This window comes from Phascolarctos cinereus, unplaced genomic scaffold (genome assembly GCF_003287225.1).
Source record: "Phascolarctos cinereus isolate Bilbo 61053 unplaced genomic scaffold, phaCin_HiC Scaffold_3;HRSCAF=262, whole genome shotgun sequence".
NCBI classification, from domain to species: Eukaryota; Metazoa; Chordata; class Mammalia; order Diprotodontia; family Phascolarctidae; genus Phascolarctos; species Phascolarctos cinereus.
This window is the reverse complement of record NW_027555736.1, coordinates 43,160,748-43,232,836: the sequence shown is the minus strand read 5'-3', so window position 1 is coordinate 43,232,836 and position 72,089 is coordinate 43,160,748. Positions and strand designations below refer to the sequence as shown.

The following is a 72,089-nucleotide window of genomic DNA, read 5'->3' as shown; positions in this document are numbered from 1 at the left end:
TGGGCCAGAAGCAGGATTTAAACAAATGTCTTTCTGACTCAAAAGCAGGCTCTGAATGCAAATTCACTGCCCCGTACTGACTCTACCAACAAGTAAAAGTAGGCAAATCAGCATCCACAGTTCTGTCCTGTTTGAGAGATCATCTACCTCTGGGAGGTGGGCTATCTGCGCTTCATGTCTCAGGACATTCTTCTGGCTGCTAGGATACCTACCTCACCGGCAAGCTGGCATGCTCCATGAAGGACCCTGGGCTAAGGTCACTACTATGAGAGACTTGGAGAGAAGCATATAGCAATTACAACTATGTTTACTGAGTTTTAAGTTAGTTTAGTGAATAAAACATCGACCAAGGGTAAGTATACCTAGATTCCTTTCCTTTCTTTTTCATTCTATTTGTATATATACATACACATGTATTCTGTGTTCAAATATCTATATATCTATCTCTACATAGCTTATATATATATACATGTACATAATACATACACACATATATGTATTATATACATACATACATAAATACACACACAAATACAAACACAAACACACCACACACTACTTGGAGATTATAGATATAAATGTACACTTGGATATATTTCCTTGGATATCTATATGAATATCTAAATGTAAGGAGACATATCGACTTCCGCTTCTGGAAGCCAAGATGGTGGAGTGAAAAGGTACTCGCTCTCACTCTCCCCTATCAACCTCTGAAAACCCAGAAACTATGACTCCAGAAAAAAACCCTGGAACAACTAAACTAGAAGAAAGACAGGGAGCAGCTGTGCAGCTGTCCAGCAAATGGGTCTCCCAGTGCCTCAGCAAAAATAAGGGAGACAGAATACAAGGGGCCCCAGGCGGATAAGTACCCTGCAGCATTCACCTGAAACATGAAGAAAGCAACCTAAAGGCTTCCTAAAGCCCCAGCCTCACTGATTCCATCCCAACACCAGGTGAGCTGTCAGAGCCCTACAGCCTCCAATTGTGAAGAAATCCTGAAGTGCAGGTGGTAGAATAGGCAAACACCAACACTTGGACCTCTGACTGCCTCAGTGAGTGGGGGGGGGAACCGTGGAAACCAGCTCAGAAAACCACCAGGTGCCTCGCACTCTACCACAAAGGAATCTCCCAGTGCATTAGCAGAAACGAGGGAGACAACACTGCAGGGGCCCCAGGCAGATAAACACCCTGCAGTACCCATCTAAAAGGAGCTGAAGAAAGCTAAAGGAAAGGAAAAGCAGGAAACCTAGAATTGTCTGAAAGTTCCAGCCTTGCTGATTCCAGCCCAACACGAGGTAAGCTGCCAGAAACCTACAGCCTCCAATTGCCAACATAAGAGGCCCCAGCACACAAAGCCAGTGACCAAGACCTAGGCTCCCAACACAAGAAGCTTGGGTCAGTGCCCTCTGTTCCCCAGCAGGAGAGCTCAATCTCTTTAAAGGCCAGGGAATAAAGAAACACCATGAGTAAAAAGAAACGTACCATAGATTCATATTATGAGAAGAGTGAAGATCAAGACAGAAATTCTGAAGAGGACAACATTGTCAACAAACCCACATCTGCAACAACAAAAGGGAATATGAACTGGTCTGAAGCCCAAAAAGCCTTCTTAGAAGAGCTCAAGAAGGATTTTAATAGTCAAATGAGAGAGGTAGAAGAGTCCTTCAAAAATACAATTGGCCAATTGGAAAAAAAATACACTGAAGAAAACAAGTCCCTAAAAAACACAATTGGCCAATCGAAGAATCAACAGAAAACAATCTGTTAAAAACTAGAATTGGACAAATGGAAACTAATGTCTCTATGAGAGAGCAAGAATCAGTCAAACAGAAACAAAAAAATGAAAAAATAGATGAAAATGTAAAATACCTCATCAGTAAAACAACCGACCTGGAAAATCGATTCAGGAGAGACAATTTAAAAATTATTGGACTACCTGAAAATCATGATGAAAAAAAGAGCCTGGACAGTATCTTTCAGGAAATCATAAAGGAAAACTGCCCAGAAGTCCTAGAACCAGAAGGGAAAATAACCATAGAAAGAATCCACCGATCACCACCTGAAAGAGATCCCAAATTGACAATGCCAAGGAATATAATAGCAAAATTCCAAAATTACCAGATGAAAGAGAAGGTGCTGCAAGCAGCCAGAAAGAAACAATTTAAATATCATGGAACCACAGTCAGGATTACACAGGACCTTGCAGCTTCTACATTAAAAGACCGCAGGGCATGGAACATGATATTCCCTAAGGCAAAGGAGCTTGGAATGCAGCCAAGGATCAATTACCCAGCAAAAATGAGCATCATTTTTCAAGGGAGGAGATGGATATTCAATGAAATAGGAGACTTCCAAACTTTCCTGATAAAAAGACCAGAGCTCAACAAAAAATTTGATCTTCAAGTACAGGACTCAAGAAGGACATAAAAAGGTAAATGGGACAGAAAGATACAATATGTTGTTAATGGGGGGGCTGTTTAAACCCCTACAAGGGAATATGACACTTGCAACCCTTGAGAACTGTATTGTTATTACACCATGTTAAAGGAGTATACTATAAAGAGGGTGGATATTAGTTGACTTTGATGTAATGATAAAAAAAAATCTAATCAAGTGGGTTAAATGGATCCAAATAAGTGGATCAATCTGATCTTAGAAAATGTACTGAGAAAGGAGGAGGCAGACAAGGGTAAATTACATTACAGGAAAAGACACAAAATCCTATTACAGCAGAGGGAAAGAAGGAGGGGGGAGCATTGTTTGAACCTTACTCTCATCAGATTTGGCTCAAGAAGGGCATAACATAATCAGTTAGGTATAGAAATCTAACTTGCCCTATAGGCAGTAGGAGGGAAAAGGGGAAAGAAAAGGAGGGGGGAAAAGGAGGGGGAAAGAAGGGAGGGAAGAAGCAGTAAGAGTAAAGGGGAAGAAAAGGGAAAGGATAATAAAAGGGAGGAGGGACTGAAGGAGGCAGTGGTCAAAAGCAAAACACTAGTGAAGGGGGAAAGGAAAAAGAGAAAAGCATAAATAAGGGGGGAAAAGGATGGAGAAAAAGACACAGATAGTAATCATAACTGTGAATGTGAATGGGATGAACTCTCCCATAAAATGGAAATGGATTGCAGAATGGATTAAAAACCATAATCCTACAATATGTTGTTTACAGGAAACACATTTGAAAAAGAGTGACACATACAGGGTAAAGGTAAAAGGCTGGAGCAGAATATATTATGCTTCAGCTGAAGTAAAAAAAGCAGGGGTAGCAATCCTGATCTCAGACAAAGCAAAAGCAAAAATAGATCTAATCAAAAGAGATAAGGAAGGAAACTACATCCTGCTAAAAGGCACCATAGACAATGAAGTAATATCATTACTAAACATATATGCACCAAATGGGATGGCATCCAATTCTTAGGAGAAGTTCAGGGAGTTACAGGAAGAAATAGACAGCAAAACTATACTAGTGGGGACCTGAACCTCCCCTCTCTGCACTAGATAAATCTAACCACAAAATAAACAAGAAAGAAGTTAAGGAGGTGAATAGAACATTAGAAAAGTTAGGTATGATAGACCTCTGGAGAAAACTGAATGGGGATAGAAAGGAATATACTTTTTTCTCAGCAGTACATGGCACATACACAAAAATTGACCATGTACTAGGGCATAAAAACCTCACAATCCAATGCAGAAAGGCAGAAATATTAAATGCATCCTTTTCAGATCATGATGCAATAAAAATTATATGTAATAAAGGGCCATGGAAAGATAGACTAAAAAATAATTGGAAACTAAATAATCTAATCCTAAAAAATGATTGGGTCAAACAACAAATCATAGAAACAATCAATAATTTCATTCAAGAGAATGACAATAATGAGACAACATACCAAAACTTATGGGATGCAGAAAGCAGTTCTTAGGGGAAGTTTTATATCTCTAAATGCTTACATAAATAAAATAGAAAAAGAGGAGATTAATGAATTGGGCATACAACTAAAAAAACTAGAAAAAGAACAAATTAAAAATCCTCAACTAAACACCAAATTAGAAATATTGAAAACCAAAGGAAAAATTAAAAATTGAAATTAAGAAAACTATTGAGCTAATAAATAAAAGAGCTGGTTTTATGAAAAAACCAATAAAATAGATAAACCTTTGGTTAATTTAATTAAAAAAAGAAAGAAGAAAACCAAATTACTAGTATCAAGAATGAAAAGGGTGAAGCTACCACCAAGGAAGAGGAAATTAAAACAATAATTAGGAATTATTTTGCCCAACTATATGCCAACAAATTTGACAATCTTAGTGAAATGGATACATATTTACAAAAATATAAATTGCCCAGATTAACGAAGAGGAAGTAAAATACTTAAATAACCCCATCTCAGAAAAAGAAATTGAACAAGCCATTGATGAACTCCCTAGGAAAAAATCTCCAGGGCCAGATGGATTTACATGCGAATTCTATCAAACATTTAAAGAACAATTAATTCCAATACTATATAGACTATTTGGGAAAATAGGTGAAGAAGGAGTCTTACCAAATTCTTTTTATGATACAAATATGGTGTTGATACCTAAACCAGGAAGAGTCAAAATAGAGAAAGAAAATTATAGACCAATTTCTCTAATGAATATAGATGCAAAAATTTTAAACAAAATACTAGCAATAGATTGCAGCAACTTATCACAAGAATAATACACTATGACCAGGTAGGATTTATACCAGGAATGCAGGGTTGGTTCAATATTAGGAAAACTATCAGCATCATTGAGCATATCAAAACAAAACCAACAGAAACCACATGATCATCTCAATAGATGCAGAAAAAGCTTTTGATAAAATACAACACCCATTCCTATTAAAAACACTAGAAAGCATAGGTATAAATGGAGTCTTCCTTAAAATAATAAATAGCATATATCTAAAACCTTCAGCAAGCATTATATGTAATGGGGACAGGCTAGAAGCATTTCCAATAAGATCGGGGGTGAAACAAGGATGTCCATTATCACCACTGTTATTCAATATTGTACTGGAAACTTAGCTTTAGCAATAAGAGAAGAAAAAGAAATTGAAGGCATTAGAATAGGCAAAGAAGAAACAAAGCTATCACTCTTTGCAGATGACATGATGATATACTTAGAGAATCCTAGAGAATCAAGTAAAAAACTACTTGAAATAATAAACAACTTTAGCAAAGTTGCAGGCTATAAAATAAACCCACATAAATCATCAGCATTTCTATATATTACCAACAAAGCCCAACAGCAAGAGATAGAAAGAGAAATCCCATTTAAACTTACTGTAGACATTATAAAATATTTAGGAGTCTACCTCCGAAACAAACCCAGGAACTCTATGAACACAATTACAAAACACTTTTCACACAAATAAAATCAGATCTAAATAATTGGAAAAACATCAGTTGCTCATGGGTAGGCCGAGCTAATATAATAAAAATGACAATCCTACCTAAGCTAATTTACTTATTCAGTGCCATACCAATCAAACTACCAAAAAATTATTTTATAGAGTTAGAAAAAATAATAACAAGATTCATTTGGAAAAACAAAAGGTCCAGAATATCAAAGGAACTAATGAAAAGAAATGCAGGGGAAGGTGGCCTAGCAATTCCAGATCTTAAATTGTATTATAAAGCAGCAATCATCAAAACTGCTTGGTACTGGCTAAGAAATAGGGAGGTGGATCAGTGGAATTGGTTAAATATTCAAGACACAGTAGTCAATGACTATAGTAATCTATATTTATAAACCCAAAGACCCCAGCTTCTGGGATAAGAACCCACTCTTTGAAAAAAACTGCTGGGAAAACTGGAAAAGAGTATGGCAGAAACTAGGCATAGACCCAAATCTCACACCATATACCAAAAAAAAAATCAAAATGGGTTCATGACTTCGACATAAAGGCTGATACCATAAGGAATAGTTTACCTGTCAGATCTGTAGAGAACAGAAGAATTCATGACCAAACAGGAGATAGAGAACATTATGAAAAGCAAAATGGATAATTTTGATTACATTAAATTGAAAAGTTTTTGCACAAACAAAGCCAATGCAACTAAGATTAGAAGGAAGGTAGAAAATTGGGAAAGAATTTTTACAACAGTCTCTCTGATAAAGGCCTCATTTCTAAAATATATAGAGAATTAAGACAAATTTATAAGAACACAAGCCATTCCCCAATTGATAAATGGTCAAAGGATATGAACAGACAGTTCTCAGATGAAGAAATTAAAGCCATCTATAGTCATATGAAAAAATGCTCTAAATCATTATTGATTAGAGAAATGCAAATCAAAACAACTCTGAGGTACCACATCACACCTATCAGATTGGCCAACATGACAAAACAGGAAAGTGATAAATGTTGGAGAAGATGTGGGAAAATTGGAACACTAATACATTGTTGGTGGAGTTGTGAAATGATCCAACCATTTTGGAGAACAATTTGGAACTATGCCCAAAGGGCTACAAAAATGTGCATACCCTTTGATCCAGCAATAGGGCTATATCCCAAAGAGATCAAACAAATGGGAAAAGGACCCACATGTACAAAAATATTCATAGCAGCTCTTTTTGTGGTGGCAAAGAATTGGAAATTGAGAGGATGCCCATCAATTGGGGAATGGCTGAACAAGTTGTGGTATATGAATGTAATGGAATACTATTGTGCTATAAGAAATGATGAACAGGCTGACTTCAGAAAAACCTGGAAAGACTTATATGGTCTGATGCTGAGTGAAGTGAGCAGAACCAAGAGGACTTTGTACACAATAACAGCCACGTTATGCGATGACTAATATTGTTAAAGTGAACCCTTCTCAGCATTTCAAGGATCTAAGACATCTCCAGAGGCCTCGGGATGGAAAATGCTGTGCACATCCAAAGAAAGAACTATGGAAGTTGAATCGCTATCACTTATTTTTATCTTCTGTTGAGTTTTGTTTCATCTTTCTGATGGCTCCTCCTATTGGTTTTAATATTTACTTACAACTTCACTAATGTGAAAATATGTTTAATAGGAATGTAAATGTAAAGCCTATGTCAGATTGTGTGCAGTCTTGGGGAGGGTGGGGGGGAAAGGGGGAGAAAAATTTTCAACTCAAAAGCATATGGAAGTTATTGTTGATAAATCAAAATACATTAATAAAAGTTAAAAAGGGAGATAAATCCAAGTATGTATCTATGTCTGTATATCCAAGGATATGTGTGTATGTATATGCACACACATATAACACATACATCCTTGGATATATCACCTTGGAAATATATGTGTGTGTGGATAGATAGATGTAGATATAGATATAGACATCTCCAAGTTGTATGAGGTGTGTTTGTATATATACATAGACATACATATATATACATATATAGATACATATACACACATACATACATATTTGTCCATGTATGTGTATGTAATATATATCTATAAATACAGAATATATAGATATCTACATATCTCCATGTGTATATATGTGTATACATTTTGTAGTCTTCAATATCTTATTCAAAAAAACATTTGTGTGCTTACTGTGGTCCATTGACACAACCTTCCATATCCCAGGGTCACCTCCATGACATAATGAGACTTTAAAATAGGCCCTTATTGAATCTAAGGCACCTCCAAAAGACTCATGATAGGAAAATAATTCACCACTTTTTGAGCAGCCTTCTGGTGATGAGCTTCTCCATGTTTATCTAGGCTTGTGTAGATATCAGAAATGCAATTCATCATGGAGCCTGGACTTAAAGTCTTTCCAAATGGATTAGGACCTTCTAGAGTTTTTGGTCCATTGACATAGCCTTCCACATCCCAGGTTCACCTCCATGACACAATGAGACTTCAAAATAGGCCCTCAGTGGATCTAAGATAACTCCAAAAGACTCATGATAGGAAATGCTTTCCACATCCAGAAAGAGAACTATAGAGTCTGAATGCAGATCAAAGCATACTATTTGCTTTTTTTTTCTTTTGGTTTGTTTCTTCTTTCTCATGGTTTCTCTCATTGGTTCTAATTCGTCTTTACAACATGACTAATGTGAAAATATGTTTAATACAAATTTAGATGTAGAGACTATATCAGATTGCAGACCATCTTAAGGATGGGGGAAGGGAGGGAGGGAAAGAATTTAGAACTCAAAATCTAATGGAAGTGAATGTTGAAAACTATAAATAGATAGATTGATAGATTGATTGACAGACAAAGGAATGAACAAACAAACAAATAAATAATGGACCTTTAGTGAGAAAAGGGGCATTGAATTGAAAGAGTACTGGGCAAGGAGGACAAAAGCTTAGGTATAAGTCCTTCTACTAAGTAGCTGTGTGACATTAAGAAAATGACTTCATCTTTCTAGATATCAGTTTCATCATTTGTAATGGTGGTTGTAGTGGTGGAGGTGGTAAAGGGGTGTGCATTTGTGTGTGCAGGTACATGCATACATGTTGTCTCCATTGGACTAGATAATCACTAATATTCTTGACTCATTCCTGTCTTTGCAATCATCTTACACTTCACTCACCTCCACTTACTCTACAATACATTTACACTGGCCTATTTCCAGTTCCTTAAACAAGGCACTCCATCTCCCACCAACATGCCTTGTGCTGGCTGTCACCACACCATCCTCATCTCTACCTCTTGGTTCCTTTGGGTTCCTTCAAAATTCAGCTAAAGTCCCACCTTTTACAACAATCCTTTAATGGCCCCTTTAGTTTCTAAAGCTTTTCCCTCTAAGTTTACTGTCTAACTATTATCTATGTATCTCATATGCACCTAGTTATTGACATGCCCCGGCCCCCACCCTGTTCGAATGTGAATGCTTTGAAGTAAGGCATTGCTTTTGACTTTCCTTGTGTCCCCAGGGCTTAGTGCATAGCCTGGCACATAATAAGTGCTTAATAAATGTTTCTTGACTAACTACCAGTTATAACACTCTGTGATTTTTTTTTAATTCTCCAAAACCAAAGATTACATGAGCATTAAAAAAAGATACAAATTTCATTGAGTGAATTTTTTTTTTATTCCTGTCTTGTTCAAACCAGGTGTGTGGTCTGAACTCCCATGGGAAAAATCACTTCCCTGGAGCAAGTGACCACCAAGAAAGCAGCTTTTTTGGTATTTTAATAGCAGGATTTAAAATATATATAGAGAGAGATATATTGTATTGGGATCAGAAGTAACAGCTATTGAGTAGGTCCCACTGTTCTAACTCTGGACATTTCTTTCTATGAGGTCTGCATAATGATGTTTGCCCTAGGGTTACAACAGTAAGACAAAATTCCACTTATGCCCCAACGTGGCCTGAGCTCCCTGTATCAATTGGTGCAGGTCTCCCTCTATGGGTGTAGGAAGGTGGCTTTTCTCTCTACCAACAGTGGGGCAAGCCAACCTCAGCAGTTATGTGTGTTACCAACTACATCTTAAATTCCGTTGTAGCTATTTCATGGCTACGATCCTCAAGTGCCATTACCTATTGGGTAGGTAAACTTATTTCTGCCTGTTTATATCATATGGATGCTTTAAGGATCAGAAGTTATCCCAAAGTAATTTGAAGGAAAAGGCTTTTCAAATAAACTACACTAATTGAGTCTTGAAGGAAGCTAGGGATTCTAAGAAGCAATTTTTACATTCAGGATGCTATTTAGTATTATTATGAACAATACTAAAATTATTATTAATAAGGAAAAGAAAGAGGGCTGGTGGGCAGCACTGAGGAACAAAGAAATAATTAGGATACTAAGATCTGGAGGACAAACAATTTTAAATTTGAATGAATAAAGCACAAATAGCATCACTAATATATAAAGTAACATTTATTAAATTTTAATCAAGAGCTCATTTTGCAATATGACAGAAGTCTATTGTGATTCAAATTTATATATTTAAGGATCAAAGGATAGGAATAAAGTTGATATGATTTGGTAAAGGCATCAAAACCTTAAAAAATAAAAAAAATAAATAAATCTACATTGATCAAAATACAGATCACATCTCCAGGATGAAAATTCCTTAGGAGGAAAAAAAAACCACATAAATCCTGAAATAATAACGCAGATTATAGCCTACCCTCTGATTTTATGTTTTATGTCTGTAGCATTAGATGGGGGTGTGAAGGTGGGAAAGAGGATATAGACTGTATACAGACCAACACGATTAGTTTTATTTTTCTTCAATAATTGAATTAAAAAAAACAGTCATGAAATCTTACTTGATAACCTTCTATGACAGTTTACATAGAACAACTCTCTTCTGTTTGGCAAATATTTCTCTTTATTGCTTTAAACTGACAAATCCACTGAGAGAGCCCACATCTCCCAGTCCCACAGTCACATACAGAGCAAGGAGGTCATTGCGCTGGTGTTCATGGAATTCTCTGTAACCTCATTTCTTCAATCTATTCCCATTCTCTGTCCCCAAATTTATAAGTTTTGAAGCGAAAGAAGGCCTAAGATGTGTCTGTACACCCTGTTGATACTCTTTTTTAGCTATAGGAATTTTTTCTCTTTCTCTCTCTTTTACCCTTTGGGGAAAAAAGGGGGAAAAAAAACTCCTTTATGGCCTGGTGGGTATTTATAGCACCTCTGTTAGAATGGCTACAGCTGGTTTTGTTTTACCTCTTTAAAAAGATATGTGGAAAGGCTGGTTTTTTTTTCCTTTCTTTTTTTTACCCCTCAAATAGAGCAAATGCCAAAGTAACAAAAATGCTCAGAGTCCTGTGAAAAATCAAAGTGTGCTCTCTGTGGCCATGAAATGCATTCTCTCTGTCTCTCATAGGGTCAGAGGCCCATGGGTATGTCCCTTTATGGGGTTTCATTCCAGAGATAGTAGAAATGTGAAAAGTGAGAGGGTCTAAATGAACCCAATCCCATAAAAAGATGGAAGAGAAAGCATGTGTTCCACTGGATACATTTATCTGACCTGCCTCAGGGCAGGGACTCAGCTCCCTCTCATGACCTTATCTGGGAGACCCTGGCAGAGTTACCTCACAAATCTGTGTTTGTTTGGCGATATGTAAACTGGATTCAGATGTAGTGGCAAAGAGGGGCTATGGGCTTTCATCCTAGCTCTGCCATTTAGCCAGCTATGTGAGTGGGAGCAAATTGCTTAGCCTTTATGAGCCTCCATAACCTCATTAGTAACAGGAGGAAATAATAACAACAACAACAATAATAATAGTAGCCAGCATTTGTATGGTATAACTCTGTGTCAGGCACTGTTAGACATTTTTTAAATGTCTCATTTCTTCCATGCAACAACCTTGAGAGGCGTTATTATTAGCTTCATTTACAGATAAGAGAAACTGAGGCAAATAAAGGTTAAGTGACTTGCCCAAGGTCACATATCTAGTAAGTGTCTGAGGCTAAACTTGAACTCAGCTCTTCCTGAGTCTATCCATTAGGCCATGCAGCTTTTAGGTTGCATGAATAGCGTCCACGATTTGAGTGATATTAGTATTTATGTATCTTTGCTGTAACTTAAATTTCTGACACAGGAATTCAGAATTTTAAAACTTTATGTCTATGGCCAGCTAATTCAGTCCATCAGAACCTAAAGATAATAAAGCCAAAATGATACGTTTGAACTGTGGATGGGACTATTAAGTTTTCTATTTCATTCCATAGCTATATATTGGATTCTCAGACCAAGTCAATTGCTTTAAAAATACATCCGATGTGAAAAAGATGTGAACCTATATGTGAAAAATTGGGCAAGCCTATTATCAAAAACACCAAAAATTACTTGCAACTAAAAAGAGTCGTCTTTACACTTTGAGGACGATAGGAAGAAGAGGGTGTGGTGTATCTCTAGAGTTCTACCTCAGCAGACAAGGGAGCCCTTAGAGACAATAGGAAGCAGTCAGAGGCTTTCTCTGTCCTGGTGTGTGTGTGTTGTGTGTTTGTGTGTGTGTGTGTGTGTGTGTGTGTGTGTGTGTGTGTGTAGAGAGAAGAGGTGGGGAAGGGCTCCTCCATCACCCTAATCTCAAGGGGAGACTACATTTGGATTAAAGGTCTAAACCAGAGGTGGGGAACTTGAGGTCTCAAGGCCACGTATGACCCTCTAGGTCCTCACGGATGGCCCTTTGACAAGTTTGGATTCAGTCAAGGGGCCATCCTTGAGGACCTAGAGGGCCACATGAGGCCTCAAAGCAGCAGGTTCCTTACCCCTGGTCTAGACTTTAAAGGAACCTCAGAAGTCATCTAAACTGATCCCCCCTATTATAAGTGAAAAAACCAAGAGTGGTTAGGTGACTTGCCCAAGGTAGTGCATGTGGTGAGCCTCTGAGGCAGCATTTGAACCTGGGGCCTAGTGCACCCCTGTAGCTCATATATCTTTCCACTGAACCACTCATGCTCATACATTGCAATTCTTTCATCGGACTAGTGTCACCGACCATGTCTTTTCTGATGTGCTGATTGGTCTTTTCAACTTATTTACCAATTTATTTTATAGATATGAGACTCCACAATATGTGAGGTGTTGAAGTAAGTCATGTATAATGTGTTCCAAGTGTCTCTAAATTCTCGAACCTGGATAGAGCTTGAGATTTACACTCAAAGGGATTAAATAAATGCCAAGCTAATTAATAAAGAAAAGTTTCCTTGTACAGTCCGTCTTTCTTTCATTTTCAGGTTATTAATTCTTCTTTCAAAATAACCCTTTCCCCTCACATTACTATTTCAGATTTATGTGGCTTTTTTGTAAGTGGCAGTAACAGGTGATTGTGGCATTTTCCCTTTCCTCTCTGTCCTATTACATTTTCATTTGTTAGCTTAAGAAAAATCATCTGAGTGAGTGATTAATAATAACTTTCTTAGTCTCTAAATCTAGATTATCTGCCATGGAAGTGTTTATCCGTGGTCTGTCACTGTTTATAAAAACAGTAACTTGCCTTTTAAAGTCAGATATCACTTCCCTTCTCCCTCCACCCCCCCCACACCAATAAAAAATCCAGAGAAGCGTTTTTGTTGAAATGTAATTTGTATTATTTGAAATTATATTGTACCTAAGATACTTATATACTTTGACCCAGAGATCCTGTATCAGGGGTGTGCTAGAGCCAGCCTGAATCAGCTCACTAGAGCTGACTGTTAAATTTCTAGACAAGAAAGTGATGGAGAAAACCTTAATAATGTAAATTAAACTTAAAAATATGATATGGAAGAGAGGATTCTGAGAAGATAGTGGAGTTGGTCATAAAATTCCAAGCTCTCCAGATTTCCTCCACAAACAAGATAAAATAGCACCTCATGGCAAATATAGAGTGGTAAAATAAATAAGGATTGAGCAGAAGAAGATCCAAAGAAAAGTCCCAGGACTCAGGTTTGGTCCTTGTGAAGAGTAAACACCTACAGGCTTGTTCCACTAACACAGCCAGCTGTGAGTCCTGGGGCTAGTTGGGTTGGGAGATAGCCTTGGCCTCAGCCATAGGAACTTTCACTTCCTGGATGGTGTCAGTAGTCTGTGTCTGAGCTGAGGAAGATCAAGGGAACCTCTGCTGTTAAGGAATATCATACCCAGCTGTGCTGCAGAGCCACAGCTCTGCGGGAAAAGGAACTAACACACTGGTGAGTGCAGAAGCAGTGGGGCAGGACACTGCTGGCTGTGGGCATTTCCAGGAGGGCAGATTTTTTAATTTTGATTCCAGGCCACAGGGGAGAGCTGAAGTAGGATATGAAGCCAGAGACACAATCCCCTATACCCCAGGACTAGAAGTGATTACAAAATATAAGCTGCCACAAAAAAAAAAAAGAGCAGGCAAAGAAGAAAGAATCCAACCATAGATTGGATAGAAATAGAGAAGACTGGGTGTTCATCTTCAAATGAGGATACTAAAGTGGAAAAAAAAGCCTCTCCTACCCCAAAGACTAACATCAAAAGGTTGCCTGCCAAAAAAGAATTCATAGAAGGACTTTAAAAAGACTTTAAAAATCAGATGAGAGAGATTGAGGAAAATTTAAAGAAGAAAAATAAGAATAAGCCAAGAAAAACAAGAAGATTATGAAAAGAAAGTCAACCAACTGGAAAAAAAGATTCAGAATCTTAAGGAAGAAAATGACACCATGAAAATTAGAATTGGAGGGGGCAGCTAGATGGGACAGTGGATAAAGTAACACCTCTGAAGTCAGTAGGACCTGAGTTAAACTCTAGCCTTAGACACTTGAACTTACTAGCTGGTGACCCTTGGCAAGTCACTTAATCCTGATAGCCTCACCAAAAAAAAAAAATTGAGCAAGGGGAAACCAGCAAATCAACAAGAAACCAAGAAAAAAGAAATCAAATATAAGAATGAAAAAATAGAAAAGAATATGAAACCTTTCATAAGGAAAACCAATTGATACAGAGAACAAATCAAGAGGAGAAACCATAACAATAATCAGACTACCTGAAAGCTATGGCAAAAAAAAATATTTTATTTTATTTTATTTATTAATTTATTTTGATTTATCAACAATCACTTCCATATGCTTTTGAGTTTAAAATTTTTCTCCCCCTCCCTCCCCCTCACCCTCCCCAAGACAGTGCACAATCTAATATAGGCTACACGTTTACATTCCTATTAAACATATTTTCACATTAGTGATGTTGTAAGTAAAAAATAAAACCATTAGGAGAAAGCACCAGAAAGAGGAAACAAAACTCAACAGAAGAGAAAAAAGATACCAATTCAACTTCCATAGATCTTTTTTTGGATGTGGATAGCATTTTCCATCACGAGGCCTTTGGAGATGTCTTACATCCTTTTATTGCTGGGAAGGGTTAAGTTTATCAATATTAGTCATCGCACAATGTGATTGTTATTGTGTACATTGTTCTCTTAGCTCCGCTCACTTCACTCAGCATCAGACCATACAAGTCCTTCCAGGTTTTTCTGAAGTCAGTCTGTTCATCATTTCTTATAGCACAATAGTATTCCATTACATTCAGATACCACAACTTGCTCAGCCATAAACCAATTGATGGGCATCCTCTCAATTCCCAATTCTTTACCACTACAAAAAGAGCTGCTATGAATATTTTTGTACATGTGGGTCATTTTTCCATTTGTATGATCTCTTTGGGATATGGCCATAGAAGTGCTACTGCTGGGTCAAAGGGTATGCATGTTCAAAAAAAAAAGAATCTTAACACAATAATGCAAGAAATAATTAAAGAAAATTGTCCTGAAGTGTTAGAACAAGAGGGGAAAGTAGAAATAGAAGAAACCCACCAATCATCACCTGAAAGAGATCTTACAAGGAAACCTTATAGGAATATTATAGCCAAATTCTGAAACCTCTGGCTCAAGGAGAAAATCCTATAAGTAACAAGAAAAAAATTAAATATGGTGGTATTACAATTAGAATCACAAAAGACCTAGCAACAGTGACACTAAAAGACCACAGGTCTTGGAGCACTATATACTGAAGAGCAAAATAACTTGGGTTCTGGCCAAAAATATTATACCCAGCAAAACTAAACATAAACCTAAATGAAAAGAAATTAACATTTAATGAATTGCCAGACTTTCAGGATTTTGTTTAAAAAAAAACTGAACTTAATAGAAGATTTGACATATAAGATCCAAGAGAAATATAAGGTATATATCAAAGACTAATTACAAGGGACTCAATAAGGACAGTTTACTTTTTATATGAGAAAATATAAAACAAATATCTAAGATTGTTACTAGTGATTGGGTTGTTCAAATGAAAGATTGGGGTAGACCTGAGTATGATAGGATTCTAAAAAGTAAAACCTTTTAGGAAAAGGTAAAAAAAAGTAATTATCTTATACAAATGAGATGCGAGAAGAAGAAGTAACACAGAGGACTTAGATGGAGAAGGTCTGGTGGTTTTGGAACCTTACTTTCATCGGGAATGGGTTTAAGAAGAAACAATACATATATATTTAGAAGGGTATAAAAGTCTTCTAACTTCAGAAAGAAATAAAAGGCTAAGGAGATAGGGATGGGGGGATAAGGGAAAGATTTTTAAAGGGGAGGATGAGGTAACAGGATAAGAGCAGGTAAAGAAGAGAGTTTAGATTAATGGGAATGGGAAGATAAGGGAGGAATCCTTGGAGGGGGAGTAGGTTAAATAACAGGAGGGCAAGGTAGCAGGTAGAAGTAAAGTAGAGGAGCCAGGAGGGATGGGAAATAAGAGATACACACAAACATAAAATAAAGATCAGGAGTAGAATTTATTAGGGAAAAAAAGCCAGGATAGTAACGTGATCTCAGAAATTATTTTATTTTATGTTATTTTTTTTTAGGCAATTGGGGTTCAATGACTTGCCCAGAGTCACACAGCTAGTAAGTGTCAACTGTTTGGTCTGAGGCTGGATTTGAACTCAGGTCCTCCTGACTGCAAGGCTGGTGCTCTATCCACTGCACCACCTAGCTGCCCCTATAGTAATGTGATCTCAAAGTTAAAGCTAAAATAGATTTAATCAAAAGAGGAAAAATAGAGAAACTATACTATATGTTAGCCATATTAATCAATATTGTTTTAGGCTACTTAAAATAACTAAACAGTATAGGTTTGAAATATTGCTGTGGTATAGAATTGATAAGTTGGTGGACTTAGAAAAATATGGAAAGACATGGAGTTATGAAGGAAGAAATTATCTACCCTCAGAGAAACAGAGGACAAATAAAGTACAGTCTTACAAAGATGCATATGAATGTATATCCATATACATGAGTATGATTATAGACACCTAAGCATGTGTATATAAATGTATGTGTGCATGTGTATGTGTATATGTATGTACGCATGTATACATATGTGCATATATCTGTGTGTATACGTGTATGTTTGTATATGGATGTGTATGTGTGTATATATGTATGGATGTAGATATGTGTGTTTAATTGTAGTCTTCTTGGGGAATGGAGAGAGAAAGGGGGAAAAAACAAAGTAAAAAGTGCACAGCAGAGACCAAAAGAAAACTTACAATGAAGCAAAGAAAAGATCCACAGCTCTCAATACAATGTGAAGTATTTATTATATGGACTTTCTTGAAACGGAAACTTACTGTTGTATATTTTGAATCCTTTCTTACATTATGCTATGCACATGGAAATGCTTTTTTTTTCTTTTCTTATTTTATATTTGTTTTTATATTTAAGTTTATATGTTTCTTTTTCTTTTCTTATTGTGTATTTAAGTTCTGGTATTTAAGTTTAAAATAAAAAAATATTTTTTTGGGAAAAAAAGTATGCCACAGAGCCTTTTTTTTCTCCCACAGAGCTTGTTGTTAAACAATTACCAGCACATACTTGTATATATCCCAATGGTGTCAAAAACAGAAACATCTAATATATACTAAAACATTCATAGCAACACTTTTTGTAGTAGCAAAGATCTAGAAAACAAGCAAATCTGTATTGCTTTAGGAGTAGCTAAACAAATTGGAGTGCATGAATATAATATGATATTACTACATCTTAGGAAGTGACAAATATGAAGAATTCATAGAAACTTGGGAAAACTTATTGTAAATAGAAACATTACAAATGAAAATAAACATTGTAACATTGTATAATAATATTGTAAGTATCTATAACATTGTTATGAAAACATTGCGAATGGAAAGAAAAAATAGACTGAATGCCACCTAATTATAATTACCAAACATGACGCTGGAGAACAGATGAGAAAATTCACTTCCTTCCCTTCTTTGCTGTGGTAGAAATCTGTGTGTATGGAACATTGGACTTGGTTAATATTTTAAGTAAGCTTTCAGGATGTTTTTTTCTTTGTATTCCTTATAAGTTGTGGCAAAGGCTACCTCAGTGACAAAGGGAATGAGAGAAAGGAAAAATATATTCAGAACTAAAGGTAATATAAATGCAAAAGATACAAGTAATTTTAACAAAAAAATCTGTGTTATCTCGAATTTTACTAATTAGTTAAGGTGTTACTCATTTATGGCATATATGTAAACATATGGGTTACATAAGCGTGTGGAATATGGAGGTGCTTTTACTTTAAACAGCAACTTTTTCTTTCCCTGTGTTTGATAAGCATTGCAAGAGCAGGCCATGACTCCTTCCACACCAATCAAAAACAAAACCAACTCTAAAAATTCCCGTTCCTGATTGGTTTATTTTCCTAGAGACTTTTCTTTATTTTTAGATAAATTAATCTATGTTCAAAATATGAGAAGTAAAAGTAAGAAGTAAAAGCGTGCTTACTTAGAGGCATGCTTAAGCAGAAATTACTAAAGGTAAATAAATTAGGATCCCTGTTAAGTGCAATCTCAGTGAGTTTCTCATACATATCATATATGCTTATATACATTTATATGGATATAAATATATGCACATTTAGATATATTTATAGTGTATATTATGACATAATATGTAACACAATGCATTATATGATGACACATTTATAACATATATTTATGTATCTTCTCATATATCTCATATATATGCTTTATTAATTGCTGATTTTAATTAGAAAACAAAAACATGTATTTGAATAAATGGTCTCTGCTTTCTCTTTCTCCTCTCTGTATCTCTCTGTCTCTGGCTCTCTCTGTTTTCTGTGTGTCTCTTCTCTCTCATCATCTCTGTCTTTACCTGTCTGTCTGTCTCTGTCTCTGTCTCAGAATTTTAAAAGTTCCCCAGTGGCTTTTGGTTCATCTCTTTGGATTCTTAAGATTGACACGGTCTCTATCTAACATCAATGTTTGAGAAAACTTATGAGTTATTAAGTAAAGTGGCCCTCACCTATTTTGGGGCTCCTCAGAAGATATGGTCCTGTCTATTTAAGACCAAGCACAAGCTGTTTGTACCCCAAAATTTTGTCTCCATATCTGGCTTAGTGTGGTTGTGGACATCCTCCAAAAAGAGCCCATTTAGAGAGTATTTGTTTCTAAGTGATGGGAAAACCAACACACATCCCAAGTCTAACTTCCCCTATTCAAAAACCTCTGGTGGATCCCTATTGCCTCTAAGATAAAAGGCGAATTCCTTGGCCCAACTTTGAAGTAAGTATTTTTTTTCTTTACATAAAATCTGAGTTTTGCCTGGGTCATCATGATACCTTACATGAGTTACAATGGCTGTGCACTGACACAATTCTGATGGTGGTATTCATTTTAGATTTCCACCATTTGCAGAGCCTTGTTACCAGGATATGTGGAATCAGAAAAAAAAATCTTTTCAGTCCTATTCTCATTTGCCTCCCTTTTAGAACCACATCCCATATGTATAAAGGGTTGGTCAATTACATGTTGGACAATACGGCCTGTCATGAAGTCTCCTTCAGCTCTGACATTCTGAGATTCTATATATGGATGCTGAAATGTGCTGCATTAATTGTGATGAGAAAATGGAAGCTGGGCACTTTTCTTTCTAAATCTTCTACCTTCCACCACCAGCAGAGTAAGAAGCAAAGTTTCTTGTCTTGCAGGCCAAAATGAAGAAGCTTCCAACCATGCATGAAATGGGGCTCTGTGAAGCTTATAACTTGCAATTCTGATGCAGACAGTCTAAGCTTTGGAAAAACATATTGGCCTCTTGTGATCAGTTCCTTTTGACCTTGAAGGGCACCACATTCCACTGATAAAACATGAGCTTCCTTGAGGCATTTGCAGAGGGGCAAAATATATTACTAAAAGCAATATTCAACTAGCTATTTTGGGTAAGGAAAACAAACAGTTTAAAAGTGAACAGAAAAAAAATCTTTTTGTGTGTCTATATGTGTGTAATCTTGGAAGCACTACTAAAGTTTGTATTTACTTGCTTCTCTCTGTAATTAAAAGAAGAGAAAGAAAAGTTATGTGAGGAATGCTTAGAATAACCTTCTGAGCTCTTTAAGTTAAGGTCAGAGTAGGTCCTGAAAAACAGAGCTGCATGGTCCCATCCAAGTTAGTGAGGCAACATTCTGGGCAACTCATACCCTTGGGATGGTCTAATGTTGGTCTACCTAGAGGCAGGGAGCAAAGTAGTTAATACCTTGAGGTTTTTCCCAGTGCAAAGTTTCTAGGAAAAATATATACAACCATCCTCTCTCACTGATGAAGATGAACAAATTAAGACAGGCCATAGATAGACAGCCCGCTGAATTAGTCTATCAATAATATGTGTGCCTTGAATAGGCAATGGAAAAAGAAATGACTGAGAGCTGGAAGTGAGTGGGAGGAAGATCATTTGTTTGCATTTGGGAAATGGTGTAGTACTTTCCATGACCTCCATCAGTTATAACAAAAGCCTACCTCTTTATGACTACCAATCCTGGAACTCCACAATTCCACAAGAATGAAAATTGCAAATAACCCAAAGGAAAGTAAAAAAGATACATAGTGGGCAGAAGCCAGCTGCCACATTGCGCCAACAATAAATTTCATGCACAAATTAACATAAGAAATATACGACTGCAATAAAGGCAAGTCAAGAAGCATTTATTAAGCACCTACTATATGAAATACACTGTGCATACAAAGAAAGGCAGCACATCACAGTGGAGAGAGAGCTAGTCTTGCAGTCAGAAGACCTAGGTTCAAGTACTGTCTCAGACACATACAGGTTGCAAGACCTTGGCAAGCCAGTGACCCAGGAAACTCTCTCTAATACTACAAGTTACTCAGTAGTTGCCCATCTCCTTTGGCAGAGTGAGTTTTCTTACCTGGAGCTCATTAGGCCAATGAAATCATAGGTCTAGACAATAACAGCAGATGATGTAATAACAATGAGAACCAAAGGGTTAACCATTTGAGTGAAGCATTGACACAGAAAGTCTCCTAGTGTTTGGGAGCAGAGCTTCTATGGAGAAATTAATAGAAAACATGGACAAGCATTGTTTAAACAAGAAGACATACTGAGATCTGAATTGGGGGCATTAATATTTCTACCTGGGGAATCATGAAATCTTCAATGTACCAAAGTAAGCACCCCTGAATTATCCAAGTAATTTGATCCATCCAGTCCATGCAGTGGCAAAGTTTGGTCTGCTACCATTTCTTCAAGTTAGTTGCATGTGACAGAAAATAGAGACCTCAACTTCTCCAGAGTCAATTTGGAGACCTTGCTATTTTGCACACCCCATTTCTTCTTGATCCTCATAAATTCAAAGGCTGTCAAGGAGGGCTTTGTTTGTGAAAGCCAGATTCTGGGGAGGCCTCAATGCTGCAGACCAAAGTAAATATCTCATCATAATATATTTAGCATATGATAATATCCACCATGGAAACCATGAGACAGGAAGGGAAAAGAGATGCCCTGGTGGAAGCCTGTTAAACATCAAGGACATTTGGCAAGGAGAATTCCCTGGCTTCTGTAGTCACCAATAAATCACTCTGGGCTCCAGCTCACATGGAAACATTTCCTCCATTGAAAATCCAGGCAGGCTAAAGAAAAGTATATAATCAGGAGGCTGGTAAGGTCAAATCTAGACAGCTATGGTGAAAGCAAATGCATCTCTAGGGTTTTTTAGCCTGGTCCTTATTTTACATATTCCCCTAATAAGTTTAGGAATACAAAGTCTTCCCCATAAATTACCCCCAATTCAGTGTTCTTACGGGACCTTAGATTCATCCCATCACAGCCATATTTTCCTTCTATGCTATGAACCCAATTAGGTGTTCTATAGACTGCTCTGCTGAAAACTGCCTCTGAGTCAGTATCACAAGGAATTGCAACAACAAAGGTCAACAAGCATTTATTAAGTACCTTCTATGTGCCAGGCACTATGCTGAGTGCCATGGATACAAATAAAGGCAAAAAATAGTATTTGATCTCAAGGAGCTCATAGATGATGATAGCCAGATGGGATGAAAGGATTAAGTGAGGGTTATTTTGGGACTGTTTTTGTTTTTAGAATGGTGGAGACATGTGTATGTTTGTAGGCAACAGGAAAGCTACCAGGAGACAGAATGAGATTAAAAGACTGATGAGAGGGTAGTATCAGTAAGTGGTATCTCTTGCAACTGGGCTAAGCTAATTCTCCCAAGATTATCACGGTCAAGTCAACAAATATTTATTAATCTTTTACCGTATTGCCAAACACTCTACTCCATATTTAACATCTTTATCTTTTTCTCACAATTGGGTAGGGTAGAGAATACAACTATTATTATTGCCCTTTTATGAACCAGCAATTAATTTCAGACAGATGAGGTTGTCCAGGAATCCACAACAAGGAAGCATTGGAATTGGGATGTAAACCCAGGCCTGTGGCCCCAGTGCTTTCTGACTCTAAGGTCAGTGCTATTTCTACAATTTCATAGTAGAGGTAAAGATAAGAAGAAAAGGAGAGTGAGAGTGGAGTCAGACAAAGAGAAAGAGGGAGAAAAACTTTTTTTGAAAGATTTTTTAAATAATAAAAACAAACACAGCTCTTAGAATTTTCATATCACTGGGAATCTTCCAAACTTCCCAAACTATAACCCAACCTAATTTATAAAAGCATCTAAAGGGTTTTTTGTTTTGTTTTTAATGGGCATAGCGGCCCATCTCGAATTGAACTAAGGCAGAGTAATACCATTTTTTCCCAAATGCAGACCACTTTTTCAATATAAGCTATACTATTAAAATGAGACATAAAAAATAAATAACTAGATATGCACTGAAAAATAGCACTGATTTAAGCCATATTTACAATTTACATAAACTGTGTATTCTAACCAATACAGTCAGTGTGATGTTCTATTTTTTCCAACATCAGAAATTACATAAATTCAATAAAAAACAATGCAACCAACTGAGAGATTATTTTTGCCAAGTAAAATTTTAAGAAGGAATATCTGATATCCTTTGCACAAATTCAAACTGGTTCAAATATGAAAGAAATCCCAGGCTTGACTGAGCCCAAAGTATCAAATAGACCCCCTTAGGTGCACCCTCTGGGCTCCTTTTGCTTTGTTTTTCTAAGTGTAGATAAAAGCACTGGGACTTGGCCAGCAAATTATCTCACTGTTAAGATCAAAAGATTGATTCAGAGATAAGATAGATGAGGTACCCTTTCCTTCTTACAATGTGATAAAAGTCAGTAGGTGATTAAGAATAGGAATCTACTTGTCATGAACTTATATCAGTAGGCAAAAGAGCTGTGATTTTATTAGCACGGAGAACTTCCAATGTGGGAACTCTGTCTACCAATACAGATGGCCAACTACATAGAGTAGAGATTTAGTAGAGAAGATACAGTCTAAAGTACCTACAGTTTTATTATCTTGTCTAGTGTCACACACACAACAGTCACATGATTTGATGAAGTCGTATAACTAAGTGTAAGCATGGAGTTTGAAGCTGGATACTCCTGGCCCTATCCATGATACCAGCCTCCTCTTATCATAGACTTAGGACAATTAACAAGCTCAAGCTGTTGGAGGCATGATGAATAAAGGAAGATTCAGAAAGGTAGGAATATTCAATTCACAAAGGAAAACCTAAAAAGATGACGTGTCAGACTTTGGAGACCCAGGACACTGGGCTACAACTCGGCTGCCAGTTCCAGCCATACCATCTCTTTGTCCTGTGGCCTTAAGCAACTTCTTCAGGCCTGTCCCTCCTCTTTCAAATAAAACTGTTGAATTAAATGATTTCTAAGCTCCTTCCTCACTGCAACAGTCATGGTTCTGTGAGGGAAACAACTGAAGCTGCAAAAATAATGAAGAGTGATGGACTGGGTGACTCTAGCCTGAATTCTGCTATACGCAAACCAGAGGAAGACCCCTTATAGCTTAAAAGAGAGGATGTTGGTACAAATAAAGATAAATCTCACCATATATACTATATAGTATAAATATAGACTTCATTACCTCTAAGAGATGGTACAGGATGCATTATCATACTGGTCTGTACATGGGCTGTCTATGAATAAAAGTCACAGCCTAAAATGAGATGCTTTTCAATTCACTAACACCCCCCCCCCAGTAATTATAGGCTACGCTTAAATTTATAAAAGCCAGATTTGTCCAGGGTAAGTGTGGCTCTATTTAACCAATAGGACATCTTTTGGGTGAGAAAAAATACCCAAATATTTAGATTAGTCATTTGAAGGTTTAGCTGAGTAAATGGATGATAAATCCATAATGGTAAATGAAGGTTTTAGAAACCCCTTACCTTTAGGGGCTGAAAATCATCAGGAGGTGTAATTCTTGGTGCTTTCTTCAGGGAGGTTTCTACACTGGGTGGAATGGATGAGATCACCCGTGTGGTAGTTCTTATGTTACACTGCTTTGAGCTCCTGTGATTCCTCTAAAGTGGATGTTGCCATCATTGATCCGGATTATAACCCCTTATTCCATAGCACATATTCTTTTTGAAGGTCTGTTCCCCAATAGTGAATCACCCTGCTGCCAACCTGGTAATTTGCCTCTCTGAACTTTGCTGGACTTGTCCTGGGATGAGTAGCAAACCATATATAGCCATAGCTATACTCATAGCCCTTCAAGCTCCAGAGGGACTTTGACCTCCAGTAGCATAGCATTTAAGAATACAACATCACTTTCATACCAAAATGAGGGATTGGAAGGGGAAAGAGTTTAGTATTCATGCTTATCTTATAACTAGTAGGGAATCCATGGGTCCTCAGATATGATAGCTTTTCTTGATAAGTACCCAGAAAAAAAATGAAAAATCAACTTTGGGTACCATGGGGAAAAATAAATGGAAGATTTGCCTTTAAATTTGGGTTTTTTAATATTAAAAATATGAATATGCTTGAGAATGTTAACAACATAAAATTCAGATCTCTCGGATAATATTTGTCCTTTTTGTCTTCTGGAAATTAAATGAAGAGAATATGATAACCCTAATTATCTCATCCAAAGCAAACACAATTATTTTTCCTTGGATAAGCTGCTTATATTATGTAATAACCTCAGTGGAGCTAACAATCCTGCCCCTTTTTTGAAATGGAGGAAACCTGATTACTGGTTTCTCCACTGTCATCCAATTCTTATACAACAAGGCTTCTAGAACTTCTGATGTCCATGTATATTGTAGGGGAATCGTTCAGGGGCAGGTGTAATAGCTTGAGTTACCGGCTGATGCAAACAATACTTCCTTTGACATGACCTGCTGTCATATACAACTTGCTCTCATCTACTGAAGTGGACTGATCCATGAGACTAGGTCATTATGCCTTAGTCTCAGTTTAATTCAGGTTTGGCTTCCTATGTCATGCAACTCATTTGCATATTTCCTCCCAGCATCAGTGGTGGGTATGTATATAAGGAATGACAATTCATCTTGCAACACATGATTAGAAAGGCAAACCACCACCCCAACTTGTGTAGTATATTACAAGGACACATGTTAATGACTCGGAGATTCTCCATTAAAACTGGCTGGGTTAGGTTTTGTCTACTAACTTTCATCACTGGAAAACTCACCAACCTACTCCTTAGCTGCTAATGCTTGCCTTGAAATCTGGTGCAAAGAAGATCTCCAGTAAGCCATTTTCAGGTCACTTCATATGCCAAACTAGTTTTTTGTCTTGGCTAGTATAGGCAGTAGCATTTAGATTAAGAGGTGGAGTTTGCTTACGATGTAAAACCATTAACTAGGGCAGGGCAACCTAGAGACCCACAGAGGAAAATTCCAAGGGTACAAATCCCCCCTCCTCCTTGGGATATGTCCTTGCCTGACCGTCCTGCCCTCACAGTAGCAGTCATAGTGGCCTCACTCTGAAGGCACTTCTTGTCCCTTTGACAGCTTAGAAATGTCACTATATTGATAGGCATGCTTTCTTCCTCTAGTAGCCTCACCAAAATGAGTTTTCTCCTCCCTTCCACTCCCATTCATCTGTTGTCTTTGAACCAGGTACAGAAATGTCTAAAGGTGACTCTGATACAGTATAAGAAATTTTCCCACCACTAGGGTTAGTGTACTTGATGGAGAAGTACAAGAGAAACTGATCCTGTTCTGCAGTGTGAAGGGAAACAGCACACATTAAATGAATCTCTACCTTCTTAAGGCTCTTAAAAGAATCAAGGCCAGTTACAACCATACTGGGAGTGTAAGCAATTTAGCAGACAGGAGAGGCAGACTATGGAGCATTTCATGTGGTGTAATCACAAAGGTCTACTTATTCATTCCTCCTTTGTCTTGAGGTCCTCCCAGGACACCAGATCTATTTCCAAACAAACTTCTTAGGACAGAAATCACAGGCACTGTGACCTCCTTGAAAGGGGCCTTCTGGTTCAGTAGCTGCCAAACTTCTTTTGGAGGGAAGGTCTACTCTCTTAGGAAGGCTGGGTGGCTGGGAAGAACTGCAGACATATATGCAGGTGGATCTGTGGTAGTTCTCTGGACTCTTATGGGACATTAAACTGAATGGTGTGTGTTTCCTAAAACACCCTAGCTATGGAAGAATACATATGCTTTGGCCTTAATAATGAGAACTATTCCATGCTCAATTTGTTTCTGGCAAGACGTCCTGGACATCACAGGGAAATCACAATTATGGCATAAGGCATGAAGGAGATGCTTCATACCTATCAGTCCCTCATGTCAGCTGCCTTTGCCATCTTGACTGAGAAGAATTCCCTGAATGTTTATCAGGACACATTATAAGAAGTGGAAAAAAGCCCTAGTGACCTAAGTATGTTCTGTGTTTAGAGCCCTGGTAATGCCCTAGGGAAGAAACATTGAGTCAAGTTTGGAATGACTGAGAACATTCTTGTGGTATTCAAAGGCCAACACAAAATAATCAAGAGTGATTTATTATGCATCTACTATATGTGCCAGGCACTGTGTTATATGTATGGGATACAAAGAGTGAGACAATCTCTATAGTAGCTAATGTTTACACAGCACCTTAACGTTTACAAACCACTTTACATATATCACCTCCTTTGACCCTCATGACAAATCTGTGGGGTCAGAATTGCAAGCTTTATTGTCTCTATTTCACAGTTGAGACAACTGAGACCTGTAGAGGTTCAGTGATCTGTTCATGGTCACACTATTAAATAAATGATAGAGATGCAATTCCAACACAGCTCTGTCATGACTCCAAGTTCAGCATTCTTTCAACTGTGCCACACAGTCTGTCTCCCCTTCAGCCTTAATTCAAAAATTTCCCCTTCATATTCCATCCAGATCAGACTAGATGCTGATTTTCCTCATTTTGTGTTTCTTCTCATCCCTCTAAATTGAAAGTAGCTTAGGGGCAGCTAGGCAGCACAGTGGATACAGCACCCAGCCCTGGAGTCAGGAGGACCTGAGTTGAAATCCAGCCTCAGACACTTGACACTTAGCAGCTGTGTGACCCTGCGCAAGTCACTTAACCCTGATTACCTCACAAAAAAGGGGCTTCCTAAATGTTTATGGAATTGGATTGAACTAAAATGAGTTGAGAGGCAAATTCTTGTAACTGAGAAACTGAAAGGGTGAATTATTTGCAATAGAGCAAGGATAGTCAAAATCTGGGGCAAAAGAGATTGCTAAATTAAAATAAAAAGCTGTTCAGGGAAATGAAGAAGCTCCAAACCATGCTGGATCCATAGAGCTTGTAGATGTTGAAGTTCATTATCAAAGATGAAGAAAAAAACGGCAATAGTCAATGCTGGAAGGGTTGTGGAAAGATAGGCGTGCTAATACAAAAAAAAATGTCGGTGAAGCTACAAGTGGTGCAAACATTTTATGCAAAAAAGAAATTGCAAATAATGTGACTAAAGTGTCCACACTATTAGAACCAGAGACTCCGTTACTGGGTTTAGACCTCAAAGAAGCCTTTGGTAGGAAATAAGTCCACATATAGATCAAAATGTTTATAGCAACGCTTTTTTGTGATAACAAGAAGTGGAAACAAAGTAGATTCCCAGTGATTGAAGAAAGGCTGATCGACTTGTGATACATGAATGTGCTATCAGAAATGATGCATGTGATGAATATAGAGAGGCATGGAAAGATCTACATGAACTGATACAGAATGAAGTAAATTGAGCCAAAAAACAATATACACAATTGTTACAACAATGTAAATTAAAAAAAAACAACCACACACACAAAATCAAAAGTGAATGTAACAAATCATAAAAATCAATCATGATTTGAATGAAACGATATTAGAAGACTACCCCAGTCCAGCCCTTTGTGGAGTTGGGAGGTCCACAGGTATGACACATTACACGTCTATAAACTTTTTCAACTTACTAATTGGTTGTACTTTTTTTGTTTTCCTCTTCTTTTTCTTTTGTACCTATTTGTTATGTGGGGTGGCTGTTTTGGAGGAGAGGGAAAGATAATGAGAATAACTAAGATGATGTAAAAAAAACCCCAGAAGACAGCAATAAAAACATTTTAAGAACACAAAGAGATTTATGTTCTACTGTGGGGGTAATTGTAGTATATATATATATATATATATATATATATAAATATTAACAATTTGAGGGGTAAGTTAATGTTTTATTAACAACTTACTCTACTAACAGTATTCATCTAGACTTTCAGAAACCCTTAAAAAAAGAGTTGGCTTCCTTGGCATGATAAGTTTTTTGTTTTCTTTTGTTTTGTTTTTTGCAAGGCAATTGGGGTTAAGTGATTTGCCCAGGGTCACATAACTAGTTAGTGTCAAGCATCTGAGGCCCGATTTGAACTCAGGTCCTCCCAACTCCAGGGCCGGTGGTCTAGCTATGTAGCTGCCCCTATGACAGGCTCTTAATGAAGCTATGAAGGCTCAGAAAAGGTTTATGATTCTTTTTGTTTTCTATTCTGTCTTATTAACCAGGAGTTCATTATCTGAGATTGAATGAATCTGTCACTGAACATCAGCTTATAGGAGTGGTTGACACATAAAATGGAGAATAAGGAGACAACTGCAAATGGATGGCAACATCAGCCCCCCTTGGAGGCTCAGCCCTCCACAGTTAATGGCCAATATAGATCAGGATAGACTAGAACGTGCAAGGAGCGGAAGCAACATTTGAGCTAAGCAAATAAACTAGCAAAGAATCACTAAAATTTGGATGTAGCGTGGAGACAATGCAAAGTATGTGGGACTTGTAGTGAGGAGGACCTTCATTTGAATACAGTTTTGACACTGAAACTCTTTTAACTTCTCTCTCCCCTTCAATTTTTTTATCTGTAAAATGGGCACAATGATACTTACCCAGGGTTACTGTGAGAATGCTTTACAACTTTTATGTGTCAGTTTCTTCAGCAATGTTGATGTTAATTTTTAGAAAAGTGGGGAATGAAGTGGTGACAGTGACCAAGACTTCAAACAAACATTCTTATGGATGTAGTCTGAGGACCATATAGAGCAAGGAGATATAAGTCCCCTTTCTTACACAATGAATTTGTCTGGGGTGGTGGGTATAACAAGACAGTACAGAGTGGGAGTAGGTCTCTGTTAGCTGTCTCAGCTTGTTCAGTCTGTCCAAAGAACGGCTGACTTTTCTCAGCTATGAATGATGCAGGGTACTTCGGAGTCTTGTTTTCTTAGCTGTTTGAGTGAGTTTCCCCATAGAATGGCATACTAGTCATGAAGAATCATTTTTTTATTCTTTATCACCTATAGAGGGTGACTTTGTTATCCTCCATGTCTTTTTGCTGATCCACTAAGAAAAAAGGCAAATCCTGAATGCATATGGTAGAAAGTAGGTTAGGGCTCGGAATCAGAGGGAGCAAACACTGGAGACAGAAGATAAGACTAAAAAAAAACTGAGAATAGGAAGAAATGGATACCAAAATACCAGCCAAGTCAAAACGAGATGAGCAGAACAGCCAAGATCTAAAAGGATGATAGTGAATGGATAAACTGGGCTAGGAGCCAGATTTCAGCAAATCAGAGGAATGCATATGCCTTGGATGCTCACACAAACAAGGTAAGAGTGAGGAGAGAAAATAAGCATTTGTATAGTAACACAAAGTAGCACCTACTATGTGCCAGGCAGTGTTAAGCATTTTTACAAATATTTTCTCACTTGGACCTCACAACAATCCAGGAAGCTAGGTGAGGCAACAAGTTAAATGTTTTGCCCAAGGTCACATAGCTATAAAGTGCCTCAGAATGGATTTGAACTCAAGTCTTTCTGATTCCAGTATATCTATCACAAGATGTCTCAGAGAAGAGAAGTCATTGTTTAACAAGGCATACCCCTCCATAATTTTGTTTGGATAGGTTAGAACATGCTGGTTACACTGCCTCTTCATCTTTAAAGGACCAACCTACCTGGCCAAAGCCAAAAAAGCCCATAGTCCTGAGACTAACAAATTGTTTCTGAACCAGAGCTTTTAATTCAGAGTGAAAGAGCACAGAATTCAGACCTTGGGAAAGTGCACAAATAAAAAATGTTCAGTAGACTCTAGCTAGAGCCAGCTGACGAGTTCGGTAGATAGAGAGCAGGGTCTGGAGTCGGAAAGACTCATCTTCCTGAGTTCAAATACGACCTCAGACACTTACTAACTGTGTAAGCCTGGGCAACTCACTTAACCCTGTTTGCCTCAGGTCCTCATCTACAAAAAAAGGAGCTTGAGAAGGAAATGGCAAACCACTACAATGTCTTTGCCAAGAAAATCCCAAATAGGGTCACCAATAACTTGACATGACTGAAACAATTGAACAATAGAGTCTAGAAGAAAATGAGTGCTTGGTAGTTATCTGGAATGAACATAGACCCATCATCTGGCTTATCCTTTAAATTTCTGATACCTCATGAAACATAGATATTGAACATATGTTTGTCAATTCACTAAATAGAGAAATGATAAAATCAAATGCAAACTGGTCACCAAAATGGTGTCTTCATCATGACTTTTCAAAAAGTACACTTCATGTATCAATAATATATAATTGCTGAATGCACCTGTGTTGGCATGACTTCCCTTACCCCCCCTTCCTAAGCCAGCCAATAGACAACACAAAGTATTTTAAATTTAAACAATAAAAGTTATTTTCCAGTGCTCTCAAGCAGAATCTCTGAGTATAAAAATGACTTCAGACTAGGCACTGATGAGTTTGTAGATTGATTACTTACTGTAAATTCACTGATCTTCCTGAAAGCAATTTATGCCTTTAGACCATTCAAAAATGTATAATAAATCGTGTCTACAGGGGAGGTGAGACCCACAGACTCCTTGTAAAAGGTATATTCAGGAAGTTGGAAAATGCTGGGCAGCCTGCCTGACCAGAGATTAGCTCTAGTGAGTTTCACAAGACTACTGTAAATGATGACACGAGTTTCTCTGTCCCACCTTCCTAGAGATGCCATAATTAAAATATATGGCCTAATCCCACTGCAGAAAAGATATCATCCCCAGCCAAAATTCTTTCAAGGGATTTGGAAGTATCCCAAAATACCTCCTGGGTAAAGGGGGGGGGGGATTGTATAACATTTTTCCATAGCCCTATTCATCTGAGAAGCCCGGTGGGGCTATTTAACAGGAAAGAGGGAAGGGAACAGAAGATGTATAGGGCTTCTCTATGAAGACGAGAAGAGCCATGTCAGCTTAGCTGCCTCCTCTTGGGCTTACTTAACCAGAAGAGTCATGTGAAAAATGAAGCCTTGTACCTAATCCATTAAGGAAATCTGGATAAGACATCACCTTCATCATGCCCCCTGGAGGTCTAAACATGAACAACAGAGTTAAATACTGAAAGAGTTGTGGAACATGGGCATTAGAGAAATTGCATTCAGATCATGGCAGAGGCTTAGCATATTTGTTATGAAGCTATGTAACAATATTCTTGGTATTCAAGATGGTGGAGTACAGGCAGCAACCCAGCTGAACTCTCCCAACATTCCCCTCCAAACAACTTTAAAATAACCTTTAAAATAAAATTTTGGAGTGGTAGAGTAAACAAAATGTCATAGGGAGACATTTTCCCACTTCAGACAACTTAGGAGGTTGGCAAGAGAGGTCTGTGACACTAGAGTGAAAGGAATGAACCTTGGAGGTAGCTACGGCAGTGGTGGAAATAGTAGCAGCAGCTTTGGGAGCTCTCAGCCCAGTGCTGGTAATAGGATCAGACAACTGGTCAGAAAGAAATTACAGCAGGGCAGAGCCAAGATGTTGGAGTGAAAGCAGTGACTGGCTTGAGCTCTCCCCCAAACCCCTCCAAATACTCATTAAAAATGGCTCTAAACAAATTCTGAAGCAGCAGAACCCAGAAAAAGACAGAATGAAACAAATTTCCATCCCAAGACAACCTGGATGATTGATCAGAAAGGTATATCACGCCGGGCTGGAAGCATAGCGCAGCACAGCGTGGGCGCCCAGGCCACAGCAAACCTGGAGCAGGCCTCAGAGGACTGAATCACGGGCAGCTGTGGAGGTTTCCAGACTCCTCAATCCACCAATGCCAAAGACAACTTAGAAGGTCAGTGGGAAAAGTCTGTTTCTGTCGGTGGTCAAGAGGAAGGTGGGGTTTCAGCTCCATTTCCCAACAGCCTGGCCGGGGTGGGAGGGGGCCGCTGCTTCCCGAGCTTCCGGCCTACAGACTAAGGGGGAATCCAGTGGCTGATCAGAGAGGGATTGCAGGGATCTCTTTGCCAGTGCTGAGGCAGGAATCTCTTGCTTTGCCCGTGTGGATCTGGGTCACAGTTCTGGGCAGTGCTGGGGTGAGGAGGAGCCTGGTGGTGGAGCTTGTAGTGGCTGTGGAGAGAACCCCTCCTCACAGTTACAGGACAGAAAGGAATACTTGTGGTCACAGGCCAGGAAAGGAGTAAACACCTCGCCCCTTATCATACCACCTTGGAAGAACTGAAAATTTACAGGTCCCTACAAGTATCTCTGAAAACAGCTATACAAACCCCTGAAGCTTGGGACAGTACACTCTCCACATTGGAAGCAGACTCTTACCTTAACAAAGAGTTTAAAACTCAAGTAATTGGCTGGGATCATGAGCAAGCAGTGCAAAAAGAGTCAGACTATATTATCTTACTTTGGTGAAAAAGAAGATCAAAATATACAACCAGAAGAAGACAACAAAGTCAAAGCTCCTACATCCAAAGCCTCCAAGAAAAATATGAATCAGTCCCAGGCCTTGGAAGAGCTCAAAAGGGATTTTGAGAAGCAAGTAAGGGAAGTAGAGGAAAAACTGGGAAGAGAAATGAGAGTGATGCAAGAAAATCATGAAAAACAAGTCAACAGCTTGCTAAAGGAGACCCAAAAAAATACTGAAGAAAATAACACCTTAAAAAAAGCCTAACCCAAATGGCAAAAGAGGTCCAAAAAGCCAATGAGGAGAAAAATGCCCTAAAAAGAAAAATTGGCCAAATGGAAAAGGAAGTCCAAAAGATTACTGAAGAAAATACTTCCTTAAAAATTAGAATAGAGCAATTGGAAGACAGTGACTTTATGAGAAATCAAGACACTGTAAAACAAATCCAAAAGAATGAAAAATTAGAAAACAATGTGAAATATCTCATTGGAAAAACAACTGACCTGGAAAATAGATCCAGGAGAGAGAATTTAAAAATTATTGGACTATCTGAAAGCCATGATCAAAAAAAGAGCCTAGACATCATCTTTCAAGAAATTATCAAGGAAAACTGCCCTGATATATTAGAACCAGAGGGCAAAATAGAAATTGAAAGAATCCACAGATCTCCTCCTGAAAGAGATCCCCAAAGGAAAACTCCTAGGAATGTTGTAGCCAAATTCCAGAGTTCCCAGGTCAAGGAGAAAATATTACAAGCTGCCAGAAGGAAACAATTCAAGTACTGTGGAAACACAATCAGGATAACACAAGATTTAGCAGCTTCTACATTAAAGGACCACAGGGCATGGAATATAATATTCCGGAGGGCAAAGGAGATAGGATTACAACCAAGAATCACCTACCCAGCAAAACTGAGTATAATCCTTCAGGGGAAAAAATGGTCATTCAGTGAAATAGAGGACTTTCAAGCATTCCTGATGAAAAGACCAGAGCTGAAAATTTGACTTTCAAATACAGGACTCAGTGGAACATGAAGAGGTAAACAGGAAAGAGAAATCATAAGAGACTTATTAAGATTGAACTGTTTACATTCCTGCATGGAAAGATGATATTTATAACTCATGAGACTTTGTCAGTATTAGGGTAGTTGAGGAAAAAAATTATATGTATGTATATGTAGATAGATAGAGGGCACAGGGTGAGTTGAAGATTAAGGGGTAATATGTGGAGAATAAAATTAAGGGATGAGAGAGGATTATACTCAGAGAAGAAAAAGGGAGAGGTAGAATGGGGTAAATTATCTCACAAAAAAAAAAAAAAGAAAAGTCTCTTACAGTGGAGGGGAAACAGGGGAAGGTGAGAGGGAATGAGTGAATCTTATTCTCATAGGATTTGGCTTAAGGAGGGAATAACATACACATTCAATTGGGTATGGAAATCTGTCTTACCCTACAGGAAAATAGGGGGAGAAGGGGACAAGAGAGCAGGGGGATGATAGAGAGGAGGGCAGATTGGGAAAAGGGGTAATCAGAAGTAAATACTTCTGAGGAGGGACAGGGTCAAAAGAAAGAATAGAACAAATGGGAGGGCAGGATAGGATTAAGGGAAATAGAGTTAGTTTTTCACAACATGTCTGCTATGGAAGTGTTTTGCATAACTACACATGTACAACCTATATTGAGTTGCTTGCCTTTTCAATGAGGGTGGTGGTGGGAGGAGGGAGGAGAGAGAAAATTTGAAACCTAACATTTTTAAAAACATACATAATGCCAGGGAAACGAAATTGTTTTCACATGCTACTGGGAAATAAGAAATACAGGAAATGGGGTACAGAAGTCTATCCTGCCCTACAGGAAAATAGAAGGGGAAGGGATAAGAGAAGGGGGAGAGATAGAAGAGAGGACAGACTAGGGGAAGGGATATTCAGAATGCATGTCATCTTGGGTGGGGGGGGGAGTGGGGTGAAAATTTGGAACTCAAAAACTTGTGGAAGTGAATGTTGAAAACTAAAAATAAATAAATTTATATATATATATACGTATAATATACATATATATACATATATATATACATATATATATACATATATATACACATATATATATACATATATATACATACATATATACACATATATATATATACATATATATACATATATATACGTATATATATATATATATATATATATATATATATAATAAGAAAATACAGAGGACCTTTTGCTGAAACTAGAGGCAGCTGATGCTAATTAGCAACTCTATTGTCCTTTCACAGACGTGGGTTGCAGTTCCAGGGTAGAAAGGAGCACTTGTGATCAGCCACAAGGAAACAGGGGCCATGGTCATAGTTCCAAGGCAGAGAGGAGCACTAGTGCTTGTGGCTATAGGAGTTCAAGGGACCTGGGCACAGTTCCAGGAGCTAGCACCCACAGCTGTAGGGGAGTAGGGGCCCCTTCTGGGTACAGACCACAGCATAGACAAGGAAAGCAGTGACCACACCTCCACTTATATCACACCTCCTTGGAATCATCAAAAACATGTGGACCTCCAGAACTAGCTCTAAAAACAGCAATGCAAAAAAAAAGTCTGAAGCTTGGGACAGTGCTTCCCCATCCCCACGTGAACAGAATCAAATTTTAACAAAACATTCAAAGTCAAGAAATGGAATAGAAAAATAAGCAAATAACTAAAAAAGAACTTCACCATAAAAATCTACTACAGTGTGAGGGAAGACCAAGACGCAAGACAACAATATGTAAACAGCTACAAACAAAGCCTCAAAGAAAAATGTTAACTGGAATAAGACCAAAAAAAAATTCCTGGTCTTTCAGGAATTGTTAACTCTTGTTAAAGAAAGAGATAAGAATGATAGAGGAAAAATGGGAAAAGAAATGTGAGTGCTGAAAGAAAATTATGAAAAGAAAATTAGCAGCTTGGTAAAAGGGGCACAAAAAATAATGAAGAAAAGAATACCTTAAAAACAGAATTGGTAAAAGAGGCTCAAGAAGGCACTGATGAAAATAAATTTTTAAACTGACTATCATCCTATCTCCTTTTTTTTCCCCAAAGCTAAACACTTAAAAAAAGCCAGTTATATTTGGTGCCTCCATATTTTATCCTTTTGTTCCTTCTCAACACTTTGCAATCTCACCTCTGACTTAATTCCTCAACTGAAACTGCTTTCTCCAAAGTTAACAACGATAGTTTAAGAGGATCATATGAAGATGAAGGAGACCTGGGCATTTTTAGAAGAGGGGTAGTAAACGGCCCTGACAAACTTAAATCCAAGAGGAAGTAGAAGAGAAATTCTCAGGGAACATGAGGCTAACAGTGACTAGCAGTCACTGCTCTCCTTGTCTATGCTGTGGTCCCCGCTCCCTACAGTTGTGGGTGCTAGCTCCTGGAACTGTGCCCAGGTCCCTTGAACTCCTATAGCCACAAGCACTAGTGCTCCTCTCTGCCTTGGAACTATGACCATGGCCCCTGTTTCCTTACGGCTGATCACAAGTGCTCCTTTCTACCCCGGAACTGCAACCCACGTCTGTGAAAGGACAATAGAGTTGCCAATTAGCATCAGCTGCCTCTAGTTTCAGCAAAAGGTCCTCTAACTAGTTGTCTGCTCCTATTACCAGTAGACATGGTCCTCAGCAGACACATGCCATCTAACAAAGATGACATACCTAGTGGACAACATCAAAGAAAAGTGTTTTAATATCAACAGAGAATATTGGCGGCCCTGCAGCATTGGAGGTTTGAGTTACTCTAGACACTCGTGTATCCTGGCCTGGACACACATCTACCTCACCTCTGTCATATGTCTTTGGCTATAAGAGTTCCTGACATAATACCTCCTAGCATTTTCATTGGCCATATGTATTTTCTACATAACTACCCTCAAGGTGAGTTCCCTGGTGTTGTGTGTTCTTGTCATGCCTGCCTCTCCCCACTGGTGGGATGGTAATCTCGGTAAAATTTTATCCCATATGTGAATTTGGGAATCTTTCCTTGTTACTTCATTTGCAATGCTATTTGGTTAAACATCTTTTGTTCTGAACTAGTATGTCTTCCATGTAGCTGCTGAAAATAAATACACTGGTCAGGGCTCACAAGTTCTGGTACTGTGTGGGAGCTGATGCACAAGTTGCTTCCATCCACAGGAGGTACCCTTGTGAGATAGGGCATGCCCAAGGGCTATAATCAGATGACCTCTAATGTCCCTTCTAGCTTTAAATCTATATACTGTAATAATCTATTCCCCAACTCACAGTACCACATCATAAGGTCAAAGGCTTTTGGAGATGCTTTAGTCCTAAGCCCTCATTTTGTAAATGAAGAAAATAAAGCTCAGAGATGTAAGTGACTTGCCCAGGATCACACAGCCAGTAGGTATCTGAGGCAGCTCTTCCTGGCTCCAATTCCAACACTATCTACTATTGTAATCTTGCTTTATGTTCAATAAATACTCTAAAGGGCTGTTTGATGGAGTCTCTGAAAACTTGAGAAAATCAGCCATCTTTGCCTATTCCTTATGATCTGTGGAAAAATTCCAGAGATGGGAAGGATCGCCTTTTTTCATTCTTTTGGCAATGCTTCCTAGGGAATAGCATCTCTTTTTCATGACAGGATTGATAGGTGCTTTCCCATACCAGTTGAAAATTCCCCTTGTTCAGTATGAACCTGGTGATAGTTATGTCAAGTGGGTTGGACAAACAATAGGAGGTGAAAGATGCTGCTGACAAGGGCACTGTTTGAATTGTTGATGCTAAGAAGATTTGTTTGGCTTGATAATAAATGTCAAAGGTTAATGCATAGATAGATGGGGAGCTGAGGATGCACACTGTCCTGCTGTGGGCATAGTGACTCAAATTCACCTGCTTTTTCATTCTATTCAGACTGATTTTTCCTGCCATTTGTTGATTTTGACATTTTTAAAAAATTATTGGATTGTAGCTCTCACTTCATCAAAGTAATATCCAGTTCCCTAAGACTAGAACCATTGGAAATCTGGAGCATGTGTAAAAGACACACTCCTCTAGTCTCATGCCAGTCTTGGCAAACAGCCAGAAATGTCCAGTCCCTCCAGTGACTTAATTATGGTGACAGTAGAGGGAGAATTATATCCCCATGATCCACCTGAAGCCTAGTAACAAATTATAATTTTTGCTCTTCTTCCTAAGCCGTTGAATGCTTAGAGAGCTTTCTGTTTAGGAGCCATACCACATAGTGGGATATGAGACTCCTTGGTCTGCAGAGGACTCACACAGGTTGCTTCACAACTGTTAACAGATGAATCAATTATCAGAGCCATCAAAAGTGTCAAGCATGTGGTCCACAGACCACATGGAGACTACAATGCTCCCAAGTGTGGCCCAAACAAGATTAAAATATAAATATATAAAAATAAATAAATAAATAAATTATAAATATTTAGCAAAATAAATAAAAATTAAAAAAGCATAGATAACGTTACATCTAAAATGATGTCAACATGCAGCCTGCACGCGTCCTGCAGGGATATAAACTGGTGGTCTCCATTTCGATGTAAGTTTGACATAGTGATCTAGAAGTAATGTGCTATCCCAGAAAGAACACTGAGGTTTAATCCCTGGTTGGCTCCTGACAGTTCATTGGAATACATACTAATTCTCGATTTGAACAACTCTAGGAACATGGAACTCACTGTTCCTGAACTTACCCCTTTCATTTTTGGGAATGTTAGGACATACTGGGTCAATATCTACCCCCTTGCAGCTTCCAGGAACTGACTAATGAAGCCACAAAGAATATTCTCCCTTATACCTTCTCCCACTTCTTTTCAAATATTTGAAGATTATGCAAGGGCGGGGTTGAAACCATGCCTGTTTTTATTCTGGTGCCTCAGCTGGGTGAAAAAAAAAACAAACCAGAAACATTTTTCTTTTTATTGCAATCAAACAGCTAGGCCTGAATGTGAACAGGGCCTGTATACCATTTTTGATTAAATCAAAGCCACTGTCTGAGACTAGATCCCATAATTTGTTTGTTTATTTTTTAAACTATATTACTTTATTTTATTTTTAATTTATGGAATAAAACAAACAATTCAATAATATAGCATAATAAAAAACAGTTGCACATGAGACTGGAAAATATGGACTCAAATGGATTCAATTATTTGGCTAAAATCTCACCTTTTACTGAAAGCCTTTTGTAATCCTTTTTTATTTATAATGCCTTCCTTCTATTGATTATTTCCTATTTATCTTACCGATAGCTTAGTTGTACATTGTTGTATTAGATTGTGAGCTCATTGAGGGAAAGGACTATCTTTTGTGTTTCTTTGCATCCCTGGCACTTGGTGCAGTTCCTGGAACACAGTAGCCACTTAAAAATGCTTACTGACTGAATGGCCTAGGTTGAAGGAAATCCCAAGAAAAAGTCAGTTCTTTCTCCAACTTCTCCCAAGTCTGTCTACACAGACACTGTGGTGTAACCTGTTGTTTCATTACCCAACATCTCCAGTAAGCTGAATTTTGCCTTAACCACATGGGGACAGGGGCTAACTAAAGACAGAGAAGTATGTAAAGATTAAGTAGAGAGCCCAACCTCTGCCTACACGTTAGGAATTTGCCAAACTGAAGGAGCTCTTCTGTCTCCCAGACACAGCAAGGGGCCTGCCTATATCCATTTGTTAAAGCTGTCATTCACTTGTGCCTGAGGAGAATTGAGTTCTATTGTGCATCTTGGTGGATGACGAACATGTAAAAACAAAAAATGAAATGTCCCTGCCCTCAAGAAGCTTACCTATGACATAAGGTATCCATAGATTAGTGAGTGCAAAGTAATATGAAGCAATTTCAGGAGAAAAGTGTAAACAACTGGTTAAGAATGGTCAGTAAAGGACTTACAGAGAAACTATGCTTCTAAGGAAGCTAAAGGAGCAGCCAGGTGGTCTAGACCTGGACTCAGGAAGACTTGAGTTCAAATCCAGCCTAAGAAACCCTAGGCAAGTCACTTAACCCTGTTTGCCCCCATTTCTTCATCTGTAAAATGGGCTGGAGAAGGATGTGGCCAACCACTCCTGTCTCTATGCCAAGAAAACCTCACAAAGAAGTTGGGAAAAGTAGGACTGGAACAAATAAATAGCAAAGGAGTCCAAGAGGTGAGAAAGAAGTCCATTTTAGTTACCTCTCCGTCCTTGGCCAGCAGGTTCTCCTGCTCCCGCTACCCAGACTGGCTACCGCCGCCACCAGGCTGCCCACCACCCTGCTCCGCCGCTGCGGTCCCAACCTGCTGCGCCCAGCCTGGGTCCTGGCCCCTCCGGCCCATGCCTAAGCGAGGCCCCCTACTCCCGGGGCCGCCGCCCCCGGCCACATGTCCTTCACCTTCGCCTCCCCGACGTAGGTTTATTTCAGTGAGGCCGATTTGAAGCAGGTGGATGTCCCTACCCAGAGTGGGGTCTGCCGCCCACGTCCCCTCCCTGCAGGTGCTGAAGCCCGGTGTGGGAACCGTGCACGCCGAAAATGGCACCACCACCGAGCAGTGGTGACTCTGTTAGAGTGAATGCCAATGCCTCCGTGCAGCTGCTGCCAGTAGAAGCCGTGGCTCTGGACGTGCCGTGCCTGCCGGCCTTCAAATCCAACCCGGAAAAGGCGCACTCAGACCTGCCGGGGGCGTCAGATGAGACAGCCGGGGCCGAGGTTCAGATCCGGATAGAAGCCAATGAAGCTATCCGAAAGCCCTGGGATCATGAGCTGGGGAGCCAAACCCTAGGAGTTGTCCAGAGATGGTGTGACCGTTCTGCTCCACCGCAATCACCCTGAGCTGAGGAGACCAGGAAATACCCAGGAAGGAGGAGGATGCCTAACCCCTCAACCCTACCTTCCTTCCTACCCCCGTCCACCTGCCCCCTACACCCAGATTAAAAGCCACAAGGGTTCTGGACTTCAAAAAAAAGTGTACATTTCAAATGGCAAACCACATCTTGTTTAAATTTGAAGTCCGACAAAGACAGGCATGTTATTATTATTTTTTTTTTTTGTATTTTGAATTGACAGTACTTCTTGACAGTGTCATACATTTAATGCACACTCAATAAATTATGTTAACAAACACAATCACCGTCATCAAATAGTAGGGTCATAGATTTAGGGTTAGAAGGGACCTTAGAAGCTTTGTAAAACCTCCTAACATAACCTCCTCATTTTACATATGAAGAAACTGAGGTCCAGAGTAGTTAAGTTACTTGCCCAGGATCACAGAGTTAATAAATATCTGAGGTGGGGTTTGAACCCATATCTTCCTGACACTAAGTTCAACATTTACTAGACCGCAATGCCAAATGTTATTAAAAATTACCACATATTCAGAATCACAGAATCTCAGAATTGTAAAGGACCTCAGGAGCCCATTCAAAGCTAAAAACAGAATTCAATGTCCTATGTACTCAAAGTATCATTCAGCCTTCACTTACAGACTTCAGTAACAGGGAACTCACTATATACTCAGGCAATTTATTATACTCTTGGATAGCTTTCATTGTTAGAAAGTTTTTTTCTTCCATCAAGCCAACATCTGCCTCTTGGTAGCCAACACCAATTTTCCCTAGTTTTGCCCTCTGAGATCAAACAGAGCAAATCAGATCTCTCTTCTACATGACACCCTTTTGAATACATAAAGGCAACTCTCATGCCCTTCCACCAAACCTTTTCTTCCACAGGCTGAACAGTTCTTCCAACTGTTCCTAATATAGCACTACCATAATCCAGGGCTATCTCCACTCATCTTGATCTATATTTGGCCACTGGACTCAGGTGGCTTCGGTGGAGAAAGTGAGGCTGGTTACTTTGCATGGCCCTTCCTCACTGACATCCAATTCACTTGCAAGTCATGGTATCATCTCCCTGATGTCATGGTCCTCTTCAAGAATAAAGGATAAACAGCAAGAAGTGTCATATATAGCCTCATCATTCTAGTGACCCTCTTCTGGATCTCATTTGGGTTACTAAAATGTTGTGCTCAGAACTGAACACATTATTCCAGTGAAGTCTGCCCAGCATAAAGAATATCAGAACTCTCCTTGGATCAGACACTGTGAAAAGCTAGTTAAAGGCTCAGGCCTTGAATCTTTAGCACTTCACACCTAATCCTCAAGGACTGTATTGGATATTTTTCTTTGATTATAAGGATGAATGAACTTTTCTTCTACTCCTACCATTGGTAAGCAAAAACTTTATTTCTTGCCCACTCTGTTAAAACTGTGAGTTCTGTCCTTTCCTGTTGTTAAAGAAAGTCAGGTGTTTTAGAGACATGGGGAATTCATGTGTTTTCTAGGTGAGTGGGCCAGGTGACCTCTACAGTCTCTCCCAACTCGAAAATCCTGCATTTGATACAATAGAAATACACTTGGAAACTTCTTGGTACAGACTTTCCCATTAATTCAGCTTTGGCTCAATTGTACCCACTGGAGGGAAAGTCAGGAATAATAAGACTTGAGACAGGATGCAATAAAAGTTCATATTAATCTCTCACTAGGAGTTTGGGGAGTATAGTCCGTGAATGCTTGAAATGCAGAGGCATTCTTAAAATGGTGATTTATTAACTCTGACTAAATTTGGAGAAATTCTTGACAACTGAGGGATAGAAATGATGTCACTTCTTCTGCTAGATACTGTATCTATCCACAGGCAACCAGAAAAACCTTTTTGTAGGAAATGGGGCTGATCCTGAGTGAGACTTATCAAAGTATTGCTGAGCCACCCGGGCTCTGCACAAAACTAGTGATTTATTTGTTGGAGGAAATCAGGAACATTTGTACATTCAAACTCTCTATTACCTGGTATATCTCCTTCTCATCCTCAGCATGATTGGTGAATTGTGTAAATATTTCCTCCATATCCACCAGTTCAGAGTGTTTGGTTTTGGATGAGATGGCTTTATAATTAAATATACACATCTCAGAACAAATTCTAAGTTGGAGTTAAAACTAACAATATCTCAGTTGGCATATCCTACAGGCATCATTAGTCTAGGGAGTCAGCCTGGAACTGTGGAAGGATTCCTGCACTTGGAATCTGAAGATCTGAATCCCAGCTTTTTTACTTTTCATCTGTTTGGCCTTGGAAAAGTCATTTCACTTATCTTAATGTCACTTTTTCTCCTCTATAAAATGAGATAATTGGGTAAGTCACCTTTGAGTTTTTTTCCAGTTTTACATTTGTAATCCAAATCTCATTTTTTTACTGTTTTGATTCAAGTCAAAAACCAGCTGACATCCTACATTCAGAGACAAAACAACACAAACTAAGGCTACTAAGAGAGACAGTGGACTCTGCAATAGCATTGTCCACTCAGAAGTTTGCTCTTGGGTCCAATGCTTTCAGCCTAACATTTTGGGGAACCTTCAGAATGATGAAATACACATCTTGCCACCAGCATAAGGCTAAGTCAAAGAGAGAGATGGGAGTAATTTCCAGATAACTCTTTGTTGTTACCTAACCACAAGTTCCAGTGCACACCAAGCCCTAGAATGGACATGCATTAACACAAACTTCTGTTGATTTCTCATAAGAAGCCTTTATGGACACATTAACAGAATATCCTTCCCCTGTGCTTTCAGAAACACATCACTGCAATTTTTTCTTAGCATTTTATATATGTTAATGGTCTATAAACATTGATTTTTTTAAATGTGTACAGAACTGAAGCCTAGGAAGTGTAAAAAATAGGCCTCATAAACACAGATTTTTGACCGGCTGGAAATCTGTTCTGTGTCTCATGCTTTCAGGTCATCCAGTGTCCCAGGAGTTGAGACATTATAACTAAGGCAAAACTTTGTACTTTCCTCTTAATTTCTAGGCTCATTGGACAAGCAAAGTTCAGGAAATAGAGACAGATTTTCAAATGAGCAATAGTGATAACTAAATTAATCTTCTCTCCAGGAAACTCGCACTTCAATATTTGGAAAGAGATCTCAACATTGTGAGTCATGAATACAAGTCCCATTTCCTCACCTGGGTAAATGACTAATGACCCTGGATAAATCATTTTTTTTTTTTACCTTTTGGGTCTCAATTTTCTTACTGGTAAAATGACAGGATTGAATAAGATCATAGGCTCATAGGATTTGGAGCTGGAAAGGACTTCAGAAGAAAACTAGTGCAGACCCCTCATTTTACAGAGGAGGAAACTGAAGTCCATAGAGATTAAGTGACTTGCCCAAGGCCACGCAGATATCTCCAAAGAGGCACATAGCTCCACAATCCTAGCAACAGATTAAACCAGGAGATTCCAGGAATGTTCTGTTTCAGGCTAAACATTGTTTTTAATTGGGGTATCAGGGAGTCTCTGTTTCAAATGACAACAGGAAATGAAAGAGGCACAAGAAAGAAGTATATTAAAAACAACCAGAAAGGAAGCCAGTGCATTCTGAATATTAAAATGGCTCATGTCAACCCTGTTTTTGTCTGACCTTTCCTCCTCTTTCTAACCAAAGCCATATTGCTTGTGGGTTTGGGGGGAGAAATTCCTTTAGGATCCAAGTTTTGAGTGTGTGACATATTTTAAATTGTCCAAAATACCTGTTTCTAAACTGTAAATAACCCAGGCTTGGACTTGCTTTAGACATAATTAGAGCTCAGCTTTTCTTTGGGGAGCTAGTGTTTAGCAAAGACATATGCATTAATTTCAGCCACAGAATGTCAGAGTTGAGCATCTGAACCGTCTCCGTGTTTTGTTTCAAAGTACAAATAGCTCTATCCCCAAGAGAAGGAACACATAAAAATCCCTTCAGTCATTATGGAACCAAGTTGGCTGGGAGACTGTAAAGCAGTGCATGGGTCTCTGAAAATCATGTTCCATTAGCCTTTGTCTCTGAGGAATAGGGACAAAGCCAAAATCTACATAGAACAGCAGTCTAAAGAGCAACAGCAGAGAGATATGGTGGAAAGCATACTGGCTGTGAAGTCTGGGGCCCTGGGTTAGAATCCTGCCTCTGCCATTTACTATTGCTGTGACTTTGGCCAAGTTACTTTGAATCTCTGGGCCATGGTTTCCTCACCTATAAATTGGTGGAGTTGGACTAGAACAGTCTCTAAAAGTTCCTTCTAGTAACACATCTCTTGGTCTATGATTTGATCTTGAAACAACAAAAAGGAATACTTATAAAGCACCTACCTTCTGCAGAGCATGATATTAGGTTCTGACAACTATAAAGTTTAGATAAGTAAGATGTGTTTCTGCCCTCAAGAAGCTTACATTCTAGAATGAGGATTCAGAGACAAAGAACAGTCCTGTTCAATTGGAGCACAGGGTGCACAGGGAGAAACAATAGGAAAAGGCTGTCAAAGTAGGGTGATATCATCTTGGGAAAGACATTGAATGTCAGTCTATGGAGTCTGAATGCACAGAGAAAATAATATGCAGTCCCTAAAGTTTGGAAACAAAAGAGTGACATGATTAGATCTGTGTATAAGAAAGATCATGGTAGAGCTATGAAAGATATACTAGAGAGGAAAGAACAGAGACAGGAACACCTCTAAGAAGACTATTGTAATATCAATATAATATATAATGTAATATAAATATAATAAAACCCTGAAGGTAGAAATGAAGATCTGCACTAGAGTGACTAGACTGCAAATGGAGAACTCTGAATGGATGCCAGATATATTGGGGAGGTGAAATTAGGGAAAGTAGAAAGGAAGAAGTTGCAAATGGAAGCAAGGGTACTGGAAAGAAGGGAGAGGGAAGATTCAGAGCTAACCCAAATGCTTTGAACATGGATGACTGAGCAGTAGTTGTGCTACAAAAAAGAAACAGTGAAGTAAAAAGGAAGTGAAGGGAGAAAACTGATAAACTCAGGTTTGGACATGCTAAGTTTCAGATGACAATGGGAAATCCAGGTGGAGATTTCTGTAGGCAACAGGAGGAATGCCTTGGAACTCAGAAAGACATCAAAAGATGTATTAATCATCTTCATATAAGTGGTAGGTGAAGCAGTGGTAGTGGATGAGATTGTAAATGAAGAGAATGTAGAGAGAAGAAAATGAAGGATAGAACCTTGAGGAGCAATCTCTTGGAAGAGCTGGGAAGAAGAGGAGTCAGTGAAGGAAGGAGACAGAGTAATTAGGGATAAGAGTAGAACGAGCGGTGTATGGTGCTTTCAAATCCAAGTGATGAAAGAGTATTCCCTACCTAGAGGCGGGGGCGGGGGTGAGGGAAGGGGGAGCGGGAAAAGGGGCCAGATGGTCAGGTATCCAAAACTACAGAAAGCCCAAGGAATTCAATTCAACCTTTGGATGAATCTAATGGCCAAGAAGTTTTATCTTTTTATTAGGCCTAATAAACTTCTCTCACATGTACTTAATTCCACTACCTTTCTATCAATAACAGTTTATTACACATCTAGTAGGTGCCAGGCACACTGTGCTAGGTGCTAAGAATAATAAGACAACAACAGATGGTCATTGCTCTCAATGAGCATAAATTCTGTCAGAAGGAAGGAGAAAATATATCTAACTGCACAGAAAATAAGTACTAGGTAATTTGTGTGGGGCAACCTGAGAGAGACAAGGAGAGGTTGTATGCACAAGGCAGTATCTGAGTAGAGTTTAGGACCATCAGAAAAAGTCTAATCACATTTCCCCATGACAATCCTCCAAATGTGTGTCGATAGCTTCCTGGGCTCTTTAAACTTTCTCTTCTTTTTTTAAATTTTTTAAACATTTTTGTTTAAAGTTTTGAGTTCTAAATTCTATCTCTCCCTCCTTCCCTTCCTCTCTGAGATGGTAATCAATCAGATACAGGTTACACATGTGCAATTATGTAAAACGTTTCCATATTAGTCATTCTGTACAAGAAGACTCAAACAAAATAAAAAGAAAGAAAGTGAAAAATTGCATGCTTCAGTCTGTATTCAATCAATATCAGTTCTTTCTCTGGAGGCAGATAGTATGCTTTCTCCTTAGTCCTTCAGGATTTTCTTGGATCATTGTATTGCTGAGAATAACTAAGTTATTCACAGCTCTTCATCACACAATATTGCTGTTACTATGTAAAATATTCTGGTTCTGTTCAGTTCAGTATACATCAGTTCATGTAAGTTTTTTCAGGCTTTTCTGAAATTATCCTGCTTGTCATTTTTTACAGAGCAATAATATTCCATTACAATCATACAGCACAGTTTGTTTAGCCATTCTACAATTGATGGGTATCCCTTTGATTTCTAATTCTTAGCCACCACAAAAAAGCTGCTATAAAGATTTTTGTACAAATAGGTCCTTTTCTCTTTTTAAAGTCAGTTTTTTTTAGTTTTCAACATTCATTTTTATGAGATTTTGAGTTCCAAATTTTTTTCTCTTTCCCTCCCCTCCCCCTCCCTAAGACAGCATGGAATCTGACATAGGCTATACTTGTACAATCATATTAAAATATTTCCACATTAGTCATATTGTGAAAGAAGAATCAGAATAAAGGGGGAAAGCCATGAGAAAGAAAACAAAATAACATGCTTCAATTTGCATTCAGACTCCATAGTTATTTCTCTGGATGTGGATAGCATTTTCCATCATGAGTCTTTTGGAATTGTTTTAGATCACTGTACTGAGAAGAGCTATGTCTATCAAAGTTGTTCATCACACTATGTTGCTGTTACTATATACAATGTTCTCCTGATTCTGCTCACTTCCCTCAGTATCAACGTATGTAAGCCTTTCCAGGTTTTTCTGAAATCCTTCAGCTCATTATTTCTTATGGAACAATAGTATTCCATTACATTCATGTACTACAAATTGTTTAGCCATTTCCCAATTGATGGGCACCACTCAATTTCCAATTCTTGGCAACCACAAAAAGAGCTGCTGTAAATGTTTTTGTACATGTAGGTCCTTTTCCTTTTTCTTTGATCTATTAGGGATATGGATCTAGTGGTGGTATTGCTTGGTTCATATGTACAGTTTTATAGCCCTTTGGGCATATCTCCAAATTACTCTCTAGAACGGTTAGATCAGTTCACAATTCAACCAACAGTACATTAGTGTTCTAGCTTTCCCACATTACCTCCAACATCCAACATTTTCCTTTTTTGTCATATTAGCCACTCTCATAATTGTGAGATGGTACCTTAGAGTTGTTTTAATTTGGATTTCTCTAATCAATAGTGATTTAAAGCATTTTTTCATATGACTATAGACAACTTTGATTTCTTTGTCTGAAAACTGCCTATTCATAGTCTCTGAACATTTATCAATTGAGGAATGATTTATGTTTTTATAAATTTCGACTCAGTTCTCTATACATTTGAGAAATGAAGCCTTTAGCAGAGGTACTTATTGCACATATTTTTTCAGTATTCTGCTATCCTTATAATTTTGGTTGCATTGGTTTTGTTTGTGCAAAAAACAATTTTACATAATCAAAATAATCTATTTTATCTATTTTGTAATGCTCTATATATCTTCTTTGGTCCTAAACTCTTCCCTTATCCAAAAATCTGAGAGATAAACTATTTCATACTCTCTTAATTTGCTTATGGTATCATATTTTAGGTATAAATTGTGTGCTCATTTTGACCATATCTTGGTATATGGTGTGAGATGTTGGTCTGTACCTAATTTCTGCCATACCGTTTTTCAGTTTTCACAGCAGTTTTTGTCAAATAATGAGTTTTTGTTCCAAAACTTTGGATCTTTGGGTTTATCATATACTAGGTTACTATGGTCTTTTACTATAATGTAATTTGAACTGTTCCACTGATCCACTATACTATTTCTTAGCCAATGCCACATAGTTTTGATAATTAGCACTTTATAATACGGTTTGAGATCTGGTAGGGCTAGGCTACCTTCTTTTTGCATTTTTTTTCATTGATTCCCTTGGTATTCTTGAACTTTTATTCTTCCAGATGAATGTCATTTTTTCTAGCTCAGTAAAGTAATTTTTGATAGTTTGACTGATATGGCACTGAATAAGTAGAATAATTTAGGTTAAACTGTCATTTTTATTATATTGGCTTGGCCTACCCATGAGAAATTAATATTTTTCAAATTGTTTAGATCTGACTTTATTTGTGTGAAAAGGGTTTTATAGTTGTATTCATATAGTTCCTGGGTCTGTCTTGTTAGGTAGAATCCCAAGTATTTTATAATGTTTATAGTTATTTTAAATGGAATTTCTCTTTCTATCTCTTGCTGCTGGACTTTGTTGGTAATATATAGAATTGCTAATGATTTATGAGGTTGTATTTTATATCCTGCAACTTTGCTGAAGTTGTTAATAATTCCAAGCCATTTTTTTATTGTTTTTTTTAGGATTTTCTAAGTATAACATCATATCATCTGCAAAGAGTGATAGTTTTATTTCCTCATTGCCTATTCTAATTCCTTTAATTTTGTTTTCTTCTCTTATTCCTATAGCTAACATTTCTAGTACAATATTAATAACAGAGGTGATAATGGGCATCCTTGCTTCTAGCTTATCCCCATTACAGATAATGCTAGCTAACAGTTTTAGATAAATATTACTTATCATTTTAAGTTAAGAACCATTTATTCCTATGCTCTCCAGTGTTTCTAATAGGAATAGGTGCTGCATTTTGTCATAGGCTTGTTCTGCATTTATTGAGATACTCATATGATTTCTGTTGATTTTGTTATTGATATGGTCAATTATGCTAATAGTTTTCTTAATATTGGACCAGCCCTGCATTCCTGGTATAAATCCCATCTGGCCATAATGTATGATCTTTGTGATATTTTGCTGTAATCTCTTTGCTAGTATTTTATTTAAAGTTTATGCATCAATATTCATTAGGGAAATTGGTCTATAGATTTCTTTTTCTGTATTGGCTCATTTGATATTCTATGTTTCTCAATCAGAAAGCTTTATTGGTAGAATATTTATGTTAAAAAGATGCCTATCTATTTCTGAGAGACTTTAGGGGTAAATAAGTGGATTCATAGGATAGTAATAATAATGATAATAATAAATACTTTCATTTATGTAAAGGTTTTCAAAGCACTTTTCGTATGTGCTATTATTATCCCCACTTTACAGATGAGGAAACTGAGGCTGAGAAAGGTTTAGTGACTCACCCATAGTCACACACCTTGTAAATATATAAGCAAAATTTGAATTCAAGTCTTCTTAATTCTACATTCTATATTCACTACACCACCTACCTTCCTCTTCACAAACGATAAATTTAGAGTTAGAAGGGACTTATCTCTAGGTTAAACTCCACATTTAATTAAGTCAGAAAATATGACAAGTTGTAAGTAAATGCTTTCATAATGAAGACAGTTACAATGAAGGAAGAAATAGAGAAATTCTATGAGAGCTTGACGAGTCTTGATCTTAAAGAAAAATCAATATGGCATATACCTTCATGCTTGATGGCTTCCATTTAGAAGTGGGCCAAGGAAAAAATGGAAACAAATATGTTGGAAATTCGGAAAAAAAATAGATCAGTGTTAAGAAATAAAAGAGGCCAATACTATTCTTTTCACTCAGTTGTATAATAATAATGATAATGGCAATATGTAACATTTATAATGCATTTTAGGTTTACAAAGTACTTTATAGATGTTATTTCGTTTGACTCTTACAACATACCCAAGATGTAGGTGCTATTATTATCCCCATTTTATAAATGAAGAAACTGAGACAAACAAAATTTAAGTGATTTGCCCAGGGTCACACAGCTACTAATTGTCTGAGGCTGTATTTGAACTCAGGACTTTCTGAATCCACTCCAGCACTTTACCATGTATAGCATAGAATCATAGATTTAAAGCCAGAGGTCCTGAGAGACCTCAGAGGCAAACTAGTCCAAATTTCACATGTTACAAATCAGAAAACTAAGGCTCATATAGGTTAGGTTACTTGCTAAGGTCACATGGGCAGTACATAGCCCAAACTAGAATTCAAAAAAAGGTCCCCTGACTCTAACTCCAGTCTCCTCCCCATAATATTATGATTACATTCTTCAAGAAGGAAGCTGGATGGGCTAGAGAGATGATGAGCACTGAACAGAATCACAAAAAAAATCGAACTGACTGCATTCTAACAGAGATAAGATGACTATTTCCTGATGTAGCAGTACTTTCTGGATGAGTTACCTATTTGCAATCTCATCACTGGTACAGCAAATAGTAAAATCCATGCCAAATTAGAAAACTGGATAAAGACGAGAGAAAAACATTGCATGCAATTGCAATAGTTTTGCATCGTCTACAATTCTGTTTATGTTTTCAGTCTGGAACAAAAGCAGGGCCTATTAGCTTAAGAAACAATTAGTTTTAATTAATTGTAAATGAAAGATAATTCATTGATTTTCAAATTTATTCCTCCCTTAATGAACATTAGCCAGTGTTTTCTGACATTTATACAACCCACATTCCTTCAGAACAGAACTATACTAATAATAACTGACATGTTTATGGTCCTTTAAAATTTGCAAACCTCTTTTTATAAAGTATATTATCTCATTTCTTTTCCATGAACTTTGATTGGAACGGTGTAGGGAATTTTCAGTGAGAAGATGTCTCTAACTAGTATAGATCAGCATCCTGTGAGCAGTTTATAACATAAAAGAGGTGCCTAGAACTTGGAGATATCAGGTGACTTGTGCAGGGTCACACACTCAGCATGTGTCAGAATTAGGACTTAAACCCAGAACATCCGGCTCCAAGGCCAAAATCTTTGTATATTATGCCATGTTACTTCTTTTCATTATGTTAAGGGCAATAAATTATTCACTCTTCATGTTTAACAATTCCTAATAATATTGAGGAAATTATAACCTCAAGCATCAATAATTTTATGCATAACTTGAATGTTACATGGTTACACTTACAAGCTGAAAATCCCATAGATATGAATTTGTTTCATATTAATTTGGTTAGAAGTGGCCTAAGCATTAAAGCGCCAGGAAATCTCTTGGAGATTTTCTCCTAAAATTGCTAACAACTCTTAAATCTCATTTGTGGACAGAAGATACCAAACTCTGAAATTCAGTAGTTTTGTTCCCACATACTGAATGGCCCAATTATGAAGTGTAGCTGGGGTGCTATTAATAACCTAAAGCCCCTAGCTTCTCCTGACACTTCGAAATTGTCCACAAGTTCAACTTTATGATGAGAGAAACCTTCCAGATTTCAGTTATGGCAGCAAACTTCCTCGTAGATTTGTGGAGAATGTTGCCAAAACGTTCAGTGACGATGAAATGCTATCCTTTGGGGCTCCAAACTTGCTTTGGGAAAATTTCCATTGGAAGGATGAGCCGAAAAAAATTCAGACATCCTCAGATCTCTGGATCCTGTCCAAGTTGTATACAGGTCCATTTGGCACCATGTGGATTCTCACTTTCCCACACCTTTTTGGAGGGACTCCAGCACCTCATTTAGGCCTTACTTCTACACTGCCTTCAGTTTGACTTCATCACCAAAGGCATCATTTCCAAAGCATGCAGTGAGAAGAAATAGTAGTAGAAAACCAAAGGAGAATACAGCTGAGGATGGAAACATTATACAAAGTGAGTAGATAAGGCAGGATAAGGCCAGATATGTCAAAAAGTGTTGTCAGTCAGATACCAAATAAAGTTATCTTTTGGGAGGAAAAATCTATTGTGATATAGGCCTTCAGTGGGAGTACAGTAGTAGGAATGTTCAAGTCTCATGCCAGCACAGTTACATAAGCCTTCCTGATGAATAAAGTGCGTGTGGCTGCTGATAAATTATGACACTGATCCTGAAATCACCAAATTAGTAACTTCTGCTGCATCCACAGAGTACATTCATTGTATGCCAGAATTCCAGAATCTCAGATTCAGGAATGGATGTTAGGTCACCTAATCCAGTAGTTTCAAACTCAAGTAGAAATAGGGACCATCAACCCATACATAAGGATCCTTGCTGGACACAGTCATATAGAAAACCACATATTAACATGATTCTACTCTATTCTATTCTGTGGTTTCTTGCAGTTTTCTATTGCATTTTTATTTATTTTGTTAAATATTTCCAAATTACATTTTAATCTGGTTTCAGCTATACTTGGAGCAGACACGTCTTAAACTAGATAGGGCAGTGGTCTTAGAATCAGAAATACCTGGTTTAAAATCCTGCCTTAGACTCTTTTTTGAGACTGAGTCTGTGTGTGTGTGTGTGTGTATGTGTGTGTGTATGTGTGTGTGTATATGTGTATATATATATATACACATATGTATACACACACACATATATATATATATGTATATATATAATCTTTCTCACCCATATTGGAAGTACAGGGGCAACTCATGGGCCCAAAACTATTACTGACCAGCACAAGAGTTTTGAACTGCTTTATTTCCAAACTGAGCCAGTGCAACCCTCTTTAGGCAGTCTGGTGGCCTTCCACTCTCCCAAGGCTCACCATATTGGTTCCAGACATTGTGGACACCCAACTGACCTAGCCCAGTATACCTCAGAACTCTCAAGCTCAAGATACGCACCAACCCGAACCTCCCCAGTGCCATCAATTTCAGACGTGACACCACTTCTGGCCTTAGACACTACTATGTCCAATGTTGTGCTTGTAAGTGAAATAAGCTTTTCTTCCTTTAAACACTAAATTAGTCATAGGATCATAGATCTAAAGCTATAAGGGGCCTAAAACACTTTCTAGTCCCCCCCAAAATTTTACAAATGAGGAAATGAAGACTGACTTTGCCCAATGTTACAGTGTTAATGGCCTCCAGAGGTGAGTTTGAAACCAGATCCTCTGACCCCAGAGTCAATTCACACTTCACTGTTCCACATTGGTATTTGGATTGCATTAGCCTGGGCATCTCCATGCTTTTGGGGACCACCAAGGTCAGTCACATCATCTATGCTTCATGCACTTTCCAAGCTTCATTCCTTACTCTCTGGATTTTCTACCTCTTACCCAGCAACCTGATCATCTTGGAGATGTTTCTGTTCTGGCAGCCCCTTTCTCTTATTGGTGAATTCCTGCCAAGAATCACTCTTCAAGGAAATGCCAGTGATATCTGTGCTTACTTCTTGCTCAGCTCCATTCCTATCTCTCTGGATCTTTCCACTTTGGCCCTAAGCATGTACTACTCCTCTTCATCCCACTTTTTCAGCTCTCTCTTTATGTTGTCTTTCCATATTAGGAGGTAAGGAATGTCTTTTTCCCCTTTTATTTGTATGCCCATTGCTTCATAAATGTCTGCGCTCTCTCTCTCGCTCTTCTCTCTCTCTCTCTCTCTCTCTCTTTCTCTTCTCTTCCCCTCCTCCCTTCTTTTCTATCTCTCACCTATCTTATCTATCTATCTATCTATCATCTATCTATCTATCTATCTATCTATATCTGTTTATCGGCATGCATACCCCCTTTCCAGGGTGAAATGCTCTTTTTAAAATTTCCAAATCCTCTTGACCCTGCCACAAGGCTCCTATTTCTAGGCCTCCTTGGACATCAACTCATTGGCAGTGTGGAGATAACAGTTATACCCTGGGACCAATAAATACCAATAAGTGTTGGATGTTTCATTGGGGTCTTCTTTATTCCTCCCTCCCCATGTCTCATAAACTCAACACCATTGAGCATTGTTTTAATCTCTTCCTTTAGGATTTTCTGGAGTCTGTATTACATGATAATAATTTTAAAAATCCATTGTGGCATAGTCCAGAATAACAAATATATTGTCCTGCATCACCCCAATTAATAGGGTGGGATTTTATACTACAGGTCAGTTTAATGATAGGAACTATGATATTTTTTAAAAATAATTAATTTATTTTCAGTTTTCAACATTCACTTCCATAAGATTTTCAGTTTAAATTTTCTCCCCATTTCTCTCCTTCCCCCTCCTGAATACAACACACAATCTGATATAGGCTCTACTTATACATTCATATTAATCATATTTTCCCCATTAGTTGTGATGTAAAGAAGAATTAGAACTAATGGGAGGAACCATGAGAATGAAGCATTAAAACAAAACAGCAAAAGAAAAGGAGAGCATATAGTAGGCTTCCATCTGCATTCAGACTCCATAGATCTTTCTCTGGCTGTGGATAGCATTTTCCATCATGAGTCTTTGGGAGTTGTCCTAGATCCTTGCATTGCTGAGAAGAGCTAAGTCTATCAAAGTAAGTCATTGCGCCATGTGGTTGTTACTGTGTACAATGTTCTCCTGGTTCTGCTCATTTCACTCAGCATCAGTTCATATAAGTCTTTCCATTCCACCTGCTCATTATTTCTTATAATTTCTTCTTCTGAAAATTGCCTATTTTTCTTTTTTCTTTTTTTTAAATTTTATTAATTTATTTTGATTTATCAACAATGATTCCATATGCTTTTGAGTTGAAAATTTTTCTCCCCCTTCCTCCCCAACCCTCCTCAAGAGGCACATAATCTCATATAGGCTATACATTTACATTCCTATTAAACATATTTTCATATTAGTGAAGTTGTAAGTAAAAATTAAAACCAATAGGAGGAACCATCAGAAAGAGGAAACAAAACTCAACAGAAGAGAAAAAAATGATAGCGATTCAACTTCCATAGTTCTTTCTTTGGATGTGGACAGCATTTTCCATCCCGAGGCCTCTAGAGATGTCTTAGATCCTTGTATGCTGAGAAGGGTTCAGTTTATCAATATTAGTCATTGCACAACGTGGCTGTTATTGTGTACAAAGTCTCTTGGTTCTGCTCACTTCACTCAGCATCAGACCATAAGTCTTTCCAGGTTTTTCTGAAGTCAGCCTGTTCATCATTTCTTATAGCACAATAGTATTCCATTACATTCATATACCACAACTTGCTCAGCCATTCCCCATTGATGGGCATCCTCTCAATTTCCAATTCTTTGCCACCACAAAAAGAGCTGCTATGAATATTTTTGTACATGTGGGTCCTTTTCCCATTTGTTTGATCTCTTTGGGATATAGCCCTAGAAGTGCTATTGCTGGATCAAAGGGTATGCACATTTTTGTAGTCCTTTGGGCATAGTTCCAAATTGTTCTCCAAAATGGTTGGATCATTTCACAACTCACCAACAATGTATTAGTGTTCCAATTTTCCCACATCTTCTCCAACATTTATCATTTTCCTGTTTTGTCATGTTGGCCAATCTGATAGGTGTGATGTGGTACCTCAGAGTTGTTTTGATTTGCATTTCTCTAATCAATAACGATTTAGAGCATTTTTTCATATGACTATAGATGGCTTTAATTTCTTCATCTGAGAACTGTCTGTTCATATCCTTTGACCATTTATCAATTGGGGAATGGCTTGTGTTCTTATAAATTTGTCTTAATTCTCTATATTTTTAGAAATGAGGCCTTATCAGAGAGACTGGTTGTAAAAATTCTTTCCCAATTTTCTACCTTCCTTCTAATCTTAGTTGCATTGGCTTTGTTTGTGCAAAAACTTTTCAATTTAATGTAATCAAAATTATCCATTTTGCTTTTCATAATGTTCTCTATCTCCTGTTTGGTCATGAATTCTTCTGTTCTCCATAGATCTGATAGGTAAACTATTCCTTGTTCTCCCAGTTTACTTATGGTATCAGCCTTTATATCTAAGTCATGAACCCATTTTGACTTTATTTTGGTATATGGTGTGAGATTTGGGTCTATGCCTAGTTTCTGCCATACTCTTTTCCAGTTTTCCCAGCAGTTTTTTTCAAAGAGTGGGTTCTTATCCCAGAAGCTGGGGTCTTTGGGTTTATCAAATAATAGATTACTATAGTCATTGACTACTGTGTCTTGCATATTTAACCTATTCCACTGACCACTCCCTATTTCTTAGCCAGTACCAAGCAGTTTTGATGATTGCTGCTTTATAATACAATTTAAGATCTGGAATTGCTAGGCCACCTTCCCCTGCATTTCTTTTCATTAGTTCCTTTGATATTCTGGACCTTTTTTTTTCCAAATGAATCTTGTTATTATTTTTTCTAACTCTATAAAATAATTTTTGGTAGTTTGATTGGTATGGCACTGAATAAGTAAATTAGCTTAGGTACGATTGTCATTTTTATTATATTAGCTTGGCCTACCCATGAGCAACTGATGTTTTTCCAATTATTTAGATCTGATTTTTTTGTGTGAAAAGTGTTTTGTAATTGTGTTCATAGAGTTCCTGGGTTTGTTTCGGAGGTAGACTCCTAAATATTTATAATGTCTACAGTAAGTTTAAATGGGATTTCTCTTTCTATCTCTTGCTGTTGGGCTTTGTTGGTAATATATAGAAATGCTGATGATTTATGTGGGTTTATTTTATAGCCTGCAACTTTGCTAAAGTTGTTTATTATTTCAAGTAGTTTTTTACTTGATTCTCTAGGATTCTCTAAGTATCATCATGTCATCTGCAAAGAGTGATAGCTTTGTTTCTTCTTTGCCTATTCTAATGCCTTCAATTTCTTTTTCTTCTCTTATTGCTAAAGCTAAATTTCCAGTACAATATTGAATAACAGTGGTGATAATGGACATCCTTGTTTCACCCCGATCTTATTGGAAATGCTTCTAGCCTGTCCCCATTACATATAATGCTTGCTGAAGGTTTTAGATAAATGCTATGTATTATTTTAAGGAAGACTCCATTTATACCTATACTTTCTAGTGTTTTTAATAGGAATGGGTGTTGTATTTTATCAAAAGCTTTTTCTGCATCTATTGAGATGATCATATGTTTTCTGTTGGTTTTGGTGTTGATATGCTCAATATGCTGATAGTTTTCCTAATATTGAACCAACCCTGCATTCCTGGTATAAATCCTACCTGGTCATAGTGTATTATTCTTGTGATAAGTTGCTGCAATCTATTTGCTAGTATTTTGTTTAAAATTTTTGCATCTATATTCATTAGAGAAATTGGTCTATAATTTTCTTTCTCTATTTTGACTCTTCCTGGTTTAGGTATCAACACCATATTTGTATCATAAAAAGAATTTGGTAAGACTCCTTCTTCACCTATTTTCCCAAATAGTCTATATAGTATTGGAATTAATTGTTCTTTAAATGTTTGATAGAATTCGCATGTAAATCCATCTGGCCCTGGAGATTTTTTCCTAGGGAGTTCATCAATGGCTTGTTCAATTTCTTTTTCTGAGATGGGGTTATTTAAGTATTTTACTTCCTCTTCTGTTAATCTGGGCAATTTATATTTTTGTAAATATGTATCCATTTCACTAAGATTGTCAAATTTGTTGGCATATAGTTGGGCAAAATAATTCCTAATTATTGTTTTAATTTCCTCTTCCTTGGTGGTAGCTTCCCTTTTCATTCTTGATACTAGTAATTTGGTTTTCTTCTTTCTTTTTTTAATTAAATTAACCAAAGGTTTATCTATTTTATTGGTTTTTTTTTCATAAAACCAGCTCTTAGTTTTATTTATTAGTTCAATAGTTTTCTTAATTTCAATTTTATTAATTTTTCCTTTGGTTTTCAATATTTCTAATTTGGTGTTTAGTTGAGGATTTTTAATTTGTTCTTTTTCTAGTTTTTTTAGTTGTATGCCCAATTCATTAATCTCCTCTTTTTCTATTTTATTTATGTAAGCATTTAGAGATAAAAACTTCCCCTAAGAACTGCCTGCATCCCATAAGTTTTGGTATGTTGTCTCATTATTGTCATTCTCTTGAATGAAATTATTGATTGTTTCTATGATTTGTTGTTTGACCCAATCATTTTTTAGGATTAGATTATTTAGTTTCCAATTATTTTTTAGTCTATCTTTCCATGGCCCTTTATTACATATAATTTTTATTGCATCATGATCTGAAAAGGATGCATTTAATATTTCTGCCTTTCTGCATTGGATTGTGAGGTTTTTATGCCCTAGTACATGGTCAATTTTTGTGTATGTGCCATGTACTGCCAAGAAAAAAGTATATTCCTTTCTATCCCCATTCAGTTTTCTCCAGAGGTCTATCATACCTAACTTTTCTAATGTTCTATTCACCTCCTTAACTTCTTTCTTGTTTATTTTGTGGTTAGATTTATCTAGTGAGAGGGGGAGGTTCAGGTCCCCCACTAGTATAGTTTTGCTGTCTATTTCTTCCTGTAACTCCCTGAACTTCTCTAAGAATTTGGATGCTATACCATTTGGTGCATATATTTAGTAATGATATTACTTCATTGTCTATGGTGCCTTTTAGCAGGATGTAGTTTCCTTCCTTATCTCTTTTGATTAGATCTATTTTTGCTTTTGCTTTGTCTGAGATCAGGATTGCTACCCCTGCTTTTTTTACTTCAGCTGAAGCATAATATATTCTGCTCCAGCCTTTTACCTTTACCCTGTATGTGTCACTCTTTTTCAAATGTGTTTCCTGTAAACAACATATTGTAGGATTATGGTTTTTAATCCATTCTGCAATCCTTTCCATTTTATGGGAGAGTTCATCCCATTCACATTCACAGTTATGATTACTATCTGTGTCTTTTTCTCCATCCTTTTCCCCATTTATGCTTTTCTTTCTCCTTTTTCCTTTCCCCTTCACTAGTGTTTTTTTTTGACCACCGCCTCCTTCAGTCCCTCCCTTTTATTATCCCTTTCCCTTTTCTTCCCCTTTACTTTACTGCTTCTTCCCTCCTTCTTCCCCCTCCCTTTTCTTCCCCCCTCCCTTTTCTTTCCCCTTTTCCCTCCTACTGCCTATAGGGCAAGTTAGATTTCTATACCTAACTGATTATGTTATTCCCTTCTTGAGCCAAATCTGATGAGAGTAAGGTTCAAACAATGCTCACCCCCCTCCTTCTTTCCCTCTGCTGTAATAGGATTTTGTGTCTTTTCCTGTAATATAATTTTCCCTTGTCTGCCTCCTCCTTTTCAGTACATTTTCTAAGATCAGATTAATCCACTTATTTGGATCCATTTAACCCACTTGATTAGATTTTTTTTTATCATTACATCAAAGTCAACTGATATCCACCCTCTTTATGTATACTCCTTTAACATCCTGTAATAACGATACAGTTCTCAAGAGTTGCAAGTGTCATATTCCCTTGTAGGGATGTAAACAGCCCACCCTTATTAACAACATATTGTATCTTTCTGTCCCATTTACCTTTTTATGTCTTTCTGGAGTCCTGTACTTGACGATCAAATTTTTTGTTGAGCTCTGGTCCTTTTATCAGGAAGGTTTGGAAGTCCCCTATTTGGTTGAATATCCATCTCCTCCCTTGAAAAATGATGCTCCTTTTTGCTGGGTAGTTGATCCTTGGCTGCAATCCAAGCTCCTTTGCCTTATGGAATATCATGTTCCATGCCCTGCCTATTTTTCCTTTGACCATTGATCAATTGGGGAATGACTTATATTCTTATAAATTCAATTCAGTGCTCTATATATTTTAGAAATGAGGCCTTTATCAGAGGTACTGGTTGTAAAAAATTCCCAGTTTTCTGCTTCCCTTCTAATCTTGGATTCATTGGCTTTATTTGTGCAAAAACTTTTCAATTTAATATAATCAGAATTATCCATTTTGCATATCATAATGTTCTCTATCTCTTGTTTGGTCATAAATTCTTCCCTTCTCCATAGATCTGAAAGGTAAACTATTTCTTGCTCTCCTAGTTTGCTTAGAGTATCAGTCTTTACATCTAAATCCTGTATCCATTTTGACTTTATCTTTGTATAAGATATAAGGCGCTGGTCTATGCCCAGTTTCTGCCATACTATTTTCTGGTTTTCACAGCAGTTTTTTTCTTTTTATTAAATAGTGATTTCTTATCCCAGAAGCTGGAGTCTTTGGATTTATCAAATAGTAGATTAGTATAGTCATTGACTATTGTGTTTTGTATACCTAACCTATTCCACTGATCTGCTACTCTATTTCTGAGTCAGTACCAAGTAGTTTTGATGACTCACTGCTTTCTAATACAATTTTATATCTGGTACAGCTAGGCCACCTTCCTTTGCATTTCTTTTCATTAGTTCCCTTGAAATTTTCAACCTTTTTCTTCCAGATGAATTGTTATTATTTTTTCTAGCTCTATAAAATAATTTTTGGTGGGGCAGCTAGGTGGCACAGTAGATAGAGCAGTGGCACTGAAGCCAGGAGGACCTGAGTTCAGATCTATCCTCAGACCAAATACTTGACACTTACTAGCTGTGTGACTCTGGGCAAGTCACTTAACCCCAATTGCCTAAAAGAAAAAAATAATTTTTTGGTAGTTTAATTGGTATGGCACTGAATAAGCAAATTAATTTAGGTAGAATTGTCATTTTTATTATATGAGCTTGGCCTACTTATGAGCAACTGATATTTTTCCAATTATTTAGGTCAAATTTTATTCACGTGAAAAGTAATTTATAATTTTTTCATATAGTTCCTGGGTTTGTTTTGGCAGGTAGACTCCCAAATATTTTATAATGTCTACAGTAACTTTACATGGAATTTCTCTTTCTATCTCTTGCTGTTGGGTTTTGTTAGTAATATATAGAAATACCAATGATTTGTGTAGATTTATTTTATATTCTGCAACTTAGCTAAATTTGTTTATTTCAAGTAATTTTTTACCTGATTCTCTAGGATTCCCTAAGTGTACCACTATATCATCTGCAAAGTGGTAGCTTTGTTTCTTTGCCTATTCTAATTTCTTTAATTTGTTTTTCTTCTCTAATTGCTGAAGCTAACATTTCTAGTACAATATTGAATAACAGTGGTTATAATGGATATCCTTGTTTCACTCCCGATCTTATTTGAAAAGCTTCTAATTTATCACCATTACATATAATGCTTCCTGATGGTTTTATATAAATTCTACCTATCATTTTAAGGAAGACTCCATTTATTCCTACGCTCCCTAGTGTTTTTAATAGGAATGAGTGTTGTATTTCGTCAAATGTTTTTTCTGCATCTATTGAGATAAATATATGATTTCTGTTAGTTTTATTGTTGATACGGTAAATTATGCTGATAGTCTTCCCAATATTGAACCCGCCCTGCATTCCTGGTATAAATCCTACCTGGTTGGGGAAGCTAGGTGGCACAGTGGATAGAGCACTGGTCTGCAGTCAGAAGAACCCAAGTTCACTTGCTGTGTGCCTCTAGGCAAGACACACAACCTCAATTGTGTCACCAAAAAAAAATAATAATAATAAATCCTACCTGGTCATAGTGTATTATCCTTGAGATAAGTTGCTGTAATCTCTTTGCTAGTATTGCATTTAAAATTTTTACATGCATATTCATTAGGGAAATTGGTCTATAATTTTCTTTCTCTGTTTTGGCTCTTCCTGGTTTAGGCATCAGTACCATATTTGTATCATAAAAATAATTTGGTAGAACTCTTTCTTCACCTAATTTCCCAAATAGTTAATATAGTATCAGAATTAATTGTTCTTTGAATGTTTGATAGAATTCACTTGTAAATCCATCTGGCCCTGGAGATTTATTCTTAGGGAGTTCATTGATGTCTTGTTCAATTTCTTTTTATGAAATAGGGTTAAGTATTTTATTTCCTCTTCTGTTAATCTGGGTGATTTATATTTTTGTGAATATTCATCAATTTCACTAAGATTGTCAAATTTATTGGCGTACAGTTGGGTAAGATAAGGAGCTATTATATTTTTGTCTTTTCATACTTAGTGCCTAGAAATAGCCATTGGTGTCATTAATAGAAAACTGGCCTAGGATTCAAGAAGAGCTGTGAACAAGTCTTACTTCTAACATATCCTAGTTGAATGACTCCTGGCCAGTCACTGAACCTCTCATATCTCTAGGCAACTCTCTAAGATGATAAATCACAGGGAAATTAGTGACTTACATTATTGAATGGAGTTTCCTCATCCTGGAAGGAATTGTTTACATCAGTGAAACTACAGATCCATTGCTGATCTCTATCCTTATCCAAAGTTCCTAGAATAGTTCTGGCAAATAGCAGGAACTTAATAAATGTTTGCTGATTAGTTGATTGGCTACATAGAGGTTCAGCATGGTATCTAATCCTCTTCAGTGGAAGAAAATCACCAATCAACAGATTCAGCAGCTATTTTATTAGCAGAAAATACTTATATCTTTCACTTGCTCAGCTAAGATTTAAAACTAGCACGGGAGTCCTTCATGAGGGCTTATGTGAACCTCTCCTGGATGAGCTGGCTCTGAATAACATGATGGAATCCTTATCTGTTTTCATACAACTGATCTCAGTTTTTTTTTCTATTAAAGACATAGCGAACCATAGGGCCTCTTCACTGTCCATTCATAATAGCCCCCTTTCCCCTTCACTTATTATTCTGGATCATTTATGATGCTCTCTATTCAGGCCCATACAGCTTAGGAAGGACTTTTCTCAGGTTAACCCTTGCACAGTAGATTTAAGACCTAGAGAAGGGCTGATCTTTATTTCATGGGAAGATTGGACAGTAGGCTACCAACTTGTTGGGGAGCTTTCTTTTAATACTTAAAACTTTTCTTTTGAATCTAAGTTCCTTGTTATTTCTGCATCTGTCACATGGGATAGAAGCAATACCATCACCTAATAGCAACACTCTTTATACTCCTGCTCTTTCTGTTTCCCAGAATTGCCTCCCTCCAATTCCCTAGGAACAGACCATATCTGGCTGAGAGGGGAATGTATATGAAGGATCTTTTTGTTTGTTTGTCTCCAATAGCAACTGCTGGGTTGCTACACTGTTCTATTGTAAAATTAGTATTTAATAATTCAGTGGTGATTTTTGGTTTGCTTTGTAGCTTAAAAACAAAGTTGGACAAACATTTCATTAAAAAAAGGACAAAAACAAGTATGTCCTTTTTATGATGTTTCCAAAGAGGGTGAGGGATCCATAAATCATCTTTAATAATCAAAAGCACAGGGTGATAGGAATTAGAGTTGAAATGACCTAAGCTAGGATATTTTAACAATCCCTTTATTTTCCAAAAAAGGAAACTGAGGATCATTGAGAGTAAATGAACTTGGGAGGCAGAAGAATGCATAGGAAAGGATGGGGTATTTTGGAGTTTGGGAATATTAGTCCATATGTGATGTTGGGCATGTCACCTAACCCTTTTTACCTTTAGCTTCTTCATGTTTAAAATGAGAATATGGACTAGTGTCCTTTCCACATCTAAATTTATGTTTCTATGATCCAAAAATCATGTAATAATAGGAAGAGGCAGAATTTGAACACAGACTCTTTGACTCCAAAAAAAATGGTGTTTTTATTTTATTTTTGACCAGACTTTGTAATTATCAGTGAAGGGGGTTGAGTGGATGCAGATCAATCAGGAACTTGTCTATAACATATAATCTTGGAGAATGACCTGGCTTGATTATTTAAGGGACTAACTCAAGATCACACAGCTACTATATGGCAGAGATAGGAGCTCAGTCTGGGTTTGCTTGACTTCAACTCTGCCTTCCTATTTGCTATGCTACATTGCCTTGTCTTTTATCCAGCACTAATAACATAATAGTAGATTCTCAGTGGAGGAGTCCGTATTTTAACCAAACTGTAAGTTCAACTGAATATTCAGCCTCACAAAAGAATGAAAAGGTTTACCTGGATGTTTCATAAGCCAGCCAGAGGGTAACAGAGCCGAGAAGGTAAGACAATATTTGTTCCAGATGGTCATGTAGTACGTAGAACCCGTGTTCTGGGAGCAGTTTGAAGGCCATAATCTCCCACCTAGGAATTGCCAGGCTGGAAGGCCTGCAGAGGACTGGAAGTCAAAAGGCCAAACTAGTCTTAGATAGAGGAAAAATAGGCAAGGCAGAAGCTACCAGGAGGAATGTAAAATGGATTCCCCTCCCCCCTATTTCCTTATGTCCTGGTATTTGCCTAAAAGCTATCAGTTATAAAAGGAAGGGGGCTCTTCTCATGATCGCATTTTATTCTCGACAATTTTCTTGACATTTTTTTCTTGACAATGAAACTGAGGCAAACAGATGGCTGTTGGGATGCAAAATGGTGGCTTTGCACTTAACCTAGAAGGACCTCAAGAATATTTGATATGTAGGTTTCAGAAGGTTACCAGTGATCCCCAAATATTTAGTGCCCCAGAGCTACTTTTGAGATGTGAAGTTAGGATGAGTTTCCTAAAACATACTGGCATTTCCTCCATCTTCATGGCCTGCAACTAACACTTCTTTATAATCATAAACCTGCCAAGTTTCATCTCAAATAACTGCTATTTCCTTTCAGGGCACCTTTTGACATCTTCCTACTCAATACCACCTACCCCAACCCACATTTCAGTCATTGACTCCTCTCCCATGAAGAGCTCCTAAAGTTTTAAAACATTCCATTTAGAATTTTAAATGCTTCCTAATCTGCCCCGATCTACCTTTCCAACCTTCTGTGAACTCAACCCCTGGGATTTTTGCTGTTCCTCATATCACACTCCATCTTTCATCTCCAAGCCTTTGTATTAACTATCTCATTGAATGTTCCATGCTTAGAATAGCAATCCCACTTCCCTCAGTTATATTCAACACTCTACCCAATGGGCATATTTTCTGACCCTCAAACTTTTAGTGCTACCCCTTAAAAATCTTTCCTCATTTATTTTGTGTGTGTATGTATATATATTATGTTATCTCCTCCAGTAGAATGTAAGATCCTTGAGGGCAAGATCTCTTTCATTTCTGTCTTTGAATCCTCAGCATCTGGCACATAATGAATTCTTAATGTGTTTGTTGATTAATTCTCTTAGCAATGAAAACATTGAGAAGTATGAATAAATGGCACCAGGAACGCCTGGATCTGAATTTGGGCCAACATAACTTAAACTCCTCTAGAATCACAGGATTTCACAATTGGAAGGGGCTTCCACATTTATCAAGGTCACCCTTACCCCAAGGGGAAGCCATATTATAACATACTTGACACACATCATTGCATTTTTACATGGAAAGCTTCAGAAAAAAACAGAACTGAATTCCTCTCCAGGTGAGCCATTCTATACTGGACAGATCCCATTGTTAGGAAGGTTTCCCAACCTCAAGTTTAAATTCGTTTCTTTTCAACTTCTACCCATTGCTCCCACTTCTGTCTTTAGTTTCAAACAGTGCAAGTCAAATCTCTCTTTGACATGACAGCTTAAGTATTTAAAAGAAACTCTCATGTTCCTCCTTAGTGATCTCTTTTCTGTTGGGATCTGGGAGCAGGCCATGGTCACAATCCCAGAGTGAGGAGGGACACTAGCACACTGGAGCTCACAGCCACAGGGAAGGGGGACTCTGGTACGATTTCAGGGTAGAAAGGAATGCCTGAAGTCACTCACAGACCATAACACTGGGCAGGAGATCAGGGACCTTACACTCCTTGGTAGAACAGAAAACATATAACCCCCAGAAATAGCTCTGAAAGCAGTAGTATAAAAACCTGAAGCTTGAGACAGTGCCCCCTCAACCCCTACCACCCCTAATAAATGAAACTAGGAGCTGTTTTATGAGAAACATAGATAAACCATTGATTAATTTCATTAGAAGAAAGAAAGAATAAAAACAAATTATGTATAACAAAAACGAAAAGGATGAATTCACCACCAGTGAAGAGGAAATTAAGGCAATAGGAACCATTTTGCCAAATTACACACCAATAAATCTTACAATCTAAGTAAAATGGATAAATATTTACAAAAACATAAATTGCAGATTAACAGAAGAGGAAATAGAATGCTTGACCCCATCTTAGAAAAAGAATTTGAACAAGCCATAAATGAACTCCCTAAGAAAAAAAAATATTTCTAAGACCATATGGATTCACAAACGAATTCTACCAAGCATTTAAAGAATAATTAATTCTAATACCATAATAATTATTTGGAAAAGTGGTCATAGAATGAATCCGTAAAATGATACACAAATATAGTGATAAACTACAGAGGAAAAACAGAAAAATAAAAGTATAGACCAATCTCCCTAATGAATAATGATAAAAATTTAAATAAAATATTAGCAAGAAGATTACAGCTATAAATCACAAGGATTATACACTATGACTAGGTAGAATTTATACTAGGAATGCAGAGCTGATTCAGTATTAGGAAAATTATCAGCATAATTGCCCATATCAATAACAAAACTAGGAAAAGTCATATGATTATCTCAATAGATGTAGAAAAAGGTTTAGAGAAAATACAGCACCCACTCCTATATAAAACACTAGAAAGCAGAGGAATTAATGGACCTTTCCTTAAAGTGTTAACTAGCATTTATCTAAAACTATCAGCATGCCTTATCTGTACTGGGGATAAGCTGCAAGCCCACCCAGTAAAAACAGGGGTGAAACAAGGATGCCCATTATCACCACTATTATTCAATATTGTACTTTAAATGCTAGCTATAGCAATGAGAAGAAAAAGAAATTGAAGGAATGAGAATAGGCAATGAGGAAACAAAACCATCACACTTTACAGATGATATAATAGTATGCTTAGAGAATCTTAGAGAATCAACTAAAAAACTATTTGAAATAAATAACATTAGCAATGTTGCAGGATATAAAATAAATTCATATAAATTATCAGAATTTCTATGTATTGCCAACAAAGTCCAATAGAAAGAGATAGAAAGAAAAATTGCATTTAAAATACATACAGATAATAAAAAATACTTGAGAGTATGCCTGCCATAGTTCATAGGAACTATGAAAAAACACTTTATAAGCAAATAAAGTCAGATATAAATAACTGAAAAATATTAATTGCTCATGAGTAGGCCAAGTAAAAATGATAAAAATGACAATTTTCCCTAAATTAATTTATTTATGCAGTATCATACCAAACTACCAAATATTATTTTATAGAGCTAATAAAAATAGCAAAATATGCCTGTAAGAACAAAAGATTAAGAATATCAAGGAAAGTATTTTTTAAATCTTATGGAAGGTGGCCTAGCCATAACAGATATCAAATTGTATATATCACAACAAAACGTTCTGGTACTGACTAAGAGACAGAGGGATGTATCAATGGAATAGATTGAGTACATAATATATAGTAATTAATGACCATAATAATCTAGTGATTTATAAACCCAAAGATCCAGACTTTTGGGACAAAAATTCAATATTTAATGAAAAAAAAACTGCTGATAAAAATTGGAAAGCAGTTTGGCAGAAACTAAGTACAGATCAGCGTCTTAAACTGTGTACCAAGATAAGGCCAAAATGGGTACATGATTTAGACATAAAGGATGATACCATAAGCAAATTAGAAGAGCATGGAATAGTTTGCCTGTCAGATTTATGGATAAAGGAAGAATTTATGATAAAAAAAGAGATTGAGACAAATATGGGATGTAAATTAGATAATTTTGATTACAATGAATTAAAAATATTTTTCACAAAAATATCAATGCAGCCAAGATGAATAGGAAATCAGAAAACTGGAAAAAATGTATGACTTCAAGTGTCTCTGATAAAGGCTTCATTTCTCAAATGGATATAGAACTGAGTCAAATTGATAAGAATATAAGTCATTCCCCAATTTATAAATGGTAAAAAGATATGAATAGGCAGTTTTCAGATGAAGAAACCAAACCTATCTTTAGTAATATGAAGAAATGCTCTAAATCACTATTGATTAGAATTAATTAAACAAATTAAAACAACTCTGTGACACCACTTCATACCTGTCAGATTGGCTGATATGACAGAAAAAGGAAAATGACAAATGTTGGAAGGTATGTGGAAAAATTGGGACATTAATAACACACCATTGGTGGAATTGTCAACTGATCCAATCAATCTGGAGAGCAATTAGGAACTATGTCCAAATAGGCATACCATTTGACCTAACAATATTACTACTAGGTTGGTATCCCAAAGATAAAAGATAAAAAAAAAGGAAAAGGACCTGTAAGTACAAAAATATGTGTAGCAGCTCTTTCTTGTGATGGCAAAGAATTAGAAATTGAGGTGACGTCCATCAATTGGGGAATGGTTGAACAAGTTGTGGTATATGATTATGACGGAATGCTATTGTGTTATAATAAATGATGTGCAGGAGAGTTTCAGAAAAACCTGGAAAGGCTTACATGAACTAATGCAAAGTGAAGTGAGTAGTACCAGGATAACATTCCACACAGTAACAGCAATATTATACAATGAATAACTGTGAATGACATTTATTCGCAGCAACATATTATCTCAATTTATTCCAAATCTTAGCTATTCCAAGACAATTCTGAATGACTTATGATAATTTAAAAAAAGCTATCCACCTCCAGAGAAATAACTGATGGAGCCTAAATGCAAATCGAAGCATACTATTCTTTATTTTTGTTTGATTTTTTAACTGTTTCCTTTACAATATGACTAATGCAGAAATATGTCTTACATGACTGCACATATATAACCTATATCAAATTGCTTGCCATCTTATGGAGAGAGTAGGCGTAAAAGGCAGGGAGGGAGAGATTTTGGAATTCAAAATTTAAAAAAAGTTAAATATTGTTTTTGCATGTAGTTGCAAAAAAATATATCTTGAAAAAGATAAATATATGCAGTTGCTTTAGGGGTGGCAGTATCAAAGGAAAAAAAAATAAGATGAAGAAAACCTAAGTATGTTTGTAGATAGCAGGGAAGGAGCCAAAATATAGATAGAGAGTGAAGATGGAATACTGAAGGAATTATCTGATAGCAAAAACTTATCCAAGTGTGAAGGAATGGTATCAAAGTGGAAGAATTTGCCTTGGCAAATTAAAGGACCACTTTATCCTCTGAGATGAGAGACAAAGGAAGATTGGCAAAAGACTTTGAGAGGTTTTTAGAATGTGGAAGAATAAAGATGAGCGACACGACAGATAGCCTCAATTTCACAAAATAGAAAGTAGATGTGAAATGCTCTGTAGTGCCCCTAAAGGCTACTTTGCAGGTATATAGTACTGTTTCTATCCTTACTGAGTCTCCCTGATCCCAAAGCATTGTGGGAATATGGATGTCCTCCAGAGGGACCTCTCTCACATATGATTAGTCTATTATTATTATAAGTCAGTATCATAACAATCTTATTGATTTTGGAGCCCAGCTACAGATGACTGTTTCTACAAACGCTTGAACATATCTCTTATCATGTAGTTATTTCTCTTTATGTTCCCCATTTGATGCTGTCTTTTATTCACATATTTTGGCTTCCCCCACTTCATTTCAATTAAAAATACCATTCATGTCCCTAGTTTAATATCTCCTTCCCAGTGATGTAGTCTATATCAGCATCTATGGTAGCCTCAACAACCCATTAAACAGTGGATTATATGAGAGTCATTCTGCAGCTCTCAAGGATAATTGGGAACAGATTCAGAAATTGGACATATATTAATGTTACCAAAGTGGTTAGAAAATGAACAGCCTAGTTGTCTTTTTTTTTTTTTTTGCAGGGGGGTGGGGATGAAGGGTAATATGAACTGCCAGGCACTTTCCACATGAAGGGCAAGTCCTGACCTTTTCAAGAATTCCATTTGGATAATAAGAATTGAATTGAAAGATTAAAGTTGAGGCTATTTATGCACATGTGGACTTCTTTAAGTCTGGGAGTTCTTGCTGAAATATCCTGAAGCTTTGTCATGAGATTGTACATAACTAGATTTTCCCTATCCCTACTGCAATCAGGACATGTCATGTCCTTGCTTTGCTGCTAAAATGCAGTAGTGAAAAAGGCTCTGAAATAAACTCCTCGAGGAGTGTTTCCAAATGACTATGAGAGCTTCTATATCTCAGTCAATGGTATTCCAAGGTTGGGCTGCTAACCCATTCTTTGGAATCATACTTTGGACATAACGTTGCCTACTAGGATTAAAGCTGAGACTACTCAGAGCCTGCCCAATGTGTACTGCTATCACATGCCTGTTTAACTTCTGGACTGGGATTCCACTGTAAGCCTCCTTACCTTTTTACCTTTGTGGTAACAAAAGATGAGGTGACATATGTGGTATTCTTAGATATCCCAGATCTTGAAAACATGCTAGTTTTAATACCAATGTCAAACCATTTGGAGATCAATTTAGGTTTTCAAAAACTGATTTTCCATTTATGGGGGACATAATTTGAAAAATTTGGTTGTAAAAAAATGCTTTACTTATAAGGATACAGATAGGGACTACGCCTGTGATTTCTCTGATTTAGGGAACGCCCTGGTGAAAAAAAAATTCCTTCCACCTGTGCCACTTGGCATCTTCTCTGAAATCTGTAGTCTTACAGCATTGAATAAAGAGCACTGAGATGTTGAGTAACTATAGAACCAGTATATGTCAGAAGAAGCACTTGAACCCAGGTGTGGCTGCTTTCCAGGCCAGCTCTCAGCCACTCCACAAAGCTACTTCTTTATTAATACTATTTGTGATATATATATATATCTACAGATATATATATACATATATATGTATCTACAGATATATATATATATATATATATATATATATCTACAGATATACACACACACAGATAAATGGACACACATACAAACACATACATACATACATATGTACATGTGTGTATGCATATATTATATATATAATTTTTAATTTTTAAAAGATGATTTTTTTTGTCTTTATAGCATCATCATTTTCAAATATAATTCTTCTCTTTTTGTCAACAGAACAACAAAACAACAAAAAATAATCAATTCAAGTCTGAGGTACTTAGGTACTTGATATCTACTGGCCCTCATTTCTTCAAAGAAGGGTAAGAGATGTGTTCTTGTAGCTTTGCTATGAAGCCAAATAGGTCATACATTCTAATAGTTTTAAAAATAATTTTAGTATTTGGCAGCTAGGTAGCAATGACATAATCATGACAATGTTTATCTAGAGACACGAAGTATCCTCAGGGAGATGGTAATAAACTTATGTTTTTCTCATATTGTAAAGATGACTGTGGGTTCTCAGTTACTATGCCAATGGAATGCAAGCTCTGCCACTTCTTGAGTATGGGCAGAGTGACTTTATATCTACCATCCAAAAACCAGTCAAGACAAGTTTAGAGTGGATTAGTACCAGGTTGGCCTCAGGGTGGTTAATTTGTTGGCCATAGAAACTCTCAAAGACCTAGTCACTCCTGATTCTCTGTCTATCACTTCCAAAACCACCAGCTGCTTTGCCCCTTCTTGAGTGCACTTTCCTCATTCCTTGTCAATCCCTCTGCAAATTATGGAACTATGAACCATGATCAAATCACCTATGCCACTGTCCCTGGATGTAGTCATCTGTCTAGTCCTCTATAGCCCCATTCATAGGACACTGTAAATTTCTGAATCAAACTTTTTCCTGGCCACTACTTCCTTCTTGTTGTAGTCTCCCTCATTAGAAAGTAAA

At 37.3% G+C, this 72,089-nt stretch overlaps 1 pseudogene; it reads left to right on the top strand.

The window, feature by feature from the left end:
* The first annotated feature begins 38,353 nt into the window (after positions 1-38,353).
* On the top strand, positions 38,354-40,667 carry LOC110213956 (ATP synthase F(1) complex subunit delta, mitochondrial pseudogene; annotated as a pseudogene).
* Positions 40,668-72,089: the final 31,422 nt, after the last annotated feature.